At 36.9% G+C, this 71493-nt stretch overlaps 5 protein-coding genes across 7 annotated transcripts in view; 2 read left to right on the forward strand and 3 right to left on the reverse strand.

The window, feature by feature from the left end:
* Positions 1-15797: 15797 nt before the first annotated feature.
* llph (LLP homolog, long-term synaptic facilitation factor) lies at positions 15798-16985 on the forward strand. Of its 2 annotated transcripts, none has more exons than XM_067392213.1 (3): positions 15798-15925; positions 16491-16715; positions 16804-16985. In XM_067392213.1, exons 2-3 carry the CDS (start codon positions 16502-16504, stop codon positions 16968-16970), a joined length of 381 nt encoding a protein of 126 aa, XP_067248314.1. In that variant the 5' UTR covers positions 15798-15925; positions 16491-16501; the 3' UTR covers positions 16971-16985. The 2 variants fall into 2 exon arrangements, with proteins under 2 accessions (XP_067248314.1, XP_067248315.1); XM_067392214.1 differs by having other exon boundaries at positions 16807-16985.
* Positions 16986-18929: 1944 nt separating this feature from the next.
* hcls1 (hematopoietic cell-specific Lyn substrate 1) lies at positions 18930-30673 on the reverse strand. 2 transcript variants are annotated; one of them, XM_067392212.1, is made up of 16 exons: positions 30529-30673; positions 29893-29976; positions 29512-29585; positions 28965-29094; positions 27981-28091; positions 27805-27859; positions 27597-27707; positions 27382-27492; positions 27152-27262; positions 26614-26669; positions 24549-24618; positions 24240-24388; positions 23959-24087; positions 20354-20519; positions 20118-20189; positions 18930-19071 (listed from the first exon to the last, which is right to left on the reverse strand). In XM_067392212.1, exons 2-16 carry the CDS (start codon positions 29974-29976, stop codon positions 18938-18940), a joined length of 1563 nt encoding a protein of 520 aa, XP_067248313.1. In that variant the 5' UTR covers positions 30529-30673; the 3' UTR covers positions 18930-18937. The 2 variants fall into 2 exon arrangements, with proteins under 2 accessions (XP_067248313.1, XP_067248312.1); XM_067392211.1 differs by having other exon boundaries at positions 20118-20192.
* A 3208-nt stretch (positions 30674-33881) lies between these two features.
* Positions 33882-54324, reverse strand: golgb1 (golgin B1). Its single transcript, XM_067392216.1, has 20 exons — positions 54207-54324; positions 52918-53005; positions 50231-50401; positions 50000-50122; positions 49631-49786; positions 48397-48516; positions 47384-47497; positions 45675-47052; positions 45438-45520; positions 44678-44747; positions 39245-44336; positions 38725-39148; positions 38378-38611; positions 37448-38269; positions 37181-37365; positions 36840-36993; positions 36483-36568; positions 35750-35821; positions 35362-35452; positions 33882-35258 (listed from the first exon to the last, which is right to left on the reverse strand). Exons 2-20 carry the CDS (start codon positions 52996-52998, stop codon positions 35121-35123), a joined length of 9594 nt encoding a protein of 3197 aa, XP_067248317.1. The 5' UTR covers positions 52999-53005; positions 54207-54324; the 3' UTR covers positions 33882-35120.
* A 3120-nt stretch (positions 54325-57444) lies between these two features.
* Positions 57445-62239, forward strand: guca1aa (guanylate cyclase activator 1Aa). The gene is made up of 4 exons (XM_067391094.1): positions 57445-57642; positions 61558-61707; positions 61798-61891; positions 62112-62239. The coding sequence occupies exons 1-4, from the start codon at positions 57445-57447 to the stop codon at positions 62237-62239; spliced, it is 570 nt and encodes a 189-aa protein (XP_067247195.1).
* Positions 62240-64559: 2320 nt separating this feature from the next.
* The window catches only part of orc5 (origin recognition complex, subunit 5), a 10541-nt gene continuing 3607 nt past the window's right edge, over positions 64560-71493 (reverse strand). The window contains exons 4-15 of the mRNA XM_067392217.1: positions 70973-71158; positions 70743-70817; positions 70015-70126; positions 69522-69652; positions 69259-69307; positions 68447-68537; positions 68294-68346; positions 67017-67129; positions 66857-66904; positions 66652-66762; positions 65170-65282; positions 64560-64781 (exon numbers count right to left, since the gene is read on the reverse strand). Coding sequence (XP_067248318.1) covers positions 64736-64781; positions 65170-65282; positions 66652-66762; positions 66857-66904; positions 67017-67129; positions 68294-68346; positions 68447-68537; positions 69259-69307; positions 69522-69652; positions 70015-70126; positions 70743-70817; positions 70973-71158 — 1128 coding nt within the window. The 3' untranslated portion in view covers positions 64560-64735. The remainder of the gene's footprint in view (positions 64782-65169; positions 65283-66651; positions 66763-66856; positions 66905-67016; positions 67130-68293; positions 68347-68446; positions 68538-69258; positions 69308-69521; positions 69653-70014; positions 70127-70742; positions 70818-70972; positions 71159-71493) is intronic.

Genomic DNA, 71493 nt, shown 5'->3' on the forward strand with positions numbered 1-71493 from the left:
AAGGGACTACACTTTTGAATACTTCATATTCAAGGACGCCACAAAATGTGACAAATATCAGAAATGTAAAGACGATGATCTAACATGCAATGATATACCTCAGGGTGATGATCCACCATCTTTGACATGACACTCAGGCGAAAGACATTAGCCTCACCCTAGTTCCCTCGACAAAAACCCAACAGGATTTTTCCATTGGCTTTCGGATTATTGTAGAAAATAAGGTCTGTGACTAACAAAAGCTTATGATTCTTACACATCAAACACAAACGGCAGGAGTCAAAAGCATAACATAGGCTATAAACGAACTATACCACAGTTGCATGACTTCAACGTCACCATCATTAAGCTTCTGACAACTCTTTCAGTCTGTTTAAAAACACTTTTCCTGAAAGAGCTCGATTATGAACACAAGGCTGTGAAAGCGGACTAGTGAGCAGATGAGCTGATCTGTTTGGCTGATGACGTTTAATGTCCTTGACTGTAGTCCCAAGACAAGTAAAAGCCGTAAAAGTAAAAAAAAAAAAAAAAAAAAAAAAAAAAAAACACAAAAGGGTATTAGCGATGTATTTTATACTGTAGAGTAAAACGTGAAACTATCTTGAGTTGGATTCACCACAGACCTTATTTCTAGCATTTAACAAAAAACACAAATGCTCATTTCCGGGATTTGGACTACAAAAATACGTCATCCCTGCACCAGTCTATTTGAGTAAGGGGTGTGTGATGAGCAAGACACACAAAACACATAGATGTGAGTGACTCTCCACTGTTGAGGCAGCAGAACGTTAAACTGGGCAGGAAAAACTTGTTGCTAGGCAACAGATGCCGAACAAAGCTAACCGACTCAGCATAAAGTGGCTAGTGGCTGTGAGCACTAGAGCACCGCTGCGGAGCAAACCGTCAGTCTAGACTGAGAAAAGACCACTAAGCAGGCTTGATATATGGTAAGCATTGATTTACTATGGGGAAAAAAGAAAAAAAAAAAAGAAAAATCACATGAGCCCATTAAATCGTACTTAGATTACTGTGAAAGTATTTGATCTGTCGCAAAGGTATTTTTAGCGTTTTTTAATCGTTGTTCACTAAGTACATTTGTCTTTGTCAGGCTAAGGTGGAAGCTTGGAGCCCCATCAATTCTGCGATTGATTTACAGTAATCCACCTGAGCCGTACAGGGACCCTCTGCGCTCAGAGTCCCTTCAGCGCTGGAGCGCGGCCAGATCCAGGCAAAGAGCGGTGGGGAAAGTCCTCCCGATCCCATTCTTCACTGAGCTGTCAAATCATTTCTGTGTAAATACAATTAAAAGGTCTGTATCTAATCTGGATTTAGAGATCGTCAGTGAGTTATCAGCCTTGCCAGTAACTGTACTGAGAACTACATATAAAAAATGTCTTAGTTTCTCACATTCTTAAATACCCAGTTTTTCAAAGCTTGTGCAAAGTCTCACCCGACAGACTTCCATTGTAAGTGCATTTCTGTACATGTTTTGTTTCATTTTATTTTACAAACTAAGGGACAAATTAAAATGAATTAAATGGATGCGGTCAAAAGTGCTTGTTTTTAACCTGAAAGGTTCCCTCCAAAGTACAGTTATTTATAAAAACAGTAAAAAAAATCACCAAACTCTTTTAAAAACTTACCTTCATTTACCTTCATTTTTTATTTTTGATATTTTAGAATCTGCATTTTAAAAGTAAGAAAAATCAAACATTTACTAACAGTCTGCGCCAGCGCAAACCCTTGTTTGGCGTTAAAAAACTACAGTCTGGATTTACTAAAGACACGCAGTGCAAAATTAGCACTGAAAAGGCGTGGACTGAATTGTTTTTGCAGCTGACCTTATTGAATGTGCATTTGTAGGAGTTTCCCTTTCAGACACAAAATTTAAGGGAGGAAAGTATTTAAATGAATCACGCAATGCAATTTACTAATGTTTGTGCTAGTCAATTTACTGGTATTTGCGCCGTTATTTAACACCCAAAAAAAGCATGTCTTAACCAATTTTGCGACATGGCTGCAATTGTTGCTGCTAAGAGGAGACGCCGTGTATGCACGTGTCTGATGCACGTGTATGATGCATATTACGATGTTAAGATGAACTGCGTATAATCCTTTCTCCACTGATGTTCAAAGCATTTCTAAGGATACTAATTGTTAGATGGCAGCTGTCTGACTCGTGAATGTGAACATGGTTTATGTAACATTAGCAACACATTATTAGCTGTTTGATAATGTAGTTAAACAAAAAACAGTAATCATATTAATTACCGCTATCTGTCCGTCGTTGTTAAAAGCGATACCATTGTGCAACATTTACCTCAGTAAGTTGACCGAGTGGATCTCGTCTGAGCTTGTGCAAGCCTGTGGAGGCGGGACTAATTATCATATTCATAGATCCATGTATATTAAATGAGGCAAGGGTGTAGAGTTACATTCAAGCTATTTTAAGGCATTCCAATTTTGTTTAAATATGTATTTTGGTGATCAAAGATGAGTTTTAAGGGATAAAATGATTGACTACAGGAGGACTTTAAGATTTAACTTTAGTCCACAGGGCAAAATGTGCCCATAGTTGAAGAAACATCTATTAAGAGAATTCAAATAGTGAGCAGGAATATTAATCTCTGCAAAAGCAGAGTCAGCCTTCTTCATTCTAGAAGAAAACATGCATATTCCTGTTTTTTTTTTTTTTTTTTTTTTTTTTAAAATACAGCCATCTGTGTGAGGGAGTTTCTCAAACACTGCAATACGCTAATATATAATATATAACATTGCAGTGAAGCTTCCACAGGATCACTCATGCTCAGTATTACAATGTTTTAAGGAGATTTGATAACTTCATTGTATAGAGCAAAGATGATCAATACTGTCAATGTTATTGATGACAGCAATAGGCTCTGAGCAATATGTCATTTTTTGTGCTGTCTTCAAAAGCAACTGAAGGATCGCAAAGTGGTGTGATGGAGGTTTTTAATTAAGTAGTTTTTTTCTCAATCTTACAATTATAAATTATAATTAATAATTTAAACGAGATGTTCAGGCATGTGTTTTTATGTTTTATGCATATATATAGTCTAAATCATCTACAGAAATGGACAAATGCAAAGATGCTTAGCGTCTATGCAGTGGTGTGAGCTGATTTTGTGATGGCCTGCCAGTGTCCCCAGATGGGTAGTAGTGGGCACTGAAGCCCAGGGCAGCGCACTCAGCCTGGCATATTCCTGCACACTCATGTGGCAGCCACCCAACTGTACATCTGCACATTCAGGCCCTCCAGGTGTTGCTCCCCCTGCTGGGCAGGAGCAGTGCGCTCTCTGCTTTGCAAAAAAAGAAAAAAAGCAGGGCTTATATAAGTGGCCTATTCTGAAGGTATAGAACAAGTGTCACCTCAAGGTAAAAACGCGTAGCAGCAGATGACAACATGTGCTGATCGAGTGATTATGAAACAAGATGGTGACATTGCCATGAAACGTGTCACGAAATGCAAGTGTAAGCTGAATGTGTGGAATTCATATCACAGCATTCTTACTAAGAAACATTTCCCAGTGATTTACAAGCCCTACAAGTACAGTTGTGTTCAAAAGTTTACATACCCAATGCATAATCTGCAAAATTGTTGTTATTTTAACAAAATAAGAAGGATCATCCAAAATGCATGTTTTTTTTGTTTTTTTGTTTATTTGTTTTTAGTACTGTCCTGAGTAAGATATTTTACATAAAATATATTTACATATAGTCCACATAACAAAAAAAATAGATGAATTTATAAAAATGACCCTGTTGAAAAGTTTACATACACTTGATTCTTAATACTGTGTGTAGTAACCTGGATGATCCACGATTGTGATGGTTGTTTATGAGTCCCTTGTTTGTTCTTCAGAAAAATCTTCCAGGTCCTGCAAATTCTTTGGTTTTCCAGCATTTTCTGCATATTTGAACCCTTTACAGCATCTTTTCACACTGAGGGCAACTGAGGGACTCCAACACAACTATTAAAAAAGGTTCAAACATTCACTGATGCTCCAGAAGGAAACATGATGCATTAATGTTCGCCTAAATCCTGTTAAAAAGTTTTCACCTCCCGACTCTTAATGCATCGTGTTTCCTTCTGGAGCATCAGTGAATGCTTGAACCTTTTTAATAATTGTGTTTGAGTCCCTCAGTTGTCCTCAGTTTGAAAAGATGGACCTTAGAATCATACAGCCACTGCTGGAAAGGGTTCAAATATGCAGAAGATGCTGGAAAACAAAAGAATTTGAGGGACCTGGAGAATTATTCTGAATAAGTTGGGCAGTTTAACTGCTCAGAACAAACAAGGGATTCATGAACAACTATCACAAAACAAACAAACAGTCATAGATCATCCAGGTAACCACACACAATATTAAGAATCAAGGGTTCACAAACTTTTGAACAAGATCGTTTTTATAAATTCTTTGTCTTGTGGACTATATGTAAACATTTTTTTAAAATGTAAAATATCTTATTCAGGACAGTACTAAATAAAAAAGTAACATACATTTTGTATGATCTCTCTTATTTTGTTAAAATAAGATAATTTTGTAAATTCTGCAAGCTTTTGAGCACGACAGTGTGATGTGTGATGGTCGTCTAAAATATAATTAGTAAAATATATAGTAAAGATTAAATGTGTTGCTCAATATAAAATCTTATGCTGCGTCCGAAATTGTGTACTGTCTGAATACGTGCTACATTAGAATTTACTTCACAGCCGTTAAAAACGTATGCTCTAGTCTATATAGTATGAATATGGGTATAATGAATGAAATTCAAACGTACTACATCCACCATGTTGTTACTGTCATGTGACCTACAAGCATGCGTCACCTCCAATCATAAATCCCCTCCCGTGTCCATCCAAGGCAAAGTTCAGAATCTCGGTGGAAGTATAGGTCATCTGGGGACTTTTCACCTACTGTTTTTCAAATGCTATGCATATAAACATACTACTCTTTTGGTGTACAGTTTTTTTGCAAACTGATGCAGCGTTAATGTCACATTTAGTCTTTTTTTATGAGTGGCTAACCTCTTTGCAGCAATAAAATATGCCAAAAAAGGATATTTTTATTTTAATGCCTTCTTATTTAATTTGTCATGAAAAATGGCAAAGTGGCTCTGATTTACACAAAATCACAGATTAAATCTAAGCTTTCCTATAACACTAGTCTATCACTTCCTTTCAAGCACTGCTATTTCCTTCAGGAAATGCTAATCACAGTGGTAATAAACTCTATGTCAGTTCTGCTATGAACCAGTGAACAAAGTCAAACTGTGACTCATTAATATCAAAAAGACTACACACATTTAATTCATAATTCATCCACCTCTATATATTCTATACATTTTAATCACTTCACCATGGCAACATGTATTCCAACTGATGACTGGTGCACATAGCTTAATGATGGTCATGAATAATTAACCACAACAGTATTAGTCCTCACTAAAATATAAGCGTGTTTACATTGCTTCTCACTTACATACAGTGAAGCATAATACAGATCTCTTTGGTAGTTTTGTTGGATCTCCTGGTAGTTTTGTTGGAAGCAGGGTAAGATTTCTTTAACTGGATGGAAATGTTAAAATCCACCATCCAAGGTTAATTTGGCCGCTAAAAAGAGATCACTGGAAGACATGTGTGAGTTAACAAGAGCAGCACATGAGCAACAGCACAGATGGGCCGCTTACACACTATTAGCTCCCTGAATTGGAGGGCATTTCTGTCTTGAGTACATATGCATCTTGTTTGCCATACTGTTTACATCAGAAGATTACAGATTAGTGTGAGATGAGTGCACATGCATTATTAGTAGTAGGAGAAACCCATAAAATTGTGTCATTTCAGTGTGAATATCTGTAAGTAAAAAAAAAAAAAGGTTTATACTATTGGTTCTTAAACAGGGGGCCTCAGCAAACTTTTAAAGGGTTAGTTCACCCAAAAATGAAAATTCAGTCATTAATTACTCACCCTCATGTCTTTCAAAACCTGTAAGACTTTCGTTCATCTTCATGCCACAAATGAAGATCTTTTTTGCAAAAGACATTGCAAAACTAATCTATATGAATTGAGTGGTTTAGTCCAAATTTTTTGAAGAGACGATGAACAGATATATACAGTGGGTACGGTGGGCTTCACAACAACTCTGTGACTGTTCTTGAATGGCCCAGCCAGAGTCCTGACTTAAACCCAATTGAGCATCTCTGGAGAGACCTAAAAATGGCTGTCCACCAACGTTTACCATCCAACCTGACAGAACTGGAGAGGATCTGCAAGGAGAAATGGCAGAGGATCCCCAAATCCAGGTGTGAAAAACTTGTTGCATCTTTCCCAAAAAGACTCATGGCTGTATTAGATCAAAAGGGTTCTTCTACTAAATACTGAGCAAAGGGTCTGAATACTTAGGACCATGTGATATTTCAGTTTTTCTTTTTTAATAAATCTGCAAAAATGTCAACAATTCTGTGTTTTTCTGTCAATATGGGGTGCTGTGTGTACATTAATGAGGAAAAAAAATGAACTTAAATGATTTTAGCAAATGGCTGCAATATAACAAAGAGTGAAAAATTTAAGGGGGTCTGAATACTTTCCGTACCCACTGATGAACCGATTTAATTTATGCTCTAAATAACTAGCGTCAAAGTTTCAATTGCTTAGCTGTCTATGGAGGAACAGAAAGCTCTCAGATTTCACCAAAAAGGTCTTCATTTGCGTTCCGAAGATGAAAGAAAGTCTTGCAGGTTTGAAACGCCATGAGGGTGAGTAATTAAAGGGATAGTTCATCCGAAAAGGAAAATTATTCCATGATTTACTCACCCTCATGCCATCCTATTTGTGTATGACTATCTTCTTTCAGATGAACACAATAGAAGATATATATTAAAAAATATCCTTAGTTCAAGTTTTACCAACCAATGGTCGTGAATGGAATTTTGAAGACAAAAAAAAAAATGCATCCATCCATCCATAAAAAAAAAATGAATCCATTCGACTCCAGGGGGTTAATAAAGGCCTTCTGAAGCAAAACAATGGTTTTGTGTACGACAAATATCCTTATTTAAAACTTTACAAAGTAAAATAACAAGCTTCCGGTGCGACAATTATTAAAAAGGTCAAGCATTCACTGATGCTCCAGAAGGAAACACGATGCATTAAGAGTCGGGAGGTGAAAACTTTTTAACAGGATGTAGGCGAACATTAATGCATCATGTTTCCTTCTGGAGCATCAGTGAATGTTTGAACCTTTTTTAATAGTTGTGTTTGAGTATCTCAGTTGCCCTCAGTGTGAAAAGATGCTGTAAAATTTGACGTATGTCCAAAAACACGTAGTACACAATGACATGACGTATGAGGAAAATATATAATATTTATATATATATATATATATTTTTAAATATTTTAAATATGAAGGGAGAACAAACTTTGAATATTGTGTTGGACAAAAGGAGGCCTTTGAGTCAAAAAGGGTGAAAACCACTTAAAAAATTACGGTAACACTTTAGTATGGGGAACACGTATGACTTTTCTCTCAATAAACTCCTAATTTACTGCTTATGAATAGTTAGTAAGGTAGTTGTTGTAGTTGTTAAGTTCAAGTATTGGGTAGAATTAAGGGATGTAGAATATGGTCATGCAGAACAAGACATAATATGTGCTTTATAAGTACTAATAAACAGCCAATATGCAGGCTAAAAAAAAAAAAAAAAAAAAACTAGTTAAAAGTACTTTTGCAAGTTGAACCTGAATTAGATTTTCTTCAACCTCACCAGCAGGTATGCATCATTCTACAGCTGTTAAGTATTAGCTGCAGATGCACATGTACATCGTCCAAATATTTATTAATTGCAAATAGATGGCAGAGATAGATAACTCTATTAAAGCAATTCAATAAACATTCTTCTCATCGTGAGTCAATATGTGGGAGAAAAAAAAAGCTATATGCTACAAAAATGCTACAGGCGTGCTGATAAACCTCACGCAATTAATTGATTTTAAAACCAGAAGCAACCACAATCAAAGTACATAAGCCACCAATGCAGCCTTCAAACAAACACACACACACACAATCATATAACCCACCATTATGGAGTAATCAACTTCCCCATGATGAAAAAGTAATAGAGATTGGGGAATGTAGCCTGCGGTTGTAAGTGTGAAATTTCTAATAATACAGTGATAGACTGGCCTTTAACAACACTCACGGCAGTCGTGTGTTATGATATCATAATAAAAATGTCCCAGAACTAATCTAGATCCTTTTTTCCCCCTTTTTTATTTATTTATTTATTTATTTATTTTACAAGGAGCAGGTTATGAGGGGCGAAACTCTCCTCATATTTGGCTTCCATATGCTGTAAATAAGAAAACCCACCCAGCAAAGATAGGGTAGACCTGGAAAATCGCAAACTCTCTTGAGACAAAAATCTACAAAACAGAGACTTCACATTTCATTTTTGATTTGGATTCTTTCACCTGGGTTGTTCAATGATGTTTGCCGTTACATTTCAGCTCCATGGAGACCAAAACCAAGAGCAACGCCTCTCCTGGGCGTTTACCCACGTATGACAGTGTATTCGGCCGAAGCTGATACCGTCAGCTGTCTCTACTGGATACCAGAGGCTTGGGGATGATGATGGCAATCCTAAGAGCAGCAAGACAAACAATGAATGAACAAGAAGTGAAGGGTATGACTTCAGCTCTTTTGTTTTACTTTTGGCAACTGTAGCCCTGTTCCCAAATCTGAGCTGTCTGTTGCCTAGATAAGTATTACCTTCTAAGGAGCCATTCACAAAGTTTTTGTGTTTAAAACCGCAAGATGCAAGGCAGTGGAATAGAAAAAACACAAGGTCTAGACAAACTTTTTTTTTAAAAGTTGAACTTTTTAATTTGAGAATGCTGTGTCATGCGCGAGATGCTGCAAAAGACACAAGTGCAATGGTCAAAGATGTTTTTTTAGGGTATGTTTACAGAGAAAAACAATGGAAAATGCAAAAACTTGAGATGTATGGCAGTGGAATGAAAAAAAGCAAGGATTAGAGATGCTTTTTTTTTTTTTTTAAGTTGTACTATTAATCTGAGGCCGTATTCACAAAACATTTTATGGCTAAAAGTAGCTCCTAACTTGCCAATTTATGAGAAACTCTTAAAAATAATGGGCGTGTCAATCCTAATTTTAGGAGTCCTACATTTTTGCGTCACAAAGCATTTTAGTGCTAAAACTAGCTCCTAAATCTGTAGTAGTCAAGATAACTCCTAAGTCACTAAGATCAAATCACAAACAGCCCTAATCTGCCCAAAGTTCTCCACGTATCCCCAGCCGAGAGTGAGGGACGCGGTTGTGGAGGGATGCAGAAAACTGTCAAAGTACACTCTAAAAAATGCTGGGTTAAAAACAACCAATCAGCTTGAGAAGAGGAATAAATACACAGACGAGAGCCAACTCGCCTATAGTTACACTCTAAAAAATGTTTGGTTAAAAACAACCCAAGTTGGGTTGAAAATGGAAAAACCCAGCAATTGGGTTGTTTTAACCCAGTGGTTGGGTTAAATGTTTGCCCAACCTGCTGGGTAGATTTATTTAACTCAATTGTTGAATACAAATTACTGTATTGCTTGCTTAAAATGAACCCAAAATATGCTGGAAATTAACATTTATTAATATGTTTAATAAATGAGCATTTATTAATAAGATAATGAATAATAAACAATACACATTTATTAAATTGCTTATTAATAAATGTACACCTTTTGATTATTATTGTTGCCTCTACACTCTAGAAAATGCTGGGTTAAAAACAACCCAAGTTGGGTTGAAAATGGACAAACCCAGCAATTGGGTTGTTTTAACCCAGCGGTTGGGTTAAATGTTTGCCTAACCTGCTGGGTAGTTTTATTTAACTCAACTATTGTTTAAAAATTACTGTATTGCTTAATTAAAATGAACCCAAAGTATGTTGGAAATGAACATTTATTAATGTTCAATGAATAATTATTAAACAATAAACATTTATTAAATTGCTTATTAATAAATGTATATTAATAAACTATTAAACTATTAAATTTATATTAATAAAATATTAAAGCTTATTAATAAACATTCACCTTTTGTCTATTATTGTTGTCTCTAATTGCATCTGGTTTTTAATTTCCCAACTATTTTGGGTTCATTTTAAGCAATTTTTAAACAATAGTTGGTTTAAATAAAACTACCCAGCATGTTGGGCAAACATTTAACCCAACCGCTAGGTTAAAATAACCTAATCGCTGGGTTTGTCCATTTTCAACCCAACTTGGGTTGTTTTTAACCCAGCATTTTTTAGAGTGTAGTAATTATGTGTCTGATTTTTAATTTCTCACCTATTTTGGATTCATTTTAAGCCAGACATATACTAATTTTTAAACAATAGTTGGGTTAAATAAAACCACCCAGCAGGTTGGGCAATTTAACCCAATTTAACCCAACCACTGGGTTAAAACAACCCAATTGCTGGGTTTATCCATTTTCAACCCAACTTGGGTTGTTTTTAACCAAACATTTTTTAGAGTGTATAGGCGAGTTGGCTCTCGTCTGTGTATTTATTCCTCTTCTCAAGCTGATTAGAAAGACTGTTTGAATGGGTTTCTCCCAAACTTTGTTTATAAAACATCATTTGCCGCTTGAATTCTAGCCTACATTTTATAACCTTTATGGCAACAATATGGCAACATTTTTATTAAAAAATATTTGAATAGGGCAACATTTGTATGTTAATATGGAAACATGACACTTCATTCTACAGTATTTCTATGATTAAATCGCTGACTCCTCCCCCATCAGCCAATCACTATGTGTTTACTCCATAGCAACGAGGTCAACCCCGCCCTAACTCTTAGCTTAAGACTTCTCTCTATTCCTTAGTAAAAGTTTGTCTCAGCAGCTTTGTGAATAGGTTTTAAGAGAAAACTCTTAGCTAAGAACTTTTACTGCTATTTAGGAGAACTTTTAGTGGTAAGATAAAATGTTTTGTGAATACGGCCCCTGAGTGGCATGTTTTTAGAATGGCCTGTCATGCGCGGAATACAAGACACAATCAGTCAAGTTTACGTTGAAAAACAATGAAAGGTACTGCAGTGGAATGCAAAAAAATATTCAGTGACTGGCCCCTTAGGCCAAGTGTTGATGCTATTTTTTTCTCTCTTATTTTAAGCATTAACTCTCTTAATGTTGATGAATTTTTCAATAAAAAATACTTAATAGTTTTGCTTCTCAAGTAAAATTTGTATCTTAAATTAAAGGGATAGTTCACCCAAAAATGAAAATTCTGTCATTTATTACTCACCCTCATCTCGTTCGTTCATCTTCAGAACACAAATTAAGATATTTTTGATGAAATCCAAGAGCCCTCTGACTCCTCCAATAGACAGAAATTTAATTATCACATTCAAGGTTCAGAATAGTAGTAAAGACATTGTTAAAATAGTCCACGTGACTACAGTGTTTCAACCTTAATGTTATGAAGCGACGAGAATACTTTTTGTGCGCAAAAAAAGAAAAAAAAATTACTTTATTCAACAAATTTGTCTCTTCCCTGTCATTCTCCTACGCTGTTTACATTCAGCGCTTCCAGGTTCTACGTCAGAACGCTAATTCATTATTGGCTTTTGCGCACAAAAAGTATTTTCGTCTCTTCATAATATTAAGGTTGAACCACTGCAGTCACGTGGACTATTTTACCTTTCTGGGCCTTGAAAGTGGTAATTAATTTGCTGACTATGGAGGAGTCAGAGTGCTTTCGGATTTCATCAAAAATATCTTAATTTGTGTTCTGGTGGAGGAGGTGTGGAACGACATGAGGTTGAGTAATAAATGACAGAATTTTCATTTTTCTGTGAACTGACTCTTTAAGAATGTTTAGATATTTGTACTGAAAAGCAATGCAAAAATACTGAGAAAATCTTTTTTGCAGTGTAAATAAAGTCTATCATCCATGCTACATTCAGATATCCAATGAGACAACGCATACAAGTAGTGAGTGGGTGTGCAAGAGAGCCACAGACTGTGTGTGTTTTTGTGTGCCCTTTGCATGCTGATCATTTCAGAACATGATGTCCTGGGACTTAATTATTCCACACACAGACGCATCGCTCTCACTGAAGGAACCCTAATTGGGGGGAGTCAAAACAAACACACAACAACGTTCACGGCTCCCCCCGCTACAAAGAGACCTCAGCTGACTGCCAAGGGCAATGTCACTGGAACAGCCCAGCAGATGGGCCTTTCAGTTTTCCTTCCTGATGCGAGTGCTTGCTGGTCCCATGGCAGACTGGTTGCAGGTTATGCTTCATATGTTTGTTTTTATCTATGAGGTGTTACAAAAACCTACTTACAAAGAGTTGTGGGGCTGTAGAGGGGTAATACAACACTGGGTGTTATTTATAGAAAAGCTGGAAGGAGTCTACTGTAAATGTGCTAATGATGTTAGCACGAGGGTAACATCAGCACTGTAAAACATATCCCAAGAAATGAAGCGACTATATCTGGCATCCAATATCAGACAAGAACAATATCCAACATTCACGTAGAACAATAGCCTGTGTCTAATTCTTTGGTGTGTGCATTTTTGTGTAAGAACAAAACTAAACTCTCTTCCATTCAACATTGGATTTACACTATAACCTGCTCGCATACAAAATACTGCAAGGTTCAGTTCAGAGAAGATAGAAAAACATTTGTGTGTGACAATATTCATATTCATGCATTTTATTCATATTTTATGTTAGTCATTTATGGCTTATGATTTATCAATATTACTTTTGATTTCATATATTCATGTACTCCTGCTCTATATATTAATTCTCATCATATTTTCAAGTATTTATTTTTACTGTACCCTTGTGTGGTTTCTTATTTTATATTTAAGAGTATGTATGCTTGCTATAGTCAATTGTTTTTTAAAGTGTTCCAATGTGACAGGTCATGTTGACACGTTTATAGTTAGATATTGAACTTCTGCCAAGTACTGCAGAAGTGACAGTCTTTTTCAGAAATATTTGCTCATTTGATCTTGTACAATGTTGACATGTGATAATGTAAGATCTGCAAAATTCCCTTAAGGGGGTTAAAAACTTCCCCTATATCTATTTATCTATTTTGACACTTGACCAGTCTATGTCATAATGGGTAAATCCATTTGAACTTTTCTGATTAGAACAAAACATAAGTTTGAGTGGGATGTAAGTTTCCCTATGCTTATGGTTTAAAATGGACTGAGTCATTGATAGTTTAGCTTTTTTCCTTTGTCTTAATTATTGTTCTTTCTTTCTGTATATTCTGATCTTCATCTATTAGATACAATACACAATATAACAAGATTTTGTTATTAAGTATTAATTACTTAATGAATTTGTTTGCCTCTATAATTTCTAATTAATACATTTGTTATTCCTTATTCAAATTTAATCTCTGCTGGACTGCCTGGATCTCATTTTCTCAAGTTTTTGCATCAGTGATTAACTCATTTTGGGTTTTTTTAATTTAGAGCATAAAAAGAGAAAGGGGCATTTCAAAGGAGATATTAGGGGAAAGAAGAGAGCTCCAAGAATCAAATCACTTTTTACTCTTGTTTATAGCAGGTTGAATAATACTTAAAGGTGCAATATGTAAGATTCCTGTCCACTAGAGGTCGCTAGAAGCCTATTCAAAACAAAGGCGTAGCTTGACGACGCCAAGTTTGAGCGAGGAATCTTGGGACATGTGGTCTTAACATCACAGCCGGTGGAAATAATCGGGATAGGACTCAGGAAGAATTCATGTTCATGGATGTGATTATTAATGTTACTGTAGTATGAAGCAAAGCAGGACGAGTATTGTGGGAGCTGAACGAGGCCGCTGGAGCGATTGATCAACACACGCCTCACGAGCAGCGAGACTTTTATTATGCCACAGTCACCGGTGCCACTTCCGCTTTTCCAGTCATGAGTATGAGGTAACACGGCTCTGTTTATCATATTAGATACATTTGAGTGTGTTGAAAATAATGTTATTCTGTGCGTTCGCTCAGCGGCTGCTGTGAGACACTGTTACACACTGCAGTAAGATAGATCGATTTTAGAATATCATATTAAATGCTGGATGGCTTGTGTTGATAAATGGCATGAAATTCATTTTAAAACGTATTGTATGATGGAGAAAATGCTGTATTACAGTTAGTAAAAAATAAAGCTGCCTCTGATTATGCTATGTTAGCTACTTCACAAAATAGTGTTTTTCTCTGAGGCATGGTAAAGCATGGTACTCACAAAAAAAAAAAAAAAAAAAAAAAAATCAAGAAAATTAGATTTAAACAATAAGACTAAACGTGTTGAGCTATATAACAATAATTAGTTTTCTGTCTATAAATATATCAAAACAGTTGTTCTCTTGTCTAATAAAACGTGTAATATATTAAAGCATCTTTGGTGTTTCCATGGTTTCTACACAATATAACCGGAAACCGATTGTAACACGGGTATGACGCAATTAAAATTGAAATTCAAATAGCAATTTTCTCACGATTTACAAATAGTTGGAAACATTTGGGATATTGTAAGTATTCAAGTAAACATAATATATAACACTGGCCTAGTGGTTTTTGGATATTTTACTGCAAAAATATTACATATTGCACCTTTAAGACACATGTATCCATAACCAGTCTTGTTCTTTGCAAGATGATCAATTACCAGATTATCAGAACTCAATTAAATTAAAAATTGTAGTGTATCTAAATTATGCTAGTGCAGGAGTTTTCAGAGACTGTGAACCCGAGGGCCCCTTAAATATAATGATCCCCATGTAAGGGGCCCTCTCTCCTAAAATATGAAGGCAGCTATATATTTGTATATATAAAAACCCATATATACTCTACAAAATACAATTAAAATAAAATGAGTATTAATTCAAATAAAATATAAAAATCCAAATTCAATTATCTAATAAAAATACTGACTTTGTACCAAGTGCATCTTCTTTAATGTATAAGCTTGAAGAGAAACAAAGCCCTAAAAAAGAGAATATGTAATAATAATAATAATAATAAAACATTTATATCTCAGTTTTTTTACAGACCCCCTAGAACCTTTTTGTGCCCCGAAGGCCTGAACTGTAGCTTGAAAAGTCTGTGCTAGTGTACTCCAAAAAGTTGTTTTTTTCTTCTTCAGGAAAACGTACCAAAAATACAGCTGCAGGAAAATGTCTGAAACACTTCACTCACTTGCTGTAATGTCAAAAATAAACATTTAAAACCACTTCACAAACAAATCAACCATTGGCCAAAAAATCCACTAGGATATAATGAAATTGTAACTGAAAACGGTCTACCATGCTAACCCACCAAACCTTGACCCCTTGGTAAACACAGTAAAGAAAAAGCATTGTCAAGCTCTGTCCTCTACTTTTAAAAGTGAAGTTGGTCATTTCAGCACTGCTAGCCTCACCAAATGGAATTGCAAAAATAATTATGTTTTCCAAATGAGTTTTCCCATCTGCCATGAGTCACACAAACGGTTAGTTCAGCCAAAAGTTGGCATACTGGGCCAGTCAAAACAAACAGAGCTAAGGGCACAGATTTTAAAATGGATAAAAACTTTCTAATAGTTGTCTATATTATATATACATATAATACATCAAATATTATTTATAAAATATAATATTATATATACATATATTTCAACGGTATTTTTGTAGTTTTAACTCACCTGTAATTTTGAAATGTTTTTAAAAGCAGGCCGCAGTTCTGTCGCCATCTACTGGACTAAGCGCGCGACACCCACGAGCCGTCAACACGCAATGTTTTGTCGCAAATCAGGAACTGTCGTGAAAGTACTTTTGCTTACCGGTAGCTGTACACAGATACACGTGTATCCAGAGGCGTTGAGAAGACACATGTAAGTTACACACTGCGAATATAAATACAGTTTTGAAGTTCTGTAAACACAGCATACATATATTAGTCCGTATATTGGTAATAATTACGTCTATAAGCAGTGCTTTTAAGTGATGTATATAAGTAGAAAGGCATTTTTACATATGAGATGGCTAACTGGCTAACAAAAATCGTTTTCAGCTGAGTTTTCTTGCTTCTGAATATACTCAAAGATATATAGATGATTGGTTATTTAGATATCAGATATGTGAGATAATGAATGATCATTGTTACCTGAAGTCTGTATCAGTGCTTATGGAGTGGCCAATTTTACAGATTTTAGGTGCCTCACTAGAGTCATTGAGCCTCAAATAACGAGCTAATGAGGTGCATCAGGTGTCAAATAGGGAGACACCCAAAATGTGGGATCCCCATGGTCATGAAAAATTAGGAAATATCAAGGAAACATTGTGTTTTCCAGCCCAGGAAGAAAAAAAGGATACTTCTCTATGAATTTTGAATTTAAGCTGCATATATCTATATAGAGAGATATGCTGCATATATATTTGTCTTTTTTCTCATCTTAGTTTCCATCAGGATGGCAAAAAGTTTACGCAGCAAGTGGAAGAGGAAGATGAGGGCGGAAAAAAGAAAGAAAAATGCCCCCAAAGAGCTGGCACGACTCAAAACAGTGCTGGGTCAAGGAGAGAAAGGAGAGATCACCATGAAAGATGTAGCTGAGATCGCCACAGTGGTGCCGCCTGAGAATGTGAAGGAGAAATCAGGAGATGCAGAGATGCATGAAGGAGATGGTGAGCCTTTATAGAAACGTTTTGTAATTCTAGTTACAGTTAGTGTTGCATTTTATCATATTGAAATTTACCTGCTGTTGCTTTGCAGCAGATGGTGAAAAGATGAATTTGGACATTAAACGCAATAAAAAGACAATGTTGAACGATCAAGGACGGTATCCGGTCTGGATGAACCAAAAGGAGGCGAGGAAAGTGAAAGCCAAACGTTTGGGTAAAAAAGGAAAACGTAAGCTGAAGAAGGGTCTCGCCTGGTAGATGAACTGACCTGCTTGAGCATGGACATTATTACAGTAACAGCTGTATAGGAGCCTCGCTGTGCATCATTTTCATGTACAGTTTGTACGTTTCTATGGACTTTTCATACAACCTCATGCAGAAAAATTCAGTGTAAATTTGTGAAATGTAATGGCGATCTGTTGGTGACAGACTGTGCGATGTGATGGATGATTGAACATCATGTTCAAGGTGCTTCAGTTCACTAGCTAATGTGGTGGAGGAAGAGTAAAAACACTGTAAGTCACGTGCATTCCGCGTACTACACAACTGACTCTTCCAATAAAATATAATCTTTTTCTCTCTACTTCAATCCATGTCACTCTGTGGGTCTGCTTTACTTTGAAGTTGTGGAGTATTTTCGTTGCAGACAGAATAATTATGGATTATCTTAATAAAAATACAATATACCTCATGGGAAATTTTGTCTTTTATTTTGTGGTCAACACAAATGCATAACATTGAGTCAAAGAAGAAAGCATTAAGCCAGTGGCTTGGCATATAAATTGTATGAAATTATTTAAAAAGCATGGAATTATGTATCTCGATAAAGCACTATGGTATACCTCTACATTAAAGTGTTAGTTCACCCAAAAATGCAGTGTTTTTTGTTTATGTCCAAATGCTGGCTCATTATTGGCCGGCTCCTGCGTCAGCACCACACGCATGCGTCATGCTGCTCACGTGAACAGTGTCTGCCAATACTGAGCCGGCGTTCGGACGTAAAGATGGAAGCTTGCACTGCGTCGACTGTGTAGGAGACTGACAAGGTTAAAGAAGAAATTGTTGAATAAAGTTATTTTTGTTTTGTATTTGTGCACAAAAAGTATTCTCGTCGCTTCATAACATTAAGGTTGAACCACTGTAGTCACGTTGACTTTTAATGATGTTTTTACTACTTTTCTGGACTTTGAATGAATGTAATTACATTGCTTTCTATAGGCATAATAAAAAAAAAAAATCATTGGATTTCATCAAAATTTGTGTTCATCCAAAGATGAACGAATGTCTTACGGGTATGGAACGACATGAGGGTGAGTAATTAATGACAATTTTCATTTTTAACTTTTTAAATCTCTACCAAGCATAAGTCTTTATATAAATCCAATAAAGTTTGAAATGAACAGCAAACAATTTAAAATATTACTGCTACCATACATTTTGTTTTAAACTTTGGACTTTGGCAAAAAGGTCATTGAAAAATGTAACTTAGACTTTTATACCATGTGCCTTGATACATACACTACCGTTCAAAATATACATTTTTTTAAAGAAATAAAATTTTAATCAGCACAAATGCATTAAATTGATCAAAAGTGACAGTAAAAATATTTAAAATAAATGCTGTATACTTTATATTCATCCAAGAATTCAAAAAAAAAAATATATCAGTTTCCACAAAAATATTAAGCAGCACTGTTTTCAACATTGATAATAAAAATAAATGTTGCTTGAACAGCAAATCAGCATATTACAATGATTTCTGAAGAATCATGTGACACTGAAGACTGGAGTAATGATGCTGAAAGTTCAGCTTTGCATCACAGGAATACATTTTAAAATATACTTAAATATAAAAACAATTGTCATAATATTTCACAATATTACTTTTTTTACTGTATTTTTGATCAAATAAATGCAGCCTTGGTGAACATAATAAACTTCTTTCGAAACATTACAAAACCGACCCCAAACGTTTGAACGGTAGTGCAAACAATCCTATATATTTTAATCTAACATCTTCATAGAAAAAAATTAATGTCCATGTAATCTGGTAACCAACCATGTGTCTTGAATGGAAAATTTTGTTCAGCTAAGAGATACAGGCTCATTAAAACAACCAAAAAACATGTTAGTATATTGCACTTGTATGTCATAGAAAATTGCAATTAAAGATAAATGTCTGCAAATAGCAAATAAACATACATTTGATCATTGATTATTATTAACTACATGAGCTCCACAAAGGTGGCAGGAAACAGGCCTGTGCGGCCATGACACGTTCCTTTCCACCAACCCTCATCCACCATCTCAATGTTAGTGATGATGTCGTCTGGCATGAAGGAGATCTCGTCACTGGCCTCTGCAAAAGTATGATTTATAATCAAAATACTAAACTAAAACTAAAAATGCTCAGACATAAATGACATTGGCCTGGTTTCACAGACAGTTCTTAGATAAAGACAGGCCTTACTTCAAATAGAACATTTATAAAAAATTTAGAAAAAAAAAAAAACATTACTGGTGTGCATCTTGAGACAAAATGTTTTGTCAAAGGTATGCACGTGACTTCACCATCAGCCAGAGTGACTGGTTACGCCCACTGAGTAGCAGCATTGGTTTAAGGTGTGAATGCCGCGAAAAACATACAAAACGCATCTAAAACAGGACAAAGCTTTGCGACTGACTGTACAGATTTGACAAGAAACCCGAGGTATATTTTTACAGACTGCCGAAAGCTACAGAAAAGAGAAGCAAATGGATCGCTGCAATTCACAGGAAACATCTGGACTCAGGCAGAGAAACGTGGATTTGCAGTTATAATTTTGTGTAAGTATGTTGAATTTTGAAGTAAAATCATACCCTATATATTGTATTGACAACTCTTCAATTAAATATTTACCATCTTATGTTCTGCATAATTGTATGTTTTTTAAAAAAGCACTGACAAAAACTCAGTTTTAATGCTGGAATATATATATATATATATATTATATATAAAACTTTGATATAAGCGATCCCCTGGATTAAGACCTACCAATGATTCCTGGCTGCATGTCAATATCCATGGATCGCTGGATCATTGGTAAATTGTAAGGAACACTATATTGAGTCCAACCTTAAGTTTAAACTAATCGTTTGTTTTACTCACGTTTTCGCGAATGAAGGGTCCTGTTCCGATGATAAAGTGACGTCAATACATACCCTCTATGGCACTGACATATTTTAAGATATGACAGTTCAAGTTGCTTTCAGTTAAAACAGCTCAAACATGCATTTTAGCCTGGGACTACGCTTAAGCCTTGTCTGTGAAACCGGGGGTTCGTTCTTAAGAGTTACTTAAGAAATTATTTAATCAGATACGATGTCAAAAATATATTAATCAGTTTCTGTTATGGTTGTACACACCTCCCTGGTAGTCATAAATGGCTTTGGCTGTTTGTCCCCCCACACTTAGGTCTTCATAATCATTATCAACAACTGCTGAAAAAAATCAACAACAACAAAAAAAAGAGGAATTACAGCTGTTAACAATTACAAACATTTATAGCAGTTGTAATTAGAACCATCTATTTTTCTCCATGTGGCTTTGATTGCACTTCCCACACAGTGAACAAGAAGTAAATGTGAATGTGTGGTCAAACCTGGAGGAGCATATGAGACAATATCCTCATAATCTTCTTCCTGAGGTATGGGGTCAGGATCACATTCAGCATACAATTCCTCAGGCTCCGGCTCCTCCTCTTCAATCAGATCAGCTGGGCGGGGCGGCAGACAAGGTGGCTCCTCGTAGTCAGGCTGCTCCTCCACCTGAAACACAAAAAGAGCAAATGATGATTAATTCTCTCAGTATATGAACAAAAACTATGATAGTTCACTACTTGTCTTAATTGTGTCTTACATTTTAACAACTTACTTCATGGGTACAGAAGAATAAACAACTAGACTTACATCTTTCCGAAGAAAATTTGAGGCACTGCTATGCGGTTATAAGTAGTTACCACAATTATGGGGTGTTTACACTTTATTTAAATGTTCTTGTTACAGTCCAATTGTACATTTAAAGGGATAGTTCAACCAAAAATGAAAACTCTGTCATTAATTACCCTCATGTCGTTCCACACCCGTAGGACCTTCGTTCATCTTTGGAACACAAATTAAGATATTTTTGATAAAATCCGCAAGCTTCTGACCTTCCTATACACAGCAATTTTATTACCAATTTCAAGGCCCAGAATGGTAGTAAGGACATTGTTGAAATAGTCCACATGACTACAGTGGTTCAACCTTAAGGCCCAGTTATACTTCAAACTAAGCTTCTCCGTTCTTCGTTTAGGGGTAAAACAAAGTTTGAAATGTGTGACCAACATCTGATGCCGCTCACACTGCTGAGAACGGTGTTTAGATGAAAATGAGAAAACAGCAAGTATTTTTATATGAAGCATAAAAAAGCGTCTGATCATAACAACATGGGTATGTTAGTACAAGCTCTGCAAATTAGCACTCCAGTCACGTTTATAGCACTTTATTCAATAGATTTAAAAACAAGTAGCTTTACAGTATCAAACACGAAAAACAGTGTCATTGCCTCATTTTATCAGAAGCACAACTTCATTTTGTACTATAAAGCGGCTATCCAGTGTGTACATGTTTTCACCCACGGCGATCTTACCTCGACGAGCTCAAACACACGAATGAGTCAAAGAAGCGTTCCTCGCACGTGAAGGCAGAGCCTCGGCGCACACCTTCTGTTACGTTATCGTCACTGACCAATGGTGGTACGAAGGTGTTTTGCAGCTGGAGCGAACTTTTCCTCAAAGTTAGCTTTGGCAAGCTGTTTCGAACTTCCAAAAAGAACACAAAACGAACTTTGTTTCGGCCTGATTTTGTTCGAAATGACATCACATCAGTTCGTTCTACGATTTTATTTGAAGTATATTGGGGCCTTTAATGTTATAAAGTGACAAAAATATTTAGTGCGCAAAAACAAAACAAAAATAGTGACTTTATTAAACAATTTCTTCTCTTCCCTGCTAGTCTCCAATGCTGTCTACATTTTAAACACAGTGCAGCACTTCCGGGTTCTATGTCAGAACGCAGACTCAGTGAAATCAGGGAAGAGAAGAAATTGTTGAATAAACTTATTTTTATTTTGTTTTGTGTTCTGAAGATTAACACTTAAATGCATGACTGTTTCTCCAATCATTCTTACATATATGGATCTATATCTAACACGGAAAGATCTCTACTTGTCGCGATAATATAAAACTCCTCTGATATTAGAGTAGCAATTACAGAAGAATAAAATAAATCATATTTTGTTACCTTTTGGAGCTTGAAAGGGCTCAGTTTGACCAGATGTTTTATGCCATCACCACTGTCCTCGCCAGAGCTCATTTCCCAGTAAATTCAGCAAATAATGGTCTAGTCTTGTTTGAGGTCGCAAATATGAGCCTTTTCGCCATCTCAAACATTCTCAGAACTATATAATTTTCAACATCTTCTAAAAAAATATATTTGATCGTTAACAACTTCACCAGATCCATCCAGTGAGAGTTACAGTCATATTTGATTGATATTTGACCATATTGGATTCAGTACTTGCTCTGCAGTAAATCGCTGAGCCATTTCATGTTTTTCTAATTATTTTGTTTTCTGTCTGAAAGAGTCGCCACTTCAGCATTGTGTATCAGACATTGCCACCTTGTGGAATAAAGGTGAAGTGCACTTATTCCGTCATCTAAGATACAATTATTGTTGTGCAGAAAAAAATATACATACACTCATACACACCACGGGTCGTTAGCGACCCTATACAATTTTTTACAAAAAATTAATTTGAATAATTTTATGATTTTTTTTATGTTATATTCTTTATAATGAACCGATTGATGAATACCAAGAAGGTTGAAGTCTAACTTTAAAAAATGAATGAGGAGGAGGGTAGTGAAGACCCGAGGTATGCATTTAAGGGTTAACGTAGATCTTACAGGTTTGGAACAACATGAAGGTGAGTAATTAATGACAGAATTTTCATTTTTGGGTGAACTAACCCTTTAAGTCCTGAGTAATATTAATTAACTACATGTACTCATTATAGGGTTAGAAATAGGGTTTGGATTAGGGTTAGTTGCATGTAATTATGCATAATTTACTGTCATTATTACAGTAAGTACATGTAACGTGTAACAAGGAGTAAAATAGTGTTGCCCTAGGGTGTTCTGGGTTGTTGCTTACTGGTCACAGTTTTTTTTTTTCCTATAATTTTATAATCCTTAGATCAGGGTTATTATAGTTAACTGAAACTAAAACTAAATCCATTAAAACATATTTTACAGAGATTATATCTTGCATATTTATAACACATAACTGCTAGTTTATATCTTGAATATTTGGTTTATATCTAGTTTAAAACTGATACTAAGAAAAAAGTCAGAATTGTGAGAAAAAAGTCAGAATTGTGAAATAAAAAGTTGCAATTGCGTTTTCATTTTTTATTCCATAGCAGAAACAAGCTTCCATTAAAAAACAAACAAACAAACTGATATATATGTCAGAAGAGCTTTTTTTAAGCAAATATTTAATAAATATTCAGCGTCCTCCACTGTCATGAGACTTGAATAAACATATTCATAAGACGCAAAACATACAGTATCATGACACTGTTGCATGTGTGCAAGGCATTTTTGAATCAGACTGAGAAAATAGTCAGATTCAAGTGTTTGCTACATGCTTATTTTTTTTCCTGTTGATAGGATTATTTCAGGTCCCCTTTCAATCTGATCAAAATTTAATTCAGATTGAGCTCAATCAGATCGATCGAAGCATTTACATGAAAGCTTTTCAGTCTGATTGAGCCATCAATCCAATTATAAACAAACAGAATACTTGCGTGCATGTAAACGCAGATAGCGTTGCATAAAACTAATTATACAACAGTTAGTTTTGGTTCTGGAATCTGACTGGCTGAGTGCCTTTCCAGCCATGTTATTTTCTACTAATATCACACGGAAACAATTTCACAATTTGGGATAACATTCTGCAGTTTTATAATTTAAACATGACAATTTCTGGACATTGTCAGAATTTAACACAACATGGGCATCAGTATGTTATTGTGCTCATGGTTGTGATGTCATAATGGTTTCCATATATGGTCTGGGTAGGATTTTTGCATTGTAAACATTGGAGCATCTCTAAAAAGTTCTGTTTCAAAAGAGCAACAAAAATATAACAAAAAGGGTCTTGCCTGAGGTTCTGTCTCTGGTTCATCTCTGGGAATTTCAGGCAGGTTTCTGAACGCCTCTCGGGGTTTCTGGGATGCTGGCACAGGTGGCGGTCTCCGATTCTCTTCCTCCTCTTCATGCTTGCTTTGCTCCTTAAGAAAGAAGATGACCAGCTAAGTGTTCATTAGTGTTTGAAAAAGAAAAGTCTGGTGTGTGGGTGGGTGGGTTATGTATTGTTGTCATGCGTTTCTATTAAAGTGCAATGAGCATTTCTATATTTAAATGTATCAAGACAAATGTGAACCTCCTGTTTGCGTTGTGCCTCTTCTCGTTCTCTCTTCTCTCTAGCAAGTCTTCTGGTTCTCTCCTCATCTGCTCTCTTCTTGTTCTCTTCATCCGAGGCCTTCGCCATGTTCTCAAACCGAGCCTTAAGGTTTCCAGCTCCTACACTTGCTATAAACACCAAGAACAGATAATCAAGCATTTACAGTGTCCCTGAAAAGTATATGATCCCTTATTTAACACTTAAAATGCATGAATGCAATTGCATTACTACTCAAAACCAACCATATCAAATATATAATTTCCATAGACTTGTACAACAAACACTCACAGGCCTCGAAACCTTTAGGCTTTTCATAAGCTGATGATGGCGCCTCCATCTCACTGAATGAAGCTGCACTCTGTGAGAAAAAAACACTGTATGTTCATTCTCTGGGAAACTCTCACACTAAATGAATAATGTACAAAAACCTATTTCTGCCTCGCAGTAAAAAAAAAAGAAATAGAGAATTTAAAAGAACCGATAACAACCTTGCGACCTTGTTTTTCATAATTGCACATTTATGTATATCTCTCGCAATGTGACTTTATATCTTACAGCTGTGACTACTTTTCTTTTTAATTACAACTTTATTTCTCACAATTTCGACTTTTTTCTTGTAACTTTGATTTGTCGTATATATAGCAATACTATAGAGACTATATCTCACAACTGTGATTATATTTCTCGTAAGTACAACTTTATTACTCACAATTGCGAATTTACATATATATATTGCAATGTGGTTATCTCACAACTGTGACTATATTTCTTGTAAGTGCAACTATTTCTCACAATTGTGACTTTACGTATATATATTGCAATGTGGTTATCGCACAACTGTGACTATATTTCTTGTAAGTGCAACTATTTCTCACAATTGCGACTTTACGTATATATTGCAATGTGACTATCTCACAACTGTGACTATATTTCTTGTAAGTGCAACTATTTCTCACAATTGTGACTTTCTTGTAATTTTGACTTGTCGTATATATAGCAATGTGATTATATCTCACAACTGTGATTATATTTCTCGTAAGTACAACTTTATTTCTCACAATTACGACTTTACGTATATATTGCAATGGGACTATCTCACAAATGTGACTATATTTCTTCTAAGTGCAACTATTTCTCACAATTGTGACTTTCTTGTAATTTTGACTTGTCGTATATATAGCAATGAGACTATATCTCACAACTGTGACTATATTTTTTGTAAGTGCAACTATTTCTCACAATTGCGACTTTACGTATATTGCAATGTGACTATCGCACAACTGTGACTATATTTCTTGTAAGTGCAACTATTTCTCACAATTGCGACTTTACGTATATTGCAATGTGACTATCGCACAACTGTGACTATATTTCTTGTAAGTGCAACTATTTCTCACAATTGTGACTTTACGTATATATATTGCAATGTGACTATCGCACAACTGTGACTATATTTCTTGTAAGTGCAACTATTTCTCACAATTGTGACTTTACGTATATATATTGCAATGTGACTATCGCACAACTGTGACTATATTTCTTGTAAGTGCAACTATTTCTCACAATTGTGACTTTCTTGTAATTTTGACTTGTCGTATATATAGCAATGAGACTATATCTCACAACTGTGACTATATTTCTTGTAAGTGCAACTATTTCTCACAATTGCGACTTTTCTTGTCATTTTGACTGGTCGTATATATAGCAATGTGACTATATCTCACAACTGTGATTATATTTCTCGGAAGTACAACTTTATTTCCCACAATTGCGACTTATATATATTATATTTCAATGTGACTCTCTCACAACTGTGACTATATTTCTTCTAAGTGCAACTATTTCTCACAATTGTGACTACGTATATATTGCAATGTGGCTAATATATAAAGCAATGCAACTATTTCTCTCAATTGCAACTTTATTTCTCACAATTGCGACTTTATATCACAATGTGACTATCCGACAACTGAAACTATATTTCGCAAAAGTGCAACTTTTTTCTCAATTTCAACTTGCCGTATATATAGCAATGTGATTATCGATATATCAATAATATAACTGTGATTATATTTCTTGAAAGTGCAACTTTATTGCACACAATTGTGACTTTTTTTCTCATAATTTCAACTTGCCGTATATATTGCAATATGACTATCTTAAAACTGCGACTATATTTCTCTACAATTTTCTCATAATGGCAACTTTGCTTCTCGTAATTGCGACTACGCATACCTCACAATGTGACTTTATTTTTTTTATTTTAAACATTATCTGAATATTTCCTCTTTTTTTACTCTAAAACAGAAACAGGCTTCCATAATAATAGCATAATAAAACATTTGAAATATACCTTATCCATGCGATCTGCTTCGACTCCATAACGTCCTCCAAAACCCTTTGCATAGTCTGAAATAAATAATAAGAATAACCAGCATTTTGATATTATTTTGTGTGTATTTATCTGTTTAAACTCAGAGTGAGGTTTGTGTGTCAATCCACAGTCGGAGAGATGAGACTTGCAAAGTGAGATAAATACCAGGGATAAATTGCATAAAGTAAGACCTGGCGACTAGGGCCCCTGGGGTAAGCGCAAGATGATCACTAGGACCCCCAGCTACTATTTTCAGTCATCTAATATTAGAAAACACCCTTTTTGTCAGCATTGTTACAAATAAAATAAGAAAAGGGACCACTGGTTGTGGCAAGGTTCCCCAAAGTCATGTTCCCAGGACCATCAAAGGATAGACATTCAGAAATAGGTGCCAAGTGATGTGACACTAATGCAGCCTATGCTATTAAAATCATTACAAAACATAAGAATAAATATGAAGAGGGGTTTTGAAAGAGTTTCCAATTAGTCAAATGATCCCAGGCAATATGTACAATACCTTTCTGTGACTGATGTTTCTCTGTTTCTCCTTTGTAGTCGTAACCCAAAGCAGCCTTGTCAACCTTTTCTTTTTCAACGCCGTATTTTCCCCCAAAACCTTTTGCATAGTCTGTGCGATGTTCAGAAAACAGAACTATGCTTTATAAACTATTCTTCCACCAAAAGTACAACAAAATATGGATTGAGGACCAGGATGCTGGTCAATATAACAGCAGAGATTGAACTTACCTTTCTGTGACTGATGCTTCTCCGTTTCTCCTTTGTAGTCGTAACCCATTGCAGCCTTGTCAACTTTTTCTTTTTCCACTCCGTATTTTCCCCCAAAGCCTTTTGCATAGTCTGTGAAATGTTGAGAAAACAGAATTGTGCTTTATAAAAGATTCTTCCACTAAAAAGGACAACAAAATATGGATTGAGAGTATAATGGCAGAGATTGAACTTACCTTTCTGTGACTGGTGTTTCTCAGTCTCGCCTTTGTAGTCGTATCCCATTGCAGCCTTGTCAACTCTCTCTTTCTGTACACCATACTTGCCACCAAAACCTTTAGCGTAATCTTATGAACAGTAAAGAAGTGACTATTATAGACTGAACAGACAAAATACAGGAGGAAATGCATAGAGTGTGCTTAAAGTTTTTGAATGTATGAGTACCTTTCTGAGATGCATGCTGCTGAACTTCACCCTTGTAATCGTAGGTCATGGCAGACTGTAGTGAATTGATGATAAAAGGCAAATATTCAAATTGTCAGATTCAAATAGTCTATTAATTCATATTATGCAACCACATTTTTTAATTATTTATCATAGGACAGTGATTTGTTTCTAACCTTGTCCACACGGTCTTTCTGAACGCCAAATTTCCCCCCAAAACCCTTTGCTGCATCTGTCTGGGATGAGTGCTGCTCTACCTCTGCCACATAGCCGTGCCCTAAAGCACCCTGGGAAAATTCAACACATACATTTTTTTTTTTTTTTTATTAAAATCATGCAATATCATCAAACTAATAGCGTTTGGTGTCATCAAACCTCAAAGTCACAGCAAGTTTGATTAAAGCATCAAAAGTAAGGGAAAAAATATTTATATTTTTTAAATATGGTGAAGATATTTATATGATAAAATTATTTGGCAAAAAATGCAAACTACAGCAACAGGTTTTATTATACGAAAAAAAAATGCATAGAAAAACAAAAGTTTACAGGAAAAAGCATACACGGACTACAACATAGTTATTAATATGTCATTGGTTCTCTCTTGTTTTGACAAAGCTGGACAAAAAGCTGGACAAAAATTATGTCCCTACAATTTGGCATGTTTCATTATGTTATCACACATAAAACAGATGACCCCAAGCACAACTACGCAATATGCTTACAAACTTTTTAATACATTTTTTATATTATTTGAATAAAGGATGTCAATTTTCCTAGGCCAGACATCACTTTTTGGTCACTACAGTATATGCAAACGAGTTTGCTCTTCGAGAAATACTTTTAGAAGTAAAGTGCGATCACATTAGCAAATTTTCTGTGAAATTTTATTGGCAAGAAGGTCCATAGTCTATTGTCAATAGTGTAGAGATGTATAAAGCACAGCTCACAGAAGTCAACCAAACAGCTTTCTGTTAATCAGTGCGACAAATCTGTGACACTAACTCAGCGAAATCAGCCTAGGGAAATCTTTTTTAATCAAGCAAAATTCCCAACTGTGTGGATTCCTATTGAAATGACTGGATTTAGTGACCAACAATATGCTCTGCAACAGTAAATGTGACGGCATCTTTAGATTTAGATGGCCTGTTCTCAAGTCTAACCTTGTCCATTCTGTCTTTCTCAACTCCGAATTTCCCTCCATAACCGTAAGAGGCTTTAGGGCCCTGGTCCATCTCTTTCTTCTTAACCACCTCATGTTCCCGAGACACATTCTGCCTGAGCTCTGCAATGCTGAACACAAACAGGCACATCACATGTTACTACATGCTGCATATTACCAAGGAATGTGGCACTTTTGTTATGCACTCAAATCTTTGCATTTGTTTATAGTGCTCATTTGTTCATGTTCAGGACCAATGTTATGAAAATAAAATACATAGATATATATATTATAATTATGTTTAAAATGCAGTGTGTCAGTGTCTCATCTTATTCCGCTTCTGACATGACGTATGCTTGAATTTATCAGTCCATATTTGGAAATGCAACTCAAGTCGGCAGCATTTCTACTTCCTATTTCCTCACTGCAGAGAGTAACACTTCGTTCAGCAGTGCTTTCAGTTCTATGCATTGCAACATGGTGCCATTAAAGCAACCTGCTATATTATTATATCATTTAAAATCTGTATGATGTTCATTAACTGTTACCTGATGTGTTCTTTTCGGCCTGATCCTTCTATGGTTCTGGCACCCCATCTCTGCTCCTGCTCCGAGACATCGTTCTGAAACAGACACATTTTTACACATAAAATAATAATAATTAAAAATGTATAAATAATTCTGATAGAAATCTTAACTCTAAACCAGAGGTGTCCAATCCTGCTCCTGGAGGGTCACTGTCCTGCAGAGTTCAGCTCCAACGCACCTGAACCAGCTAATCAAAATCTTACTAGGCATACTAGAACCTTCCGGGCAGGTGTGTTGAGGCAAGTTGGAGCTAAACTCCAGGCCTCCAGGAACAGGTTTGTTTCTTATTATTTTACAGTAGTGCCTTTAGATGATTTTGGAGTCTTTTCCCTGTCTGCTTACCTCAAAATTTGGATCTGTTTCCCAATCGTCCCCCTCTGATTCGACCTTCACATTAACATCATGCCCCACCACAGCTTTCCACATCTATAGAAAGAGAAGCCATAATTGTATGGCTCATGTTATATTTCCTCAGACATTATGTTAACGCATTATGCTTAAAATGTAGCCATACAAATATACTTATAAATACAGTAATAACGTACTAGTAGTAGTTAAATAGTCAACTTGACAATGTCAAGAGAGGGTAAATCATCACCACAGCTTAATGGTGTAATTCCACATATTTTGAGATTTATGAAAAACAAAAGCTACATTTTCGTTTAAACTCTATAAATGAAACAAGAGTCACAAGTGTTGTTGCACTTTGCAAGTTCCTCATTTTTCTAGAGCATCAGATGGTTCACGAAATCACGAAAAATACACTTTAATTTCCACAGTAAACCAAACCATGAACGCTGTAATGAAAGCACAGCAACTTTACAGTTAATGTATTTAAAAATGTATACATTTGACTTCCTGCGACAAAAAAAAAGTTCATCGCAACTCACGATGTATCACCCACTTCCTGACTTAAAAGTTTCGTTTTTCTTTATGCATTCGTAATAACAATATGAACAGATACCAATGTTTACTCACTTTATAGTGCTTTTATTCCCGGCTTTGTGTCCGTTAAGTATCGGTTTGAGCGTCAGTGCGCGATAAACAGCAGATCAGACCTGCGCACCGCGTACTCCAGAAGAGGTGTCGGGCACGCGTTCACGCAGTAGGGGTTCAATCTTCAGCTGGCTGGCGGTAGCAGCCACTGACAGGTCACGTGACCTGGTGGCAGCTGCCAGTCTGATTCTGGCATGTCTGTCAGAGGTTCTGGTGGCTGGCAGAGTGTAACACGTTCCTTATATCTCTGTCGCTGCATGGAAAATACATAATTTTATCATTATTAATATAATATTATGACTCTATTCTTTTGTATGGTGGACGTTTTAGATGGGTTTATCTCAATTAAAGCAGTCAAATGACCGTGATCTCAACTGGTGGAAAAATGACGCATAGCCCAGCCGCAGCCACTGCTGAGACGCGAGTATAACGCGCTCTCTAATCAATTTTGCTGCATTGAAATACATAATTTTATTATTATTAATATAATATTATGACTATATTGTTTTGTATGGTGGACGTTTTAGATGGGTTTATCTCAATTAAAGCAGTAAAATGACCGTGATCTCAACTGGTGGAAAAATGACGCATAGCCCAGCCAGCCACTGCTGAGACGCGAGTATAACGCGCTCTCTAATCAATTTTGCTGCATTGAAATACATAATTTTATTATTATTAATATAATATTATGACTATATTGTTTTGTATGGTGGACGTTTTAGATGGGTTTATCTCAATTAAAGCAGTCAAATGACCGTGATCTCAACTGGTGGAAAAATGACGCATAGCCCAGCCAGCCACTGCTGAGACGCGAGTATAACGCGCTCTCTAATCAATTTTGCTGCATTGAAATACATAATTTTATTATTATTAATATAATATTATGACTATATTGTTTTGTATGGTGGACGTTTTAGATGGGTTTATCTCAATTAAAGCAGTAAAATGACCGTGATCTCAACTGGTGGAAAATGACGCATAGCCCAGCCAGCCACTACTGAGACGCGAGTATAACGCGCTCTCTAATCACTCTCGCTGCATGGAAATACATAATTTTATTATTATTAATATAATATTATGTCTATATTGTTTTGTATTATTGACGTTTTAGATGGGTTTATCTCAATTAAAGCAGTAAAATGACCGTGATCTCAACTGGTGGAAAAATGACGCATAGCCCAGCCAGCCACTGCTGAGACGCGAGTATAACGCGCTCTCTAATAACTCTCGCTGCATGAAATTACATAATTTTATCATTATTAATATAATATTATGACTATATTGTTTTGTATGGTGGACGTTTTAGATGGGTTTATCTCAATTAAAGCAGTAAAATGACCGTGATCTCAACTGGTGGAAAAATGACGCATAGCCCAGCCAGCCACTGCTGAGACGCGAGTATAACGCGCTCTCTAATCAATTTTGCTGCATTGAAATACATAATTTTATTATTATTAATATAATATTATGACTATATTGTTTTGTATGGTGGACGTTTTAGATGGGTTTATCTCAATTAAAGCAGTAAAATGACCGTGATCTCAACTGGTGGAAAATGTCAAATATAACACAGCATGCTTTCGGGGAACATTCTATTATGATTGATTTTCAAAAAATTGAGCTATAAAAGCCTGATGTATAAATATGATGCTCAACAACAAAAACATGCACATACTTTTGAGGTATCATATTTCATACACACATGCACTGGGACTCATGATTTTTATTTATACTGTACAAACTGTACATCCTCCCGATATATATATAATTAATGAGAAATGGACAAATAAATGTTACCCAAACGCCTGTTGTTTACATTAACATTAAAAAATGTAAACATGTATTTTATTATTTTTAACATTAAAAAAAGAGTCATGAATAATTAGGTAAATCAAAGTTGCTGCATTCCACAAAATTTTTATCTTACACTTACTTACAAGCTAACACTCAACAACAACTTTTTAAACATGCAAGTCCCCTCCAAATATTGTAAATATGTGAAACATATTTGTGAAACAAGCAGATTTACAGGTGGTCATGTTGCTTATGCTGCCCGTGACCTTAAAAGAAATGAACAAAGTCAATGTATCTAAATATTTACATCAAACACACCTTTTTAAAATGAAATCAAGAAATGAGACCTAAACTTCCCCACAGCCGCTAAAATGATTGTATCCAGATTTAGGATTAATGTTGAGAAAGGGTCGTATTATTAGAATAATTCACATTTTAATTGCCATTTTTATGCTATATATTATTGCATAACTTGTGTTATTACAAAACATAAAATCGTCACAACTATTAGCAGTATGCATACAAATTAGAATGATTTCTTTGGAATGACAGGTATAACAGTGGCTGGATGGTTGAGCGTCCAGCAAAGCATAGCAACCAGTTGAGATCACGGTCATTTTACTGCTTTAATTGAGATAAACCCATCTAAAACGTCAATCATACAAAACAATATAGTCATAATATGATATTAATAATGATAAAATTATGTATTTTCATGCAGCGAAAGTGATTAGAGAGCGCGTTATACTCGCGTCTCAGCAGTGGCTGGCTGGGCTATGCGTCATTTTCCACCAGTTGAGATCACGGTCATTTGACTGCTTTAATTGAGATAAACCCATCTAAAACGTCCACCATACAAAAGAATAGAGTCATAATATGATATTAATAATAATAAAACTATGTATTTTCATGCAGAGAGAGTGATTAGAGAACGCGTTATACTCGCGTCTCAGCAGTGGCTGGCTGGGCTATGCGTCATTTTCCACCAGTTGAGATCACGGTCATTTGACTGCTTTAATTGAGATAAACCCATCTAAAACGTGAATTATACAAAAGAATAGAGTCATAAGATTATATTAATAATAATACAATTATGTATTTCCATGCAACGATAGAAATAAGGAACGCGTTACACTCTGCCAGCCACCGCTGACAGACCTGCCAGAATCAAGACTGGCAGCTGCCACCAGCGCCACTGGCAGGTCACGTGACCTGCCAGAATCAGACTGGCAGCTGCCACCAGGTCATGTGACCTGTCAGTGGCTGCTGCCGCCAGCCAGTTGAAGATTGAACCCCCACTCCGTTCACGCACATCCGAGTTCCACCAATGCATTTTTGACCAATTAAATTAAGAGACAAAAATACATTAAAATAACAATATTAATTTTGTAAGTAGTCTAAATGTCTTACAAACTATAAATAAACGAATATGTAATAGTAGTATTATATATTTTTAATGATTCTTCGTTGTATTTATGAAATATTTTATGTTTGGGTCAGAGCAACACAAACTGTGCAGGACCTCTGAAGCATTCGGCACGGTTAAAATAACTCAAAATTATTACAATGACTGTGTATTTATTTCAAACACATAAAAGAAGTAAGTATTAATTAAAATCAAAGGTTTACTGTACAATCTGCTGTACAAGAACAGCACCACCATGTCATGCAAACACATAGATGTGTATGTCCTCCCATAAATAGACTTTATTTCCAAAAAATAGCCCCTACAACAGGGTAGCAGGAGGAAGAGAAAGGATCATTTACAGAGATTTTACAGATAAAACACTCACTGGGCTGTGCTTAAAATCTCACTGTAAGAGACAACATTTTAACCATAATCTAATCCAGCCCTATACAGCCCAAACAGATCTGAGTGACAGTCGAATAGTGAGAATAGGAAGTCTGGCTCGGAAAACGGAAAATAAGCAGAACATGAATGACTTGATGAAGCTGACTTGAACTGAAACAGAATCAACACATCTAAAGTAATTGGTAATAAAATGGTATTTCATTTATGTCTTTAAGGTTGAATGAAAGCAATAGTAGTCCAGGTGTATAGACCATGATGTGTAGTGTGTTAAAGAAAATAAACAACAAAACCAACAAATAAACCAGGGAAAAAACACCAATTAAAATGAACAAATATAAATGACAGAATTGCACCAAGCTGGCAAACTAGTCTGCCATGACAGAGAGAGTCAGCAAACTAACACGTTTCTTGTAGACACATACAGTAACTATCAGCTTTGCCATTACATTTGAACGCACTGACTTTATGCAGAAACAAAGAGATATCAAGAAAACTAATTATAGGAATTTGGAATGTGGTCAAAATAAGTCTTCTTGTGTCTACCTTTATGCAATCTGACAGACATTGTGAAAGACCCTGTTTTACAGAAAGAAAGTAAGAAAAAGAACCTGACACTATACCATGTCAACTTCATCTACATTTTCCAAATGATGCATAAACATTCCTTCTTAAATGAGGGCTTCTTAAAGGGTAATACCATGTTCTTGAGGAAGTGCAGGTAGTGCTCTAGTGTTACTAGTATGGTCAAGCCCCATTAAAACTGGGTGGAAATTATTTTTTGTCAGAGTGCTCCGATAAAAAGAAAACAAAACAGATCAGATGTAACTTTGGTAAATAAGCAAGGAAAAATGTTCACAGACGAATGTAAATTAGTTAATCCTGTATTAAATAATGTGTCCCATTTGTTTCATTTTGTATAAGTAAATGAGTATGTAACTGTCTCTCTCAGTTAAGCGTTGAGTCTTTCTCACAGATATCCTCCCATGCATAGCAGCAACAGCACGTGAACAGTCAGCAGGTAGAGTGACACCAGCAGAGGGGTGCGCTGCCGAGAGCAAAATGCGACTCGCAGCATTCGCAGCAGCCCAGGTCCACCACTACGAGTCTGAAATAAAGAAAATATATATAAAAATATATCCAAACATATGTGTGTATATATATATATAAACAACAAATGATGTGGAATTGCATTGAGGGTTTGTGTTTACCCGTATAACAGCACCCTCTGGTGGCTCAATAAGTACAGCCGTCTCTGACGTCATGGCTTGAGACGCTGTCTGCCACTCACCCTGTGTATAGCTGTGAATGAAGAAGGAAAATGACACATGTAGTATTTAGTCATTAATCATTATTTTACGGATTTAAATGTGAAAAGCAAAGAATTAAATTTGTGAATGAAAACTACAGTTGGTTCATATATGCAGTGTCTCCAAAAATATAAGTAGTTCATATTAATATCATTAATAAGTGTCTGAAAGCGTCCAAATAATTTTTGGAAGAATTGTATATGACAAATTTCACATAAAGGCAGTCTGCGGCAATAACGCCCACAGCCAGGAGCAGAGAGTTGATCTTAATCTGAGATTAGGGTCAGACCGTTTGAGGCGATCCTGTGCAGCAATGAGTTGCTCCTCTACTCTGAGTCTCTGTTCTGACTCCTCATCCAACCTGACAGAACCACACACATAGAGTTACTGTACAGCACTGGTAAGTGGGGAAATGAAAGTTGACACATGGAAAGTCACTGAAAGAGTCATAAGAGAGAACCATGTAACCTATGAGTTACAGTTTAATAACCTAATCAAGTAGTCTAGAAGTCATATTATCAGGTAAATTACTGTTGATGTTTGATCACCATCTATTTGAGAGAGCAGTAAAGTGTGGCAAACACAGTACTGGGTAATTACTTACAAATTATAGTTCATCACTGATTCCAAATTACATGACAAAAATTTTAGTAAGTAACATAATCCATTACACATTTTAGGTAATATAATCGGACTACTTTTAGATTACTTTTCATTTACTTTTGACCTACTGTAACTCACTAATGTATTCAAAACACTACAAACAATAGCCATTGATTAAAAAAAAATTAAGACAGAAAAAAACAAAACAAAAAAACAGATGAAAAGTGTTGAAAAAGATACGCTTAACTACTACATATCACATGCTTAATTCCTTTCAAATACAGTATTAGTAGTATGTTAGCTGTAGTATTATCTACAACTGCTATCAATGCAGTTTGTGGCACCGGTGCTAAAGAGATTGACATAATGCAACTGTAGATCAGTATAATTAATGAGAGGACTAAACTTGGCAGCAGTACCTTCTCTGGAGTTCAATGAACTCAGCTTTATATCCCTCATTGTGCTCTAGAGGGCCACCAGGTGCAGCGTCTATTGCAAGGCTTCCCTGAAGGACAAAGAAATCAGTACAATGAAACAGATCAAGGACTTCAAAGTTATATACTAAAGTGAGGTTAAAAAGTCTAAGACCAATAGAGAAATAAGCAAAATTGTGCAACAAGTCCCATCTCATATTACATAACAGTACAATGAAAAATATTTATTACTTATAAATGCCTCTAGCTACAAGAAAAGAGGTAGATGGATTGACTGAATATAAAACATTTCTAGGCTGCTTCCAATATCTCGTACTTGAAAATGAGATTATAGCTTTTTACCTGTCTTTGTGTTTGCTCGTGCCGTAATTTTGATGCCCGTGCTTCTTCCAGCATGGCAGTAAGCTGGCGAACCTGTTGGTCCCTGTCTGAGAGAGTGGTCAGGGTCTGCTGCTTCAAGAGCTCAGCCTGACCCTGCCAGTCCATCATCTCAAGCCTACACATGTAAATAAAAAAGTAAGAAATTGTAAGAGTATTTTTCACTTTTGGAGGGATAGAAATTCTGGTCAGAGTATACAAACATTTTCGGCTAATTTCTTTAAAGTGGTTTTCTGCAAGACTATCACCAGAACGGCAGAACTGCAGAGGGCATAAAAGTAATTAGTTAAACCTATAAATCTTACCTGAGCATTTCCAGTTCTTGCTTATCTCTGTCCATCTGGGCATCTTTATCATTCAGCTCTGCCATGATTTTTTCCTCTCGCTCTGCTGCCTTTCTTCTCTCTTCCTCCAAAGCCTTAGTGAGCCTGGATAGTTCACCAGATCCAAGTCGATCCAATTCAGACTTTTGCAAGTGCAGCTGTTCCAACTGAAGAATCAGGAGGGATGCAATTAATAGGTTGCAAATATATTTTTGTTTCTAATAAATTATCAGGTAATTCATTACATACCATTCTTTCCCTGTCATTTTGCAGTGCTGCTAGAGCATTTTTTAGACTCCACACTTCTCCTTTGGAGCCACTTGGAGGAGAAGCTGGGTAAACCGTCCGGTTTATTTCATCTAAACGGAGACGCAGCTCTATGGCCTCACTGATAGCTTGATCTCTTGCGACCTGCATAGAACCCATGGCTTGACCAAAAGACTTGTTCTGAGCTTGAAGCTGACTGACTGCTTCCCTCTCCTCCAGAAGCTGTTGCTCCATCACCAACAAGTCTCGCGCCAACTCCGCCACCCTCTCCTCTGCTGTTTCAGCTTCGGTTCGCAGAACGCCACCTTCCCAGCGCAGCTCCTTCAACTCTTTGCTGTGGACTGCCTGGGTCTCCTTCTCCAATTCCAAGGTCTCCTCCAAGGTGGTGATGCGCTTTCTAGCAACTTGGAGCTGTTCCCTCAGCTTCTCTACCTCAGCCCCGGGTGCATCTTGCCTATCAACACTTCCTTCGCTGGCCTGGATCAAATTCTCCTGCACCAATAGAGGTACCGTCCCTTGACCAATGTCTTTTTCAAGAGCCTGAATATGGCTCTCAAGATTTTCTTTCTCTCTGTCAAGGAAACTAATGCGCTCTACTTGGGCAGCAAGAATCTGCTTATGCTGAGAGTCCTTCATAGCAAGAACCTGGTTCAGGTCATTTCTGTATCCATGAAGCTGGGCAGCCAGCTTGGCATTCTCAGCATTGAGGTCATCCCGCTGTGACAACAAGGCTCGAAGCTCCTCCTTTAATCCGTTGTTTTCGCCTGCAGCCTCCTGGATAAGGCTGTCCTTTTCCATCATTACCTGAAAGGATGTGAGAGTACCAATCTTAAAAGATACCCTGAATTATTTATGCAAATGAGGCTATGCATTTTTTTCAATATCTAATCAAATTATTCAGAGCAGCATTACCTGGAGGTGTCTTTCCTCTAGCTGCTTGTATTGGCTGAGTACTCTGTCTCTGTCATCCTGCAGGGAGCCCATAGCTTTGGTAAAGGACTCCAGTTGAGCTCTGCTCTGGAAGGTATCCTCCTCAGCCTTACGGAGCCTCTCTTCTAAACCACGCAACTCCTCTCTCCTCTCCTCCAGCTCTTTCTCTGCCATCTCAGCCCTTCCATCTGCATCCTTTCTAGCCTCCTCTACAGCCTAAAAAAAAGAAAGTCTACTGTATTATTATATAGCATTAAATTACTAATAATGAGATGAATGGATATGCATGCATTCATTTCAGAAACTATGGTATTCAGTATATTAAGTACCTGTGTCACAGCTTGCTCCTTCTCACCAAGGAGCTCCATTTCCCTCTTCTCCTTCTCATCCAATGCAGCCTGAAGAGTTTCAGTAAGGTTCTTAGAAGATCCTAGGTCTGTCTCTAGTTGCTCAAGCCTCAAGTATAGTCTCTTTTCCTCTGTCTCCCTTTCCTTGATCACAGCGCGTGCCTCATTATTATCACTCTGAAGCTTGTCCACTGCTTCTTCTAGGGCTTTGGTGCGGTGGCGCAGTCCCTCTGCCTCTGTCTCTAGGGTAGTCAGCTGGGTGCGAGTTTGGGTCAGGTTGGTTTCTACCAGAATGAGCTTCTGCTGCAGTTCCCCTCTTTCTTTCTCAAGAGCTGCAAGGCTTTCATTATGTTTCTTTTCCAACTCAGACAGCTCTAGTTGTAGGTTCTCTTCTGCCTTTTGCATTCTGCAGACATACAATTTATTTATTATTGAACATTTACTGTAACAATTAAAGTATAATTACCAGATGTTAACAGAACCTGATTGAAACAAAACAAACCTTTCCAATAAACTCTGCAGCTCCTCTTTTTGGGTGGTCTCCCTCTGGAGTTGCTCAGCAAGTTCTTTGGCACGGGTTTCAGCCTCCCGAACATCAGCCTCCTTTTCCTGCAATTCACTATGAAAACGATTCTCCCATTGCTTGGCCTCATCCAGCACTCGATCACGATCATCCTGCAGGGACGACATGGAGCGCGAAAAGGCTGCCAACCGAGCCAGTGCTTCATCCAGACGGGCTTGCATTTCCTGGGCATGCCTGTCTGCGGCCTCGGCAATACTCCTAGCCTCTAGAGTTGCCTCTTCCTCCCTCTCCCGCTCTCTGTAAGATTTTTCTAGTCTTAATTCTATCTGTTTAAGCTCGGCTCCAAGGCGATACCTGACTTCATCCAGGGTACGCTCCGCATCTGCCTTCAACTTGGCCTCTTTGCTTTGTACCATTTGTTCTGCAGCTAGTTTGTCTGCTTGGGCCTGCTTTGCTTCTTCCAGCGCTATGTCCAGCTTCCCTTTACATGTTGAAAGTTCAGATGCAATACTTGTTCTGTCTTGCATGATCTTTGCAATTTCCATGCGTGCTGCCTCAAGTTCTGCACTCAGCTCATCTCTACCCAACAGCAATGACTTCACTTCTTTACCCAGTTCGCTTATTCTTTCCTGGTACTCAATGCAGTCTTTCTGTAGCTGACGTACTTCAAGTTGCTTTTCCCTCAGAAGTTCCTCAAGCTGACGTGTTCTGTTTTGACTACCTTCTTTAAACCTCTGTGCAGATTTCAACTTCTGCTCCAGCTCTCTATGTTTGCCTGCCTCAGCCTCTGCCTCTGTTCTTTCTCGTTGGGCCTGCCTCATGTCCTCCTCCATCCTGGCTGCCCGGCCCCTCTCACTTGCCACCTCAGCTTCCAGCTCAGCCCGCTCTCTCTCCAGTGTCTCCAATTCCCTCTGCATGTCAATGAGGCGATCACGACTATCAGATGCCTCTTGCTGGTAGCCTGCAATGCTGCCATTGAGCTGAGCCAGCTGGTTCATCAACCGCTCCTCTAGGTCATCTCTTTCAGCCTCTAGGCTAGTGCGGAGTTCTTGCAGTTGTGTCTCTTTCTTAGAGCTCTCTTCCTTCAGGAGACCCTCTCTTTCTAAAGTCTCCTGAAGCTGCTGCTTGAGGGAATCCAGCTCTGCATTAAGCATGGATTCTTGCTTGTTTCTGGATTCCATGTGATCCTCAAGAGCAGCTTCAAGTTCCCTTATCTTAGTCTCTGCTGTTTCGAGAGAGGTCTCCAGTTCCTCAAGCCTCTCCTCAGTTTGAGCAGTCATTTTTGCATGCACTTTTGTGACTTCTTGTTCAAGTGCAGTACTAATGGATTCCACTGGCTTAGTGAGATTAGCTTCAGGGGAAATGCTAACATTCTGGTATTCTTGGATTTCAATTAAATCAGGACTCGTCTGCTGTGTGATGACTTTAACCTCCTTAATGGTCTCCATGGAGCATGTGTCCAGGGTTTCACTGTTCTTTTTGTCAATTTCCTCAGCCAAACGCTGTCTCAATTCCTCAGCTTCATGCTCCAAAGAGTTTTTATCAGTCATAGCAATATTATAATTTGTTTTCAAGGTCTCAAACTCTTGTTTGACTCTCTCAAGCTCTTGTTTCAGCTCAGTTTCTGTACGTGTGACCAATTTCTTCTCTTCCTGCTCCCTAAGCTTTTCATTCTCCTCCTCTAGATCCATAATCTTTTGATGTTTGACCTTGGCAAATTTTCTCATTTTTTCTTTCACAACATCCACCTCCTTCATAGCTTCCTCAGCTAACCTCTCTGCCTCTTGTCTGGCTACCTCATGAGCTCGTGCCTTGGCTGCTAACTCCTGCCTCTCCTGTCGAGCGGCTTCAAGCACTCTTCTCACTCGTTCAGCTTCATCACTCACATTTTCATATGACTTGAGGAGGGATTCATATTCCTCTTTCATGCTTTGCACCTTATCTTCCAGCTGCCTGCACACTTGTTCGGATTCCTCTTTGGCACTCTCAGCTTGCCGTTTGCATGCATCCTTCTCATTCAAAACACCCTCCATAGCAAGTTTAAGGCTCTCACAGGATGCACTCAGACTCTGGTTTTCCAACAAAGTTCGATCCACCTCCTCAATTAACTTCTCCCTCTCTTCTCTTGACTTGTTCAGCTCCACCTCTATTAACTCCAGCTTCTGTTGTAGCTCTAATTTAATCTTCTCAGCAGAAGCCTGTTCCTCCTTCAATGCCTGTTTCTCTTTGATTGCCTCCTTGCGTGATACAAGAGCAGCCTGCAGTTTACGTTGAAGCTGTTGGAGTTTGGCACTATTATCTTTCTCTTCTTCCTCACGTTGTGGCATTTCTGCTTCCAGTTTTTTTACCCTATCTTGCTCAGCTTTAAGCTCTTCTTGTAATGAAGCAATCTGCTGATCTTTCGCCAATACCGTTTCCTGCATCTTAAGTAGAAGAGAACTTTGTTCATTAAGCTGTTGGCTTAAATCAATAATCTCATCATTCTTGTTTTTAAGAAATTGTTTAAATTCTTCCACTTCTGACTGAAGTGCTTTGATTGGGGACTCGGCATCAGAGATGCTTCTTTTAGCTGCTTCCCAAGCTTCGTCCACCTCCACTTTCAACTTCTCTGCATGAGCTTCGGCTCTTTGACATTTCTCCCTAAGAGCGTCTATTTCCTCAGTGAGAGAATCAATCTGCCTCTCCTTTTCTCGCAAGACTTCAAGTTCTTGGGAAAGCTCTTTAAATTTGCAATCTGTGAGTGACTGAGAGGACTGGCTCTCTTGTAAACGCATCTCTAATTCCGCACGAGCAGCCTGCTCAACTCTTAATTCCTCCTGAAGAGCACTTACAATGTCCTCATGATCTTTTATCATGGGCTGCTGAGATTGCTCACCAGGTTTATGTTGTTGTGCCTCAGTCTCAGCTGAAGCAAAATCCACCCAGTCCTCCTGAACCCAATCATTTATCTCTGGTTTCTCTAGATTCTTTGTAGTAGACCCAACATTACCCTCCACATTCACACTCACTACTTTATCTGCTGCATTCTTTGATTCTAGCAGACCTTCTAGCTCCATAACACGATTCAACAACCCAGTTTTCTCTCCCTCTTCAGTTTGGAGGCGTTCAAGAAGCTCACTGCACTCTTCTTTCTGTTGTTTCATCTGTTCAAGATGATGGCGATCTTTCTCTTGAGCTTTCGCAACAGTGTCCTCATAAGCATCAGTAGCTTCCTGAAGCTTTTTATGCAGTGTGTCAATGTCCGATTCCATGGACGCTATCTGCGAAAGAAGTCTATTTTTGTCGTCGGCTGCCTGTGACATTTGTTGCTCATTCATTTGTACATACTGCTTTGTCAAATGTTGTATTTCTGCATGAGACTCAGTCAATGCTTGATCTTGTTTATGGATTTTTTGTTCCAGACTTGTTAAGGTCTCATCTTTCAAATGTAAGACATCTCTGGTCTCTTGTAACAAAGCATCAAGTCTCTGTATTTCTAGATCTTTTTCCTTAATTTCATTTTTAAAATGAAGAGTTGTTCCCTCATTATCATCTCTTTCCTTTTCTTCCCTGCTCTCAGCCTCCTTCTCGAAGTCTGCAACTTTTTTCATCAATTCTTTCCGCTGTATCAGAGCTGCCTGCAGCTTTCTCTTGAACTGTTCTCCATCTTTCTTCATGGCAGCCATTTGAGTACCCAAGTCCTCTTTCTCTTTTCGTAAAGCAACAAGCTCCTCTTTTTCTGCTGTTTTATCCTCTAGGATTTTCTGCTGGTCATCCCTGACACTCTCAAGTTCATAGATTTGCTCTTTTAGCTTTTTGACTTCACTGGATAATACAAACTTTTCCTCTCCAGCCTGGAGTAGTTTGGCAGTCATGCTATCATTGAGTTCCATCATCTCCTGGTCTTTCTGTGAAAGACACTTTTGTAGGTCATCCAGCTCAGCATTCCTGTCAGTGAGAGCAGCTTTTGCCATGTCAGCTTCCTGGGAGACCTGCACTAACCTGCCCTCCATATCCAAGAGCTTCTGTTCCAGTTCAGAGGAAGCAAGCTCTCTGTCCTCCAGTTGAACAGCCAGCATTCTAGCTTGACCTTCTTGTTCAACAACTCTTTGTTGGGCTTCATCAAGGCCTGCCTGTAAAACTTGCAGCATATCATCTTTAGAGCAAACCTCTTCCTTCAAGTTCTCAAACTGCTTAGCAACACTTTGCCCATCTAATTTTTCTTGCTCAATCAATGCCTTCACTTCGATCAGCTCTTTCTCATAGATGTTTGCCCTGGACTCAGCCTCATTTTTGGAAACTGTGAGTGACTTCAATGCTTCCTCCAGCTGGAAGACTTTCTCCTGTGATTGTAAGGCTGAGTCTTTAAACTGCTGAAGCTCTCCCAGAAGTTCACTATACCTTTTCTGAATCTCTTCAGCTAAGACCTGTGCAAAAGCTTGACCAGTGCTTGAATCTGTATTTAGCAGACTTCCCTCCTGTTGGCCAAGACGTATCTCTACAGTTTCATGGATAACTAAAGGTGGTGATTCAATATCAACTATGCAGCTAGTTGATGCAACCTGCTCTTCACAGGTCTCTTCCCAAGATTGTGTGGATAAGCGCAGTGAGGCAAAGTCCTGAACTTGGGCCGGCCACTCTTGAGTCCCATCTTGGTTGACTGCTTCCAGAAGAGTCCAGCTACTATGAGCCACCTCTGAATCACTGCTTGTCACCATCTCATCTGAGGAAGTACCCTTTGATTCTCCAGGAGAATCAGGTTGAGGTGTGATAAGCTCAGGGCTACTCTCATTGCCAGCAGAGACAGACAGAACAGAGGTGTCTACTGCCACAAGTGTTGTCTCTTCCTCTTGTGAGCCTTCAAGAACCTCAGATAGAGCTGTAGAGTTGTCGTGCAACTCAGTGATGTCTCTTCTATTTACACTGTCCACACTTTCCTCATCTGGGATATTCAGAGTTCGGCATGTGGTGAATGACAGTTTTTCTCGGAGAGCAAAAAGTTCTCTTTCTCTGTCTGCAAGCTGCTGCTCCAGAAACAGTATCCGATCAGACTGTAATTCATTTTCTGAACTATGTCCATCTCCACTGTTATCTGAAACAGAAATCATGAGACAACCAAGTGAAAATCATAAAATAACTTAAGCATGCACAATTAAGCATGCAAAATGTATCATGTTTAAACTGCATATTGTGTCAAGTCTAAATTCTTAACTTCCTGTTTATGTTTTGTTTTTGATTAAGGAAACCTGCCTTTCTGGTTGTCCTGACTATTATCTAAACATTACAAACACTGCAAACATTTTTTCATTTAGAAACCACAATGTTCTATACTAGAGAACAAGACAATTATGGAATAAAATGGAATTGTGTCACTAAAAGAAGCACTGCAGTTCAAAGTACATTCAGCTACACAAGGGCAAACATTAAACTCACCCTGGTGCGTCCTGTCCAAATCCTTCACAGACAGGTCAGTCACATGATCACCTAATGACTCACCAGTAACCTAGGAAAGACAAGCCCAAGTTATAACAAACAATATGCTCACACTAATGCATGCTTATTGAGAGTGCACTTGTCTGCTGAATTCCCACAGTAACTGCAGTTATTTGAATACCATAACAGACCATACCTTTATTAATACTTCATAACTATGCCCTTTTATGTGGGGCTAGAAATAGGAATAGATGATGAAAATCAGGGGGATTATGATATCTCTGGCCTGATAATCTGTGAGACAAACCGTCTAGGCATTAATGTCACCTTGTGTCTGTTGCACCAGACACAGATTGTGCTATGTACATCCAAATGAGTTTGCTACAGCAGACACTTTGCCCTAGACAAGGGCATCTTGTTCTGTGGAGCATCTCCATTGCATCAATAACTTTTCAAGCTTGTTGTTAGGTGCAAATTGTAAGTCTGATCGCTATGAAAACTAATAGAACAATAGCACAACTGTACAACAATCCATATGATTTGAATTATCATTCATGCAAATAGCATAAATAATGTATGACAGATTTAATACCAAGAACCCCAAGTACTTATCTGAACACTTAAGTATGAGCAAAAGTAATAGTGAAGATTGCCTTAACTCTTACTAATTGCATTTAAAAGACTAAAAAGAGCAACAACTGCTCTGAAAAACACAAAGCAATGTTTAAAACGCTTCAACATATTTTTGCAATCCACCTACCTGAACAGTCAGAAGTTGTTGTTCCAGTTCCTGTATCCTAGCAACTGCTTCCTCTCCTTCAGCTGTGCTTTTATTGAGTTGACCTAGAGCATCAGGTGCATTAAGACATAATTACTTTTTGATCACAGTACAAACAACTTGCCCTATATTGTTGTTTTGATTGATAAAAATGCTTCCAAGGACAGTTTACTCAAACTACAAAAGCTGCTTTGAACTTTGTTCTCCTGGGCTGTTTACCTTGCAGAGATTGTAGAGTGAGTGTGAGCTGAGATATGCGTGCTTGACTCTCTAGCTGTTCATCTGTAATGTTGCTCAGACGTGCTCCTATGGCAGGTAACACCTCTAAGAACTGTGCGGGGTCAGTAGGAACGGATATTTCCACCTCTGCCTCCTCAGTAGTTGTCAAAGACTGAATTCCTCTCCAAAGTTTCTCCAGTGCATCCTTGGTTTGAAGTCCTGCTTTCTGATCCTCTTTACTGGCATCCAGTTTCTCTCTCAATGACTCAAGCTCATTTTCCATCTGTGCTAAGTGATCTCTTTCACTCTTAGATTCTTCTTCCCTAGCTCTTTCTACTTCTTCAAGCTTCTCCTGAAGATGATGAAGCTCTTCCATGCGACTTGCAACCTCCACCTCTAGCTTCTTTGTCATTTCCTCTTTCTGTTTCTCTGCGACTTCCAGACAGGCTTGCAAGTTGGCCAGCTCTGTCTCAAAGCTTGTTTGTCTCTCTTGTAATGTCTCCAGTCTTTCTCTCTCTTCAGCTGAAAGTTTTTCCCTCAGTTCATCCAACTCTGTCGTCTTTTTCAGTAATTCAGCATTGAGAGCAATGATGGTCTGCTCTTTTTCACTTTCTGTTGTTTCTAATCTGGCTTCTAGAGATACTTTCATGTTGGCCAGCTCTGCCTCAAAGCTAGTCTTGCTCTCTTTAAATTTCTCCTGCATTTGGTCATTCTCTCTTTCTTTGAATTCAAGCTTTGCTCTCATTTCATCCATCTCCGCTGTCTTTTTCAGCAATTCACTGTTGAGAGCACTAATGGTCTGGTCCCTTTCACCTTCTTGTGTTTCTAATCTAGCTTCTAGAGATACTTTCATGTCGGCCAGCTCTGCCTCAAAGCTAATCTCTCTCTCTTTCAATTTCTCCAGCATTTCTTCCTTTTCTCTTCGCTCAGATTCAAGTTTCTCTCTCATTTCATCCAACTCTGTGGTCCTTTTCAGTAATTCAGCGTTGAGATTGGTAACATTGATGTTGAGTGCACTGATGGTATGCTCTCTCTCACTCTCTGATGTCTCCAATCTGGCTTCTAGGCATACTTTCATTTTGGCCAGTTCTGCCTCAAAGTCAGTTTCTCTTTCTTTCAATTTCGCCAACGTTTCTTCTTTCTCTCTTTCTTCAGATTCAAGTTTTGCTCTCATTTCATCCATCTCTGTTATCTTTTTCTGTAATTCAGTGTTGAGAGAATTGATGGTCTGACTCTCACTATCTGAAGCCTCTAGTCTGGCTCTAAGAGCCTGGAGTTCTTCCTCAGCTCGCATGGCCCACTGCTGCCTCTCCTCTTCTCTCAGTCTCTGGGCTTCTGCCAACTCCAGCTCCATTTGCCTGAACTGAGCAGTCAGAATCTGCACAATTGAAACATTCATCATGCTTAAGGGTCAACAAATAACTGGGCTTTCTATACATACTGTAAAAGGAAATAATCCTATAATATTTTTGAATGAACTGCTTCTTTAATCTGAGCTTTTAACCTAACCACAACAACAAGAAATTCTGTTGGTTACTTGGATTCTATTTTTAATCACTGCTGGGTATCCCCACCCTGCAGTGAAATCTAACTGCTACATAGTTGTATGTTGTTATGGACAAATATCTCTTGATAGACTGTGATGATTTGTAACATATTTTGCAGTAAAAATTCCAGGACACAGTGTAAACTATACGTGTTATGCTGACCTGTTTCTGCTGGTCTGCACTGTTGAGTTCCTGCTGCAACATTTCTAGGACTTCTGAACGAGAACGCAAGGACTCCTCCAACTCCTCTATGCGCTGCTGAGATGCACGAAGAGCCTGTAAAACAATAAACAGGATTAATGCAACACAGGACGAGATGTATAGATACTTGCTGCAGGGTTTGATTGATCAGAAATGAACAGACATGTAAAAGAACAGTCTTAATCTGAGCTTTCTTTCTTAATTCCTGTCCAACAACATGCTGTTAAACATAACATGCCAAGAGTTGGATGCTGCTCATAGAATGTGGAAATGCATACACCCTGAAACTAGACAGCTTAGATCAAAATTGCCATGGCAACATGATGAGCTATGATTTCATGCTTTATAATAACACACAAATATGGCTACAACACCACCAACAAATATTGATTGAAAGGAAATACTTAACCTTTAGATTAACAATTTCAGGAGGTCACAGAAAAGATTATAACAATCACAGTAATATTATATAATCTTTATTATGCTGAAAATTAATATTATTAATTTTTCTCTGTTTCTTGCCATTTTTGAAACCCTGTAAACAAAACATGGGACATGTCTGAATGCAGGTTATAACTTGTGTGACTGCATTATTTTCATGCAATAAAGATAAAATAAACGTGATAATAAAAATTAAATTAAATTAAACAGACAAAAATGTAAAAAATTAGTCAAATTAATCAATCAAAACTTATAGCATAATGGGTAACAGGCTTGTAAATTTCACCTAAATTAAGCTAAACCTCAGTAGCTAGCTAGTTTGGGACCTAATGTTGGTTTTGTAGTTAATGATAAACTTTATTTCCTATCTTCATCCCATCATTTTTTTTTTTTACAATAACTTTGGTATGTTTGAGCTAACGAATACAGTCAACACTACAATCTGTGCAAAGATTGAGAAAATTAAATATCAAAGAAAATGGAATATTAAAAGTGAACCTTATTTATGGAAAGTGCCAAAACATGAGAAATACCTGCTCTAAGTCAGGGTCATTTGAGGTCTGCGTGAGACTGAGGAGTTCCTGTTCATGTTTAAGGATTTGATCTTGAAATCGGACATCTTTTTCTTTCACCACAGCTTGCAGGATTCGCACCTGGACAACATTTAAAAAAACAAAATAGGAGATATACCATTTAAGAGTGAAATACTGAGATCTGGGGCCGTATTCACAAAACATCTTAAGGCTAAAAGTAGCTCCTAACTTGTCGATTTAGGAGAAACTCTTAAAAATAATGGGCATGTCAGTCCTAATTTTAGGAGTCCTACATTTTTGTAGAGTATTTCACAAAGCTAAACTAAAACTAGCTCCTAAATCTGTGAAACGTTATGAGTATTCAAGAGGACACCTAAGTCACTTAGACCAAATTACAAACAATCCTAATCCACCCAAAGACACTGTACACCATTGAGGCAATAGCGATAGAGCCTTAGGTGCTGAACCTTTTCTTCATAAATGCAATACATTTTGATTTATAGAATCTACAATGAGATGCCAAAAAAAAAAAAAAAAAAAAAAACCTTTAACAAATAAATAAATATTGTCTGATTATCTGTGGCAATGGTTTTCATGAGTTCACATTTACAAATGATTGAATAGAGTTTAAAAAATTAAAAAATAAACGTATTTGGTGTGCTGTCCAAGGGGATCGAGAGCTCTGAGCTTGGAATTTAGCCTAAACCCAAAGTTATCTCCGTATCTCCAGTGAGGAGCAGGGTGGCGGAGGGATGCAGAAAACTGTCAAAGTAACTATAGGTGAGTCGGCTCTCGTCTGTATATATATTACTCCTCTCAATCTGTGCCCATGTTTTGTTTACAGGGTTTCAAAAATGGCAACATGACACCTCATTCTACAATATTTCTATGATTAAATTGCTGACTCCTCCCCCATCAGCCAATCACTGTGTGTATACTCCATAGCAAGGAGGTCAACCCCGCCCTTACTCTTAGCTTAAGACTTCAGTCTATTCCTTAGTAAAAGTTTGTCTCAGCAGCTTTGTGAATAGGTTATAAGAGAAAACTCTTAGCTAATAACTTTTACTGCTATTTAGGAGAACTCTTAGTGGTAAGATTATTACAGAAGGCCCTAGACTATTACAGAAATAATAAAACAGTACCTTCAAAAACATTGATCATCATATGACACATTTCAAGATCTTAACAAAATAAGCACCTCAGCTTAAAGACATATGCTCTGGGTGAAACACACCTGCTCTGCATGACCCTCCTCTCTCACACGTTGTTCAGCCTCCCAGAGCTGCTGTTGGAGGATCTTGTTGGAAGACTCCGCCTGGCTGAGCTTTTCTTTCAGCTGCCGGAGTTCCTCCTCCACTTCTGGAGCCATTTGGAAGGAGCTCTCTGAATTCTAAAAAACATTTCATCATCATGACACTGCAGGCAAAACTAATTCATTTTGCAAACACTGAGTATTTATTTAGATAAACAAAAAGCACCACAAATTATAATCATAATGGAATACATTGTTACATTAAATAATATAAGTTATAAATTAACACACTACAAAAAAGTTATCCAAGACCACATCATGCTTAAAATAACACAAATATGTCAACATTACCTGACTGCTGTTCAACGCTTCTTGTCCTTTGAGCTCAGCGATCTGTTTGTTTAGGGAGGCCATCTTGGCTTTGGCTTGCAGTTTAAGCTTTGTAAACTTGACTTCTGCCTGTTCTTTCTCCTCCTGTATGAGGACAAACACAGTTGCAAATACAAAACCAAGCTTTAGACCTGTTAATATTCATGGTCTAGTTAGTGCCACTTCTTCCTTTTACATTATGCAAGCCCACACCTTGAGCTGTTTTTCAGTGCTGGCGAGCCGACTGTCCTTCTCTCGAATCAGCTCCTTCAGCTGAACCACCAGCTGCTCAGTCTGGGCCAGCCTCTCCAGGACCTCTTCTGGGGGCCCTGGGCCCTCCAGGGATGCTTCAGAATCAGGCTGGGGCTGAGGCACCAACCCATCCTGCTCCAAAAAACAACATTCAAAGAGTGCTCTTTAGATGGTTAATCACTCCCTTCTAACTATGTTAGTATTCAAGTCAGCATGAAATGGACCTATTTCATCATATTTTCTACATGCATGTTATACCATGTATATATATGTTCATCCATGTATGCATCTCATTTTAACCTTGCAAAGTTTAATGAAAATGTCATAACTTGATCTTCTGGTAAAACAACAGACTTCAGTTTGGTGATGTATGCCGATTCTCAAATCATTTAGTCTGCTTAAACCCCGCCCCCAATCAACTGCAAACTCACATTCATTTTTGAGTGCCAAGCCTACATCTCAACATCTAATCAAGATTAGAGAACCAAGACCCCATCCGGCCTTTTTTTCTTTTCCGATAATCTGTTACACTTGGATGTACATCACAATACGGAAGGAAATACCTGTTGCTACTTCTGTTTCATCACAACTTCAATAACAACTTGTGTTAAAGTCACCATGAAATCAAAAATTGACTTTTTTTTTGTGAATATTGCAGCATTTATTATAAATGATTTATCCATTCATTTTTTTATTTCTTTTTTAATTCATGTGCCCTCGTACTCTTTAATCAAAATAAATAGGGATGCACCGATTTTGGCCGATAACCGATATATTGGCTGATAAATCTAAATCAAAATGATCTGAAGTAGGGGGTGTTCGATTCCAGGTTTTTTGGAGTCGATGGAATCGACTAAAAGTCTTAAAAGTGCTTGGATATGAGAGTTAAATATACTAAAATGAATACAATACATAAAAAAATGCATACGATAATGTACACTTATTAATGTGTTTATTGTTGATGTGAGTTTTTTATTATTTTTATGTATGGTTAGTTTAATGAACATAGTTAACTATGGAAAATCAAATCTATATTTATTGCAATAATATAAGCTACCATCAATACTAAAGCTGACACGGAGGTATGTATAATTACAAACTAATGTCACGACTGTTATCCATTTCTAAAGTAAGCTACATGAACGTATGTGTCAAAGTTTCTGCGACAGCTCTCTGACGCGATTCATCAGTGTCCGAATTCCTCGCTTCATTTCGTTCACTCCTTGCTTAGTGCACTTAACCATAGACATTATGCACTTAACTGCCATGCATTATGTAGGCTATGGATTCGAGAATCAGTAAACAAGTGAATGATTCCGGACACAGCAACAGAGAAGACACAGAGAGTCGATTCCTGTGCTGGAGTCGATCCCGACTCTGGGGCTATTCGGAGTCGAGGAATCGACTCTTTTGGAGTCGACTCCCCAGTGTCTCAGCTGAAGGAAATAATCCATTATTTATCGGCTTTAATAAATCGGCCAAATTTTCTTAACAGGCCAATAACATTAACATTAAAAATGAAAATATATCGGCCGGTACCGATATGGTGGCCGATATATCGTGCATCCCTAAAAATATCTTCCCCCTCCCTCTTGCAGCGACATCTCTTCTCTTTTCCAATGATGTGTTTACTAGTGTGGGGGCGGGACAACCTGTCACTTATATGAGATCGACCAATAGCAAACTACAACCATCCAATGATCAAATCATTTCCCAAAGGACCAAATCAAGGCCTGCCTGACATTTTTTCCTACTGAATAAGCCACTTATGTCTCAATAAGAAAGAAAAGACTTTCGTAACTTCCATTTCATGCCAACTTTAAATTAGCACTGCTCTTTTTCATCCACTTATGCTTGACTTATCTTTAGTGATGCATGCAAGTAATTTTAAAGTCCGCATGAACCAGAAGTTGCAAACGACTTTTCTCCAGTGTTGTGACGTATTACCAAGTGAAACAGAATATTGAATAGAGGGCAGAGTTTTACTTTAGCGCTCCTCCTCTCAATCTCTCACTCATAGCAGACACACGGTTGCAGGGGAGTGGTTTACACGTTTTCAACCCAAGGTTGAAAGGTGCTAAAGAGGATCTTTTCGTCGACTGAGAAACCAAAGACTGTTACTGAGTTTTTGAAATGAGCGCATTCGTAAGAACAACCCCCCTCCTTCAAAGGAACGCCTCCCAAAACTTGTAAACACTCGTATTGGAACACGAGTGTTTACCACCAGCATTCGCTCTGTCGTGTTAGTGGATTCATTATGTCGGACTCACCGCAGGTAACTCATAATCTGCAGTTGTTACTCTTGTCTCCTGACAAAAACATTGCATGCGGCGCCTGTGGAGTGTGGAAAGTTACTGGAGAGCGCAGCCGCGCTCGTCTCTCACAAGGAACGTCATGGCAGTGATTGACAAGCCAGAGGGCCAATCGGATCGGCTGATGTTTTTAAGGCCCTACCTCGTGCACAGATGATGTATATTAATATTATTCCTTTCAGTGCACCTAATAAATAGTCTTTTATCAGTTAGTAAAGACAGTTTCAAGTAATATTGCAAAAATGTATAAAACAAAACATCCTCTTTAGCACCTTTAAATGGGAAAATAAGGGCCTTTAACTGAAGTATGATTGGTTCCAAGGTTTGTCCACTCACCTGGGAGTCTCCTTCGGAGCGTTCCTCACCCGAGAGCTCCTGGAGGACCGAGGACACCCCTTGGGTCAGCCGGCTAAACATGGCTGACCTGCATGTAAATATATGCAATGAAATGTTAGTTCACAGCTTGTTAGTTCATATTTTCTCAAGCTCTTTACTGTGTGAATTATTGAAACTGTTTTAACATGTTTAGGACATAAGTAAAGATAAAGCCAGAATCTGATTGAAGGGTTAGTTCACCCAAAAATGAAACCTTTATGGATCTTGAGAGAGGAAATGTCATTGCTCCCTATGCAGGCCTCACGGAGCCATCGGATTTCAACTAAAATATCTTAATTTGTGTTCCGAAGACGAACGAAGGTCTTACGGGTGTGGAACGGCATGAGGGTGAATAATAAATGACAGTATTTTCATTTTTGGTTGAACTAACCCTTTAATGCTTAAGCACATCAATGCCATTTTTATAGACTTATTTAAAGGGACATTTGATTCTCCATCAGGCAACACCAAGCAATGGCATTGAATATGATCATAGTAATTGTAAAAATTAAATTTAAACTTCATGTCAAGGCACCTTTGAAATACCATCTGGCCCTTGTAAATTAAATGGCATCTCGGTTGCATTACATCACATTAATAAATCCATACAGTGAACAAAGGAAAAGATCTTACAGTTGGGTTAGTCTATATATGTATTTAAAGTTACTGTATTTCTCACAGATTTTGATTGGACATTGACTGTGAACACATCACATCCATAAATAGAACACTTGATGAGCTCAAAACTGGATCCTTTATTGGTTACATAACGTGTGTCCCCTCTGCGGACAGTAGCTAAAGGAGGCGTGAACACAATAACAACACTGTGTCTATCTTTATTGATAATACATAACCACCCTTGGCAGAGCCAAAAAGCGGAGAAAAACGAAGAGAACCGAACGACGCCGAAACAAATATATCTGACTGCGGCTGCGTCGCTTTCATTTTGTCTACACAACAGCAAAGATTATTCAGCGACTCTTCTTCCTTGTGTTTTAAAATCGATTGATATCAGCACAAATGATCGAGACGCATAAAGGTATGACTTTTATTTTATATGATGGTTATAAAACGGCATTGTTAAAGCCCAATGAGCGGCAGTAATGAGCGCAAGCTTTAAGTGAGCTCGTGCTGATGACTCGTAAACAACTGTAACGAATCGATATTTATAAACGTACTTGTGTTTGTGCATGTCAACGACTGAATACGTTTAGAAGCAGCTTGTTAATGTTATTAAGCATGAAACTGACCTGTTTAATCGGCGCAGGGAAGAGCTGCGTGGTTTATTTGATCAATTTCGTCTCCAGGATTTCAGAGCCACATCACCAAACATCCCGGAAACAGAAACTCAGCGCTGTGATTGGACCACGCATGGGAGTGTGTGAAAACAACAAGTGACTCTGTGAGGCGCAAATACTGTACACCAAGGGACCGTCAACAAATATAAAACGTAGAATCAAAATTTAAGGACTAAGTAGGCATGGTTGCTTGCAGAAGATAATACAAATATTATTTTAGGTTTGAAGTTACTTAATGGTTCAAAACAGAATGGGAGGACATGATTTAAAGCTTAACATGATTATTAATTACGGAAAACAGTTGGGACGCAGTCTCATTCTGTTGGCACACTATACCACAGTGTTTGTAATCTTTGTATCTCGCTCTGTGAACTGTTTTGTGGAAGTAATCAAGTGGATGTCGATGTTTGCCAGATACACAGTAGAGGTATTTGAATCCATTCATAGGAGCCTAAACTGGTGGACCAGAAGATGCAGTAGGACGTCCATAGAAATGCTCTCCAGCAGCGACACAGAGTCGGAATGAGAACGGACAATATGAGGATAATGTTTCTCACAAAAAAATGAAGAAACCATGGATCTTAAATGGAGTTATAGACTCCAAGGAGAACAATACCATTGCATCTGTACGTGCAGAATTTTGTAGTGTTTATGTACTTGTACGTCGAGTCTCAATTTTCTGTTCACTTCAAAGGGCTCACTGAAAGCAATGAGGTTAAAGGAGAGTCCACAGAGTGTTATAATAACCACGCCTGATAGACTGAACTCAACATCTGTTTTTCAAGTCTAAACCAGTATTTACTGGAATGAAAAACAATGCAAAAAAGTTAAGATAAGTAAATCCTAACTTATTTTGCCTCACAGTTAATCCTAAACAGTGTTGTTTTGCCCGAACAAGTTTTTTTTTAAATCATTCTATATCTACTGAATGCAGTTTAGCAGTGAGGGAGATGAGCCTAAAATTACTATTAGCACATATGTGTCTGATTGGACATTATATGGTTGGAGCTGTTGTATGTTGCTTTAAATAATAATAGTAAAATGTATCCTGAAACAAGTGGGATTTGTATCATCAGTAGCATAGAAAACTCAGATACTCTAGCACAGGGGTCCTCAACGCTGGACCTCAAGATCAACTTTCCTGCAGAGATTAGCTCCAACCTGGATTAAACACAGCTACCTACTTGCAATTTAGAAGTAATTAGCTTGTTCAGGTGTATTGGATTAGGGTTAAACTCTGCAGGAAAGTGGATCTCGAGGTCCAGAGCTGAGGACCCCTGCTCTAGCAGGTTCATCGTTTTTGTGGGATAACCTAAACTTATTTAGCTCAAAAATATTATGTTTTAATTAGTCTGTCAGGGATCAACTAGGAATGCCGTATCCAAAGGAAGCTAAACAAGGGAAACACTGGGAGCAGAAGACAGCTCTGTGACAGGGTCACTTTCACATTTCAGGGGTTCTCTGAAATGTATGCTATTTTAGTATGATATACTATTATAGTTTTTGTTAATATTTTTTATTAGATTTTATTTTTATACATTTATGTTTTCATTTTAACTTTTAAGAAATTTTGTTTTTGCCTGTTTTGGTCATTAAGTTGGCTTGAGAAAGCCAACTTAGTGAAATGCTATTTAAACTTAAAGTTATTATTATTCTTCTGAGACTAAAAACTCTACAACTCAGACTTTCAGACTATTTCGACTCGCGCATATCTATTCTAACTGATCAGACTGACAGTTTTCCTAAAAATTATGTTAAAAAATCCCACTTTCATTGATGGAATGTTCAAATGAGCCAAGATTGTTCAAACTGTTCAAATTTAAACTATCTATCTATCTATCTATCTATCTATCTATCTATCTATCTATCTATCTATCTATCTATCTATCTATCTATCTATCTATCTATCTATCTATCTATCTATCTATCTATCTATCTATCTATCTATCTATCTATCTATCTATCTATCTAGCTTTCTCAAGCCAACTTCAAAGTTTGTCTCAACAAACCTCAACAAACATTTTTTTTTTGTATTAAAAGTATACCTATATAGTTTTTATTAATTTTTAATTTTAGTTGTTTTAGTTCTTCACCTTAAAAAAAAAACTTTAATATTATTTAAAGTTTTTTATTTAATATTTTATTTCAAGTAATGACTGTTTTTTTTTTGTTTGTTTTTTTATGGTTTTAGTTTTAGTTAACAATAATTACCCTCAGTGGAAAATACTATACAAAATACTATTACTAATACCCAAAATATCAAACTGACTGTCAAAGTTTACCTGTAATGAATACCTTTTTATAAACTTTCCAGAAATGATTGAACAGATCTAGCAAGCTTTACTTAGTTTGAGCTTGAGAAGAGAAAATTCTGCATCTCTAAATGTATTTATAGGCTTAATATGTTGTGAGATCTCAAGTTACATCTCATTCCTGTTAGACTATATGATTTTTTAAATGGTATTAACTATTAATATTATTGTTCAATATATACTAACCAATGTAATATGAATATGGTGTGTCTAACTTGACAATCAAATGCTAACAAACTGAAAAATGTTTTTCATGTGAAGATGAAAGATGTTTGGCATTATACTATTTCTACACTATGGCATTTTATTTTAGCACTAGAATGTTCTCAAATGTATTCTTTGGTTTGTAATTATTGTAAAGGCTCTGTCATGTATGATACACAAAAACAAAAAAATTGACTGAAGCTTGTTACCTCAAACAATTGTGACACGGCTACTAACGTGCATATGAATATATCATAATTTGACTATATCACTGAAAATAAATTTGGAAACGTCATTTGTCTTTTCGTCACTAAAATCATTATGAAGTCCAGAAATGCTGATGCAGTTTAAAGGCCGTCACATGGGAATGTTTGTCAGCATGTCCCCAATCTCACATGCAATTACCAATGGCCATCCCAGCCATGGTCATCCTTAAGCCTCGCATACACAGTGAGCTGGATTAGTCACAGTTAATATCAATAAGATGGAGTTGGTGGGGCGTGTCTGATCCCAGGCCAGTACAAAAGCCTCCAGAGGGTGCCCACCTCACTCTTAGGTCCCAGTGTCGTGTGTCTGTGAGAAGCGAAACGCTCGCCTGCACAGCAGACCAGTTGGGTTTCCTGACAGTGTAGCTCCAGTCCAGCTCTCCACAACAATCCGTTCTCTGTTTAGCGATGGGGAATTCAACAGGCAGCACCGTGGACGACCTGCAGGCCGTTGAAATGCATCTGTGGTATAAGAAGTTCATGACTGAGTGTCCATCTGGTCAGCTCACGCTGCATGAGTTCAAACAGTTCTTCGGGCTCAGAGGTCTGGATCCAGAGGCCAATGCCTACATCGAGCAGATGTTCCGCACATTTGACATGAACAAGGTGAGTGAAAGAGATGAAAACAATATATATAAATGAACAGAGTGGATAGTAAAAGTGGCTAAGGATGCCTTTGAAAATTTTCTGGCAATGGTACTTTTAAAGACAGAGTATTAATAGTTTTAATTTAAAAGGTTGGCTATAATATGCAGGTTTTGAGGCTCATTGCATTCTGTTGCATCAGACTTGAAACTATGTTTGCTAAGATTCAGACTGATTTCTGCTGATTCCCATCCTATTTTCAGGAGAAATTATTCCAATTTCTTCCACTAGCAGTTAGACCAATATACTGGCCTATACCAATATGAGGTCATTTTGAGCTTTATAGCATTTTCTGTGTATATATATATATATATATATATATAGATATATATATATATATATATATATATATATATATATTTATATATATATAACTGTTTATAACATTGATAATGTTTCTTGAGCAGCAAATCGGCATATTAGAGCAATTTCTGAAGGATCATGTGACATTGAAGACTGAGTAATGATCCTGAAAATTCAGCTTTGCATCACAGCTATACATTTTAAAATATATTAAAATAAAAAACATTTGTAATAATATTTCTATAACCAAATAAATGCAGACTTGGTGAGCATAAGAGACTTTTTTTCAAAAACAAAAAAAAAGTTTGAACCGTAGTGTGATATATATAATCAATAACTGTCTGCAAGTCAGCACACGTGAGTTTATTATATGTTGAGTCAGATCAGAGCAAAGCTCGGATCATTCTTAGTGTGTTGTCTGGATGTATATTTATAGCGCTATATTTAGCACTTCATTCCAGCTTTTATTTACAGTGACTCATTAATACAATGAATAATGAGCTTATCTATGAGATTAAGATTAACAGTTGAACAGGTTTGTGAATGTATTACAGAATCAGATCCCATTCACGTGCACTAACAACTACTCCAAGTCAAAACATGTTTTCATAATTGGATCCCAATGAGATTTTTGCCACAAAAACAGTTTTAACCCTCATGTTATTATTTAATCTTGATATGAGCATTTTATATGAGATTCCCATGTATTTCACATATGTATTTAATTGTAACGTGTGTTTATGTCAATACTCATCGAGCTAAATCTCTCCGCTTCACTGTACAATTGTGTCTCGCTCCGAGGGAAATCATTAATAGGGACATAGATTAAAAAAGCAACTATCAACCACTTGGTAATGACAAACTAACTTTTAATTTAGTCTTTATTCTATATCATAAATTGTGAAAGTGTATGGTATATTATTATTTTCTATAATGATCATTTTAATGAATTTCTATCTTTTTTATAAATGTGAAATTATTTCATTAAATTACCCATGATTAAACATTTCATAACTGATTGTATAACTTATTTATCACTTTCTGATAATTAAAGTGGCACAAATTGCAGAGAATTGAGTGCCTGCATTATAGTTTCTTGATATTTAGTTTATAATAGAAATATCAAAGTCTACAGAAATTGTATCTGAGAAATTAGAATTCCAGACTACTAATACCAGTAAAATCATGTCTAAACAGTTGCTCAACAATAAGCAGTATAAAATACCCATATATCTCCACACATTAACAAAGCTCAACTCTTACATTGCCCGTGACCTTCTCCCTGACCCTGACCCTAGACAGTTGGCATCTGTGTGAGACAAAGAGATGTGACATTCTGAGGAAAGTGTGTTGACCTGAGGATTATGTCTGTGTCAAGTGGCTGTGTCCGTCTCTCAGACGCAGACCTTGAAACTGGCAGTAATCCTCCAGAGGGCAGCCTCATCATCCTAATCATGATCCCCATCACCTCCATCATCTAAATATGTGCAAGCACATGAAAAGAGAACAAAAGGGCATCCAGCTGAACACATAGCTAATATAAACATTTTTATAACTTATTTTATTTAACAGATTGCAGCAGATGTGGATGCTGATTGGTAGATAGATCTCAAAAGTCTTAGATTTATTTTAATTAATTTCCCTCATTGCCATTTATTATAATCCTTGAATAAAGCAGAAGCAAACCAACCAGATCAGACATTGAACACAGTTTATTTAAAGTGTATTACATCATTCATAATGTAGTATGCATTTAAAAATGTGTATTTAAGATGTATGTGAATTGCATTTAAAAATGTCCATTTATATGGAATATAATTTTATCATAATCGAATAAACTTAATGTAATGCATATTTGTCAGCCATACATGCATAAAACTGGTAAGATTTCTGCACTCAAAAAATCATGGCATTGTTTGCATTTATTTGATTTTATTTAAATATTTTCAAAATGCATTTATTCAAATTGATTAGAACCTGCATAAATCTGTTCTTTGTGAATTAAATTTATTTTAAAAGTGTGAACATTGTTAAAATATGGCTAGCTATGGAAGAAGCAATATTCATTTAGTTAAAATGTATGATAAATATATAAATGTGTATGTATTTAAAGGATTAGTCCACTTTTAAATAAACTGTTCTTGATAATTTACTCACCCCCATGTCACCCAAGATGTCCATGTCTTTCTTTCTTCAGTCGAAAAGAAATTGAAGTTTTTGATGAAAACATTCCAGGATTTTTTCCCCATATAGTTAGACTTCTGCAATATGCATATAACAATTAGTTCAAACTTTGACCTGTGGAGGGCAGTAATACACTTAGTGTCTACACTGCCGGGATTCTAATAGAGAAGAAGAAGAGAGCTAGTTCAAGATGAGCATTTATGGTTAAAACTTATATAATTTTCTTTTTTTTCTTCAGAAAATTAGTGATGGTTTCTGTAGATAGGACCCTTATTTCTCATGTAGAACAATTTGAAGCTGCAGTGAAACACATTTTGAACTTTAACTGTTTGGTGCCCATTGAAGTCCACTATATGTAATCAAAAACTTTAATTTCTTTTCGACTGAAGAAAGACATAAACATCTTGGATGACACGGGGGAAATTATCAGGAAAAGTTTTATGTAAAAGTGGACTAATCCTTTAGGCAAAGTCAGTTTATTAGTACCATTACAAAAATCTTACCCATTTCTTTTATGTACAGTACCGGTCAAAAATAGTTTTATTTTGAATAAATGCTCTTTTTTTTTTTTTACATTTTATTCATCAATGAATCCTTAAAAAAAGTATCACAGGTTCCAAATAATATTAAGCAGCACGACTCTTTCCAACATTGTTTATAAATCAGCATGATTTCTGAAGGATCTGAAGAATGGAATAATGGCTAATGAAAATTCAGTTTTGCATCACAGAAATAAATTATATTTTAAAGTAGGCTATATTAAAATAGAAAACCATTATGTTAAATTATAATAATATTTAACAAAATTACTGTTTTTTCCTGTATTTTTTTATCAAATAAATGCAGGCTTGATGAGCATAAGAGACTTCTTTCAAAACATTAACTTCACATTAAAGCAGAACTAAGTAACTTTTTTACCTTCATAAATAGTTTCATAAAGTCCTTACGATTGACTTGTAGTGGTGTGTTTGAGGCGAGCTGCACCGACCCGACACAATCTCGCCTCATGTTCACGTTCACGCGAGAGTGACAAAATGCTTTACGGTAATCCAAAAACAATGTATATATTATGACTTTATAGGACAATTTCGAAAATTACCCACATCCATCGCGATTTCTTGTACTGTATTTGCAAAACTACTGCGCTGGTGAGTGTTGTAGTCCAGAGCTGCGCTTGGAGTATTTACGACAATGTGATTCACTGAAGGAACCTCTAGGGGGAGCTTCGCAAAGTTCCGCTTTAAGTTTATTAGTAGGCCCATGTTAAAACTGTATAATCCAAATGGATGGAAATTGTATTTGCAATTCATATACACAAATCTTACATTTAGGCCTTTGTTGAGTGTGGTGTGGACTCAACGGTGTTTGAAATGTAAATTTCTCTTGCAGGACGGTTATATAGACTTCATGGAGTACGTGGCCGCCCTCAGTCTCGTAATGAGAGGGAAGATGGAGCACAAACTGCGCTGGTACTTCAGACTTTACGATGTTGACGGCAACGGCTGCATAGACAGACACGAGCTCCTGAATATCATAAAGGTAGGAACGATAATATTTGTAAAACTGCACTAGACGGCAATGAAAATAAAATAAATGATATTAATCTTATAAACCCGTATTGTACGTTAGGCCATCCGCGCCATCAACGGGAGCGAGACACAGGAAGTGAGCGCTGAGGACTTCACAAACCGAGTGTTTGATAGGATCGACATCAACGGAGATGGTGAGAGCAAAAAGCTTCTAATATTAATGCTGCCTTCACATGCTCTCCGAGTTTCCTAGGTGAAAAATTGCACATGAACGCCCTCTCATGTCGAAACTTGAATGCGATAAGCTCGTTATTACGACTTCAGAAGTGGGACGTGAAGGCAGCATCAGAGACAAATTCAGTCTTTAAAAGAGCATGATTGTGATTTGCCTGTCCATTTTTCTCCATTCATCAGGGGAGCTTTCACTGGAGGAGTTTGTAGCAGGAGCACGCAGTGATGAAGACTTTATGGAGGTGATGATGAAGAGTTTAGACCTCTCGCACATAGTGGCCATGATCCATAACCGGAGACACAGCGTATAAGAGACCGTCCACCCTTGCAGTCTCTTGATCAGAAAACAACTTCACCTCCACTGTCTAATGCTAAAACACAATCATATTAAAGAGAGACCGAGCTAAAGGGGCCAAGAGATGAAATTGGTGTGGGGCGTCCCACATCTAATACTGACTGTTTCCCAAACACAGCCTTCTCGCTAAGCGAAAGTGGCTTCATGGGAAAAGAATCAGTATGAAGTGGATGTCCATTTAGAGGGCTTTATTTTCTTATTACTTTATTATTTCCAAAAAAAAAAAAGAAGACAACATTTTTAAATATATATTTATTTATTGTTTTAGATGGCTGAGATGTTTATAAATATTTGACTAAGTGGTTGTTGACATACATTTATTCAAAAGTTTGGGGTCGGTCAGATTTTGTGGGCCTAATGTTTTTTGAAATAAGTCTCACTAAGGCTGCATTTATTTAATTTTTTATGGAAACTTATGTATTTTTTTTCCCAATTTTTTGATAAAGTTCGAAAGAACAGCATTTATTAGAAACCCAAATCTTTTGTAATGATGTAAATGTCAAATTTGATCAATAAAAGTATACATTTATTTAAAAAAGAAAAACTTACTGGCCCCAATCTTTTGAACAAAAGTATGTCCACTTTTAAAGTTTATTATTTTTTTTTTACGAATGTTCAAGGGAAGGCGTATATTTTTGGTACTGTAAAGGGTAACCGTTTTTAATAAATTTATCTTTTTTGCCATTTTAAAAGCATTTTAGGGCATTTTAAATGTGATATAACCCCGGTTTCACAGACATGGCTTAATCTAGTCCCAGAGTAAATGCATGTTTGAGCTGTTTTAACTGAAGATGTGTCAGTGCCATTGTTTTGTCTCAAGATACACACCAGTAATGTTTTTTTTTTTTCCAAGGCACGTTTATAAAAGCTACTTAAATGTCCTAATTGAACTAAAGTGTAATTCTGGCTTAATCTAAGCTCTGTCTGTGAAACCTAAATTTCAAGAACACATTTGTTAAAATAGATGAATTGTTTCTCTGTCATGTCAGGAATGTTTACCTTTTTTTTTTAAAGATATGTGCATACTATGCTTGATACTTGCATATTATTTTAGTTTCTGCAGTGTATAAGAATGGCTTGCTCTGCATTGATATAGACACATAATGAAGGTGCCTTCTGTTGTAGGACTCCAGGACCTACCTTAAGCTTGGTTAATGAACTGCTTGTGCTTCCATTTGTACATTAAAGACATAATAACCGACACCGGTGTTAAGTTCATGCATGAATTAATTAGCTGCAGACACCAAAATGACCCTTTGCCTCTCAAGCCCCGTCTTCTATTCAGACTACGTCAGCTTGTGAGAACACATGAGTCACATTTGGAGTCTTTTTAACTGTGGACCCTCAGTTTCTATGACAACCGCAATCTATTACCATGGAGACCTTGTGAGTCAGACGCAGCATCAGTTTCCTCTCAAAAGCTGAATTAACAGACTGCAATACTAAAAACCTACATTTCAATCAATCACTTACACTCCATTGCACCCATGGTTTCTTTCTCCCAGATCCTCATTTAGTCGTTGTTCTGGGTTGTTTGCCTACGTCAGAGAGGGCGATTGGTATTCATGCCAGCTTTGCCATCTTGTTGCAAAAGGATAAGGAGGTCAGTCCTCTGAGCTGAGCTACCCTTCTACAAAGGATCCAAATAACACAGGACATATTTATATGTCATATAGATACCTCGATCATTCAAATGTGGTTGAAGGGACGTGTGCAACTGTGGTAGTACCATGAATCCTGGGAGAGATGTTATGCCAGTCTCCATGCTGCAAAAACATTGCATGAACATCAGTAGATGGGAATAAAGCCTGATACATATGAATTAATTATTTAGTACAATCAATTAGTAGTAGAGTTTGTACCTGCCATTAGATTTTAGTGTAATGTACTTTGAGTACAGCATACAAAAGGGCACTTCCTTTTTAAAGTACACATATTATGTACCAAACCACCTTATCTTACAGTAAAAGTGTATATATATATACTGATTGATCAAATGATATATTGATTTCGAGTGTGTATATATATATATATAGATCAAAATGTGACAATACAGACATTTATCACATTACAAAATATTTCTATTTCAAATAAATGTTCTTTTGAAATGTAATGACGGCTGCAGAAATGACAGATTTGTCATCACAAGATTTAAATTATAATAAATAATAATAATAGCCTTGGTGAGCATAACTTTCAAAAAACTTACTGAACAGTAGTGTATGAAAAGTAAATTGCACCCATTGTTATAACAAAATATACAGTTTTTATTAGAGTAATTTTAAGTTATGGCATACATTAACACACCAAACCCATCACATTTCTCTTGGAGGAATGAGTCTCTTGAGTATTTTCTGATTGGACTAATACATGCAGGAAGTTCCTGTAACAATTTATCCTGCAGTCCATTCAAATTAATTCAGATGCCTGCTTCATATCCACTGCAGCAGGCTCACAGGAAGTCATACAGATACCTCACCACATCGAAGCTTACAGTTCTAGGATGAAGAAGACACAAATAGTCAATAAGTTAACACAAAACCAAAGAATTAGATCTAAAGGTGCATCTAAAGGTTAAAAAAAACCAAATCAAATACCGTTTACACCTGATATTAACATCCATTTTGGGTAATAAGATCGCAAATTATCAGAACCAAATACAAGTTGGATAAAGTGTCTGCAAAATGAACAAATGTAAGTGCAGTTCGGTGAAGGGTTAACATGGAGTAGCATAGTCAGCGATGCAGTCACAAAATAAGAAAATCCACTCGAAATCTGAGGACATGCCAGTGATCAATCTTGCCTGACCACTTGTGATCAGATCATTAAAGATGGATGTTACAACCAGGTGCAAACAAGGCCAAAAGGTCTATCCAACCCACACACCTAGAGATTGCAAGAATGAAGTCCAGAGAAACTGCACATTTGTATTTGGGTGAGTCCAGCTGGTCATCATGCCCCACCTGAGAGAGAAGCTGCAAAGTAACTAGAGACGAAATCTGTAAAACAGAAAGCAAACAACTGTATTTCTATATGGTATCATGACTTCATATATTATTATCTTTAAATTATAATATTTAACAAAATGTCATATTAGAATGAAAGTGTTAGTTCACCCAAAAATGAAAATTCTGTCATTAATTACTCACTCTTATGTTGTTCCAAATCCGTAAGACCTTCGGAACACAAATTAAGATCTTTTTGATAAAATCTGAGTGATTTCTGTCCCTCCATTGACGGTACGCAACTGAAACTTTGACGCTTCAAAAAGTTCATAAAGAGATCATAAAACTAATCCATATGAATTGAGTGGTTTAGTTCAAATTTTCTAAAGAGACACAATCACTTTGTATGAAGTGTCCAGTTTGAATTTAGGCTTTTAAATCACATATAAACATTCATCAATGCACATATCAGTTGTGGTAAACAGAAGCTCAGGCATGTTTTCTTGACGTGCGAGAACCAATGACGTTCATTCTCGTGTTACGTTTTAGCTTCAAGAAGAGGTTTGTTCTTGTGAGTCAAGCAGGTTTGGTTGAGCTTCTGCTCGTGTTCGCTGTCCAATGTTTATTTGTGAATTAAAGCCTAAATTCAATCTGTTCAGCGTACAGAGCGATCGACATTTGGACTCAATTTGGACTAAACCACTCAATTCATATGGATTAGTTTTTACGATCTCTTCTTGAAGGGTCAAAGTGGTAGTTGTGTAGCTATCAATGGAGAGTACAGAACTGGCTCAGATTTGATTAAAAATACCTTAATTTGTGTTCTGAAGATAAATGAAAGTCTTACAGGTTTGGAATGACATGGGGGTGAGTAAATGATGACAGAATTGTCATTTTTCGGTGAGCTAACCCTTAAATTTCAAGTTCAGGTTATTCAGCTTCCTGAACAGCCAAACACCTTGAAGACCCTTATTTCGGTCTCATTTATTAGAATAATTATTAGAATGTAAATGAGTCACACAGGCAGTTAACCTGGGAAAACAGAGCATGTTTTAAACTACGCAAGCACTTACAAAGAGCAACATCTAACCAATGAAACATTTAACAACACAAAAACAAAGTAGTCTTGAAATCACAATTTTAAAATGGAATTTTAAACCTGATATTTCTATGATTGTATGAGCCATGTATACAGCCAAGCTCTTCATCTATCAGAGCAAATTAATTCGAGTGTTTTGACAAAATAAATGATTTATGAAAAGAAAGATGAAACACTGCCACCCAGTGTCTAACATGATTTTAAGCCTTCCTTTTGCTGCCATATTGCACATGTCTTACCTTAGCTAATTGAGCTTATTGTCATAAATGACAGAGCTTATTATTATCTGAAACAGAATTATTTACCAAACCTCACTGAAATTACCTGCGAGAAGATACTGGCTGTAGGTGCAACTCTGCTATCAACCACACTGTAGAATATGGCCAACAGTCTGTCAAGAGGAAAAGGCTTCGGTCCCAACAGATGGTTACTAGTCTGCAACAAAAAGACAAAATCAGAGGGAAAAAAAAAAACCCGACAGATTACATTAATGAACCTGCAGAAAGAACACTCATAATGAACTCCTCACCTTCTCATGCTTCTTCAAGAAATTAGTTTTTCTTATTTTCCCGTGATTCTAAAGGAAGAAAAACAGCGTTTCTTTAGTGATTAGATGATTCATGAAGGTGCATTCATGATTATTTTATTATAGGAGATAATAAAGAGGATATAAGAAAGCTCTAATAAACCTTGAGGAAGAAGCGTCGATCTGTGCGGGCAGGGTTAAAGGACGCCAGGTACGCAGCAATCAGCAGAAACTTGGAGTAATATGGCAGCTCTATGTGAGCATGTGCTGATAAACCTACAGGAGGAAAACGAGACATCTCATTGGATAAAATCAGCAAAAGGAATGGATTTCCATTGGTCAAAAGGATATAGATTAATAAATCAAGAGCAGATTTGCTATTAACAAAATTTGGTTACAAATTAAGAAATGAGTACTTATTATGGAAGTAATATACTTTAGTATATACTCTAAATAAACTGAATGTAATGTTTTTGGACAATTAATTGCATGTTATTTACAATTGAATGAAAAAATATTTTACTAAATGCTATTAGCTGAACTTCAGAGTAGGACTTCAGTACATCTTTATACGTAACTTCATAATTACTTCTATTGTCTTTGAAATATGGTTACTGCTAAATGTACTGACTAAAATATACTTTAGTGTCATTTCTATTGAAACTTAACTTTAAATATGAAAGAATAACACTACAGTTAAAATTAAAATCAAGTATGTTTTAAATCAACAGATTAAAATAAATGTAATTCTTTAAAGAACAACAAAGAGATGATCAAAACAATTATTTACAATGTACTTTAAACTTTTAATTTGACATTATCACAAAGTGCACTTTTAATAATGATGCTGGCCTTAAAGAAATCAAAATTTACTATTTTATTTTTTTTATGAAATATTGCAGTATTTATTATAAATGATTTACAACTTTTTTTTTTATTTTTTTTTTTATTTACGTACCCTCATAATCTTTAATCAAAATAACTTCCCCTCCCTCTTGCAATGACATCTCTTCTCTGATAATGTGTATACTAGCGTGAGGGCGGGGCAACCTGTCACTCACATAAGATCGACCAATAGCAAACCAGAACCAATCAATTATTTACCGATGGACAAAAATCAAGTCCCGCCACTACAATTTTCCTTGTTCAAGAAGCCATTTTTCACTTGGATATGCTTCACAATAGGAAGGAAAAGAATATCAAAACTTCCATTTCATGGCAACTTTAACAAACATGCCAAATCATTTTGAAATGATTCATCAGGGCAGCCAATCAGCAAATGTGTGGTCAGAGGGTAGATATAAGTAGAAATCTTGGCAGGATATCCCGAACCCAATTTTTTGCATCCCTGTGCAACGCCAGCAGATGGTCTGTGAGGGCATGACTGAAGCCTCTGCTGTCCTGTCTGAACATGCAGAGTGTGTGTGTCTGTCTGTGTACCTCTGAGGGTCGTGGCCTCCTTCTCGTCCATCTGCTGCTGCTCCCACTGTACGCTGATTGCATTAAACCAAAAGACACAAATAGTCAGTCTCTGATGACACACAGCTCAAGCACAATCTTAACTGTGAGCACTCTTCAGAAAACACAACAGACCTGGACACCTCTCGGAGGTAAACCGTCTGCATGGCTCTGTGCAGATGGGGCTCGATGTTTTTCCATAACTTGTGAATATCACTCTCTTTAGCTGAAGGAAACAAAAAAGATGATTTCAAACACTGTATACTGACACAAAAAGAAGTTTAATATATTAAAAGGGACAGGTCACCAAATTAATAGTCATTAATAGTAACTCAGTTGATAATTTCAATTAATAACAACTTTAAATTTGTGTGTCTATCACACATAATGGCATACGGCTTGAGAAGACGGATGGACTAATTTTGTCATTTGACAGACGACCCCTTCCACTTTCATTGTATGGAAAAGAGCAGCTTGGACATTCTGTTAGACAACATGTTATTCAATAGAAAAGGAAAAATACAAATTTAAAGGGATAGTTCACCCAGAAATAAAAATTCTGTCATCATTTACTCACCCTCAGGTTGTTCCAAACCTGTATAAATTTCTTTGTTCTGCTGAACACAAAGGAAGATATTTTGAAGAATGTGAGAAACTGAACAGACTGAACTGACTTCCATAGTATTTTTTTCTACTATGGAAGTTAATGGTGTCCCAAAGCAGCCTGGTTACAAACTTTTTTCAAAATATCTTCCTTTGTGTTCAGCAGAACAAAGACATTTATACAGATTTGGAGGTGACTAAATGATGACAGAATTTAAATTTTTGGGTGAACTTTCCCTTTAAGACAACATGAGGGTAAGCAGATGACAAATTTACATTTTAGGGTGAAATATGTGTTTAAATGGTAAAAATATAAATGTTTTATTTCAGTTTAAATATTTTACCTTCTTCTTTCTCCAGGGGTTCACAAAACTTGGAGAAATTCAGTAAAGCCTGTTTAAATAAAAAATTTAACAGTGTATTTTAGTATATTAAGCAATTCAGTACTACTTAGTTTATTCTGTCTTTTTGAAGCAGATGAAAGACGATGAAAAAGAAGATGAAAAACACTTTTTACTGGTTTATGAGCACCTGCTACATCATAAAAACTGCTGCTACAAAATAACTGCTCTTTTATAGACTGACTCAGACAATTTAAAGGCATTACCAGGTGCCTGAGCTCCCTCAGATCCCTGCAAACCGAGAAGAAGACCCCCAGCAGGATGTTTATGTAGGAAGCGTAGAGCTCAGGTGTGTAGGATGGGTGATGATCCCGAGAAAGAATCTGCACAAGCTCCGCTGAGGGACCAGAAAAACAGGTTTTTAGAAACATTTCATTCATCCATCCAAATAAACTGTCACTGACCCTGTTTGCACCTGGTATAAACACTTTTGTCGATTTTGTGATTGTATTACAGTAGTTTGAGAAATCCCCAAAAAAAAGCCCATAACATGCACTTTCAATTTTAATCTCATCACAAATGTGACGTTTCAAGCGAAATAATCGTTGTTATATAAAATCTGGGGCCATTGACAAATCTGATCTTCATTTATATTTACATGAACACACTGGTATGCTTGTGCAACAGTTATATAATAAAGAGAGCTTGTTATAACATATTCAGAGTCTGTCGTTTGATATGCTTCCTGGACCCTCTTACCTTTACTGTAGTCTGGGAAATGAAAGAGCAAAGGTTCAAAGCAGCCAGTGTTGGGCCGAAACTTTTCCCACACAATTTCGCTGAGCAAGATAACAGTAACATTATCATTTACCTGCCACAAAGAGGAAACACAGAGAAGTCAGATGAAGAAATATGGCAAAAAGACAACTGTAATATATAAATGCAAAACATTCAAAACACAAAATCTCCATTCTAAAGCCTTGGCCAAAAAACACTGCGCTTGAACACACCAAAAGGACTAAAGGCGACTGTCAACTAGCATATGTCTTCTGCGCGTGTGTGAGTAAATAACCGTCTATATAAGCAGGTATCAATAGTCTATTTTAGTCATTCAAATAGTAAATCCAAAACTAGCAGATATACAAAACGGAAACAAAGCAGCGCTTGCTTAACATTTTGAATATCAGCCACGTTGATCACTTTCTTCATTCCAGGCGGCTCGTGTTATTATGAAAATATTTATGCATTCAAATGCTCAGGTAAGATGGCGTAAAATTATAGTAGCCTTTTGTATGTACGGTCTTGACTTCGCTTTCATCACTTTTGCTTTTATTCTCGTGCACTGACTCGTTCACTAAGCTGAACAACCAATCAGAGTTCTCTCTCTCACCGACGGCGAATCAGTCCAAAACATCCAACATTGGACACACCAACGGCTTGGAGTTCTATGTTAATGTAGTAAACCACTAGTAAAATTGAATACATACCAGTTCCTGTAGGCGCAGAAGAGCAGGAAGCAGGCTGAAATCCATATCTCTCATGCGTTCGGCTCTGTCCAGAATCTACAAGGACATTATATAACCTTGAAGCATCGCCTTATGTCATGGCTACACATCAGTGCACATCTTAAATAATAACTTCACAGACAATCCTGACAAATCTGCAAACATAAACAAAAGCAATATATATTATGATGACAAATGAAATGATAACTCACTATATAGCGTGTCTGTGCAGCTGGTGTGCTGGAGCTCATCTGTTTGTACAGTCGCACAAAGTCTGACAAAGACGGGCAACGAGGAAGCAATGCTGCAGCATTTGGCCCGAAAAAGGCAGACAACACCTGCTGAAACAGCAGTCCACCGGACACACACTCTACACAGTCCACTGAAGCATGGGGGAGCTGTACAAAACACACACACACACACACACACACACACACACAATCACAAAACTATATTCATTGTCTTTCACTAATTTCTCATTTAGTAAACTTTTTTTCTTCAACTTGCAATACACTTAATCAAGGATGCAAACTCATCAGGGGTGAAAAAGGTGACAAAGATGTGAATCCATATTGACCATCATGAGATTTGGCCCTAAATCTGAGCAGATTACATAAACTTATTTGTTTACTTTCAGCTCTGCTCATTGTGTGTCCCTCCCCCTTCCCCCAATACTGTCTCATTGGATCTACACAAAACTCGTAAGTGACCTAATTTGATCTCAAAAAGGTGA

The sequence above is a fragment of the Chanodichthys erythropterus genome, chromosome 8, assembly GCF_024489055.1.
Source record: "Chanodichthys erythropterus isolate Z2021 chromosome 8, ASM2448905v1, whole genome shotgun sequence".
NCBI lineage: Eukaryota > Metazoa > Chordata > Actinopteri > Cypriniformes > Xenocyprididae > Chanodichthys > Chanodichthys erythropterus.

What these genes read in the sequence shown, in the direction of transcription:
- llph (XM_067392213.1), top strand. Translation starts at nt 16,502, where the DNA reads ATGGCAAAAAGTTTACGCAGCAAGTGGAAGAGGAAGATGAGGGCGGAA. An exon ending in AGAGATGCATGAAGGAGATG is followed by an intron (nt 16,716 to 16,803) that starts GTGAGCCTTTAT and finishes GTTGCTTTGCAG; the next exon opens with CAGATGGTGAAAAGATGAAT.
- hcls1 (XM_067392211.1), bottom strand. Translation starts at nt 29,976, where the DNA reads ATGTGGAAAGCTGTGGTGGGGCATGATGTTAATGTGAAGGTCGAATCA. An exon ending in AAACAGATCCAAATTTTGAG is followed by an intron (nt 29,586 to 29,892) that starts GTAAGCAGACAG and finishes TGTCTGTTTCAG; the next exon opens with AACGATGTCTCGGAGCAGGA. An exon ending in AGAAAGACAGAATGGACAAG is followed by an intron (nt 28,092 to 28,964) that starts GTTAGACTTGAG and finishes GAATTTTCCCAG; the next exon opens with GGTGCTTTAGGGCACGGCTA.
- golgb1 (XM_067392216.1), bottom strand. Translation starts at nt 52,998, where the DNA reads ATGTTTAGCCGGCTGACCCAAGGGGTGTCCTCGGTCCTCCAGGAGCTC. An exon ending in CTGCAGAGTTTATTGGAAAG is followed by an intron (nt 39,149 to 39,244) that starts GTTTGTTTTGTT and finishes GTATGTCTGCAG; the next exon opens with AATGCAAAAGGCAGAAGAGA. An exon ending in TAGAGGAAAGACACCTCCAG is followed by an intron (nt 38,270 to 38,377) that starts GTAATGCTGCTC and finishes ACATCCTTTCAG; the next exon opens with GTAATGATGGAAAAGGACAG.
- guca1aa (XM_067391094.1), top strand. Translation starts at nt 57,445, where the DNA reads ATGGGGAATTCAACAGGCAGCACCGTGGACGACCTGCAGGCCGTTGAA. An exon ending in GCACATTTGACATGAACAAG is followed by an intron (nt 57,643 to 61,557) that starts GTGAGTGAAAGA and finishes TTTCTCTTGCAG; the next exon opens with GACGGTTATATAGACTTCAT. An exon ending in GATCGACATCAACGGAGATG is followed by an intron (nt 61,892 to 62,111) that starts GTGAGAGCAAAA and finishes TCCATTCATCAG; the next exon opens with GGGAGCTTTCACTGGAGGAG.